At 45.0% G+C, this 72,089-nt stretch overlaps 3 protein-coding genes across 4 annotated transcripts; 1 reads left to right on the top strand and 2 right to left on the bottom strand.

Moving 5' to 3' along the window:
• Positions 1-7,949: 7,949 nt before the first annotated feature.
• On the bottom strand, positions 7,950-9,124 carry LOC109768375 (haloacid dehalogenase-like hydrolase domain-containing protein Sgpp). The gene is made up of 2 exons (XM_020327099.3): positions 8,939-9,124; positions 7,950-8,838 (listed from the first exon to the last, which is right to left on the bottom strand). The coding sequence occupies exons 1-2, from the start codon at positions 9,079-9,081 to the stop codon at positions 8,088-8,090; spliced, it is 894 nt and encodes a 297-aa protein (XP_020182688.1). The 5' UTR covers positions 9,082-9,124; the 3' UTR covers positions 7,950-8,087.
• A 13,716-nt stretch (positions 9,125-22,840) lies between these two features.
• Positions 22,841-30,359, top strand: LOC109768374 (uncharacterized). Of its 2 annotated transcripts, XM_020327098.4 has the most exons (4): positions 22,841-23,078; positions 23,226-23,342; positions 26,482-29,519; positions 29,682-30,359. In XM_020327098.4, exons 2-4 carry the CDS (start codon positions 23,334-23,336, stop codon positions 29,683-29,685), a joined length of 3,051 nt encoding a protein of 1,016 aa, XP_020182687.1. In that variant the 5' UTR covers positions 22,841-23,078; positions 23,226-23,333; the 3' UTR covers positions 29,686-30,359. The 2 variants fall into 2 exon arrangements, 1 of the variants encoding a protein (XP_020182687.1); XR_006665934.2 differs by lacking the exon at positions 26,482-29,519 and having other exon boundaries at positions 22,843-23,078; positions 29,682-30,342.
• Positions 30,360-33,122: 2,763 nt separating this feature from the next.
• Positions 33,123-36,198, bottom strand: LOC109768381 (disease resistance protein Pik-2-like). The gene is made up of 4 exons (XM_073505255.1): positions 35,953-36,198; positions 34,410-34,980; positions 33,660-34,097; positions 33,123-33,610 (listed from the first exon to the last, which is right to left on the bottom strand). The coding sequence occupies exons 1-4, from the start codon at positions 36,196-36,198 to the stop codon at positions 33,123-33,125; spliced, it is 1,743 nt and encodes a 580-aa protein (XP_073361356.1).
• Between the last annotated feature and the right edge of the window lie 35,891 nt (positions 36,199-72,089).

Here is a 72,089-nt window from a genome sequence, read left to right as displayed (position 1 = left end):
TTCGGCCGCAGGAGGTACTTTTATGGAAATCACCTTAGGAGAAGCTACTAAACTCCTAGATAATATTATGGCTAATTATTCTCAATGGCACACCGAAAGATCTACTAGTAAAAAAGTGCATGCGATAGAAGAAATTATTGTTTTGAGTGGAAAGATGGATGAACTTATGAAATTGTTTGCTAATAAAAGTGTTTCTTCTTATCCTAATGATATGCCTTTTCTACCTTGATTGAGAATAATAATGAATCTATGGATGTGAATTTTGTTGGTAGGAATAATTTTGGTAACAATGCTTATAGAGGAAACTTTAATCCTAGGCCGTATCCTAGTAATTCCTCTAATAATTATGGTAATTCCTACAACAATTCTTATGGAAATTTTAATAAGATGCCCTCTGATTTTGAGACTAGTGTTAAATAATTTATGATTGCGCAAAAGAATTTCAATGCTTTGCTTGAAGAAAAATTGCCTAAGATTGATGAATTGGCTAGGAACGTGGATATAATTTCTCTTGATGTTGATTCTTTGAAGCTTAGATCTATTCCACCTAAGCATGATATCAATGAGTCTCTCAAAGCCATGAGAATTTCCATTGATGAGTGCAAAGAAAGAACCGCTAGTATGCGTGCTAAGAAAGATTGCTTTGTAAAAGCGTGTTCTTCTAGTTTCTATGAGAATAAAGATGAAGATCTAAAAGTTATTGATGTGTCTCCTATTAAATCTTTGTTTTGCAATATGAATCTTGATAATGATGGGACTGGAGATGAGTCAACTTTAGTTAGAAGGCGTCCCAAAAATTCGGAGTTTTTAGATCTTGATGCAAAATTTGGTAAAAGTGGGATTGAAGAGGTCAAAACTTTAGATATCAATGAACCCACTATCTTGGATTTCGAGGAATTTAATTATGATAATTGCTCTTTGATAGATTGTATTTCCTTGTTGCAATCCGTGCTAAATTCTCCTCATGCTTATAGTCAAAATAAAGCTTTTACCAAACATATCGTTGATGCTTTAATACAATCTTATGAAGAAAAACTTGAGTTGGAAGTTTCTATCCCTAGAAAACTTTATGATGAGTGGGAACCTACAATTAAAATTAAAATTAAAGATCATGAATGCTATGCTTCGTGTGATTTGGGTGCTAGTGTTTCCACGATTCCAAAAACTTTATGTGATTTGTTAGGTTTCCATGAATTTGATGATTGTTCTTTAAACTTGCACATTGCGGATTCCACCATTAAGAAACCTATGGGGAAAATTAATGATGTTCTTATTGTTGCAAATAGGAACTATGTGCCCGTAGATTTCATTGTTCTTGATATAGATTGCAATCCTTCATGTCCTATTATTCTTGGTAGACCTTTCCTTAGAACGATTGGTGCAAATATTGATATGAAGGAAGGAAATATTAGATTCCAATTTCCGTTAAGGAAAGGTATGGAACACTTTCCTAGAAATAAAATAAAATTACCTTATGAATATATTATGAGAGCCACTTATGGATTGCCTACCAAAGATGGCAATACCTAGATCTATCCTTGCTTTTATGCCTAGCTAGGGGCGTTAAACGATAGCGCTTGTTGGGAGGCAACCCAATTTTATTTTAGTTTTTTGCTTTTTGCTTCTATTTAGTAATAAATCTTTGATCTAGCTTGTGGTTAGATTTGTTTTTATGTTTTAATTAGTGTTTGTGCCAAGTTAAACCTATAGGATCTTTTTGGAGGATAGTTATTTGATCTTGCTGAAAATTCCAGAAACTTTCTGTTCACGAAAACAATTGTTTAAAATCACCAGAACGTGATAAAATACTGATTCCAAGTAGATCAATAAACAAATTGTCTAGGTCGTCCTATTTTGGTAGATTTTTCTGAGTTCCAGAAGTTTGTGTTAGTTACAGATTACTACAGACTGTTCTGTTTTTGACAGATTCTTTTTTTCGTGTGTTGTTTGCTTATTTTGGTGAATCTATGGCTAGTAAAATAGTGTATAAACCATAGAGAAGTTGTAATACAGTAAGTTTAACACCAATACAAATAAAGAATGAGTTCATTACAGTACCTTGAAGTGGTGTTTTGTTTTCTTTCGCTAACGGAGATCAAGAGATTTTCTGTTAAGTTTTGTGTTGTGAAGTTTTCAAGTTTTGGTTAAGGATTTGATGGATTATGGAACAAGGAGTGGCAAGATCCTAAGATTGGGGATGCCCAAGGCACCCCAAGGTAAATCTAAGGACACCAAAAAGCCAAAGCTTGGGGATGCCCCGGAAGGCATCCCCTCTTTCGTCTTCGTCCATCGGTAACTTGGAGCTATATTTTTATTCACCACATGATAAGTGTTTTGCTTGGAGCGTCTTGTATGATTTGATTCTTTCCTTTTAGTTTACCACAATCATCCTTGCTGTACACACCTTTTGAGAGAGACACACATGATTCGGAATTTATTAGAATACTCTATGTGCTTCACTTATATCTTTTGAGCTATATAGTTTTTGCTCTAGTGCTTCACTTATATCTTTTAGAGCACGGTGGTGGTTTTGTTTTATAGAAACTATTGTTCTCTCATGCTTCACTTATATCATTTTGAGAGTCCTACAAAAAATCATGGTAATTTGCTTAAATTGTGAAATTAGTCCTAACATGATAGGCATCCAAGATTAGTAAAAACTTTCTTATAAGTGCGTTGAATACTAAGAGAAGTTTGATGCTTGATGATTGTTTTGAGATATCGAGGTAGTGATATTAAAGTTGTGCTAGTTGAGTAGTTGTGAATTTGAGAAATACTTGTGTTGAAGTTTGCAAGTCCCGTAGCATGCACGTATGGTAAACGTCGTGCAACAAATTTGAAACATGAGGTGTTCTTTGATTGTGCTCCTTATGAGTGGCGGTCGGGGACGAGCGATGGTCTTTTCCTACCAATCTATCCCCCTAGGAGCATGCGCGTAGTGCTTGGTTTTTGATGACTTGTAGATTTTTGCAATAAGTATGTGAATTCTTTATGACTAATGTTGAGTCCATGGATTATACGCACTCTCACCCTTCCATCATTGCTAGCCTCTTCGGTACCGTGCATTGCCCTTTCTCACCTTGAGAGTTGGTGCAAACTTCGCCGGAGCATCCAAACCCCGTGATACGATACGCTCTATCACACATAAACCTCCTTATATCTTCCTCAAAACAGCCACCATACCTACCTATTATGGCATTTCCATAGCCATTCCGAGATATATTGCCATGCAACTTTCCACCGTTCCGTTTATCATGACACGTTTCATCATTGTCATATTGCCTTGCATGATCATGTAGTTGAAATCGTATTTGTGGCAAAGCCACCATGCATATTATTTCATACATGTCACTCTTGATTCATTGCCCATCCCGGTACACCTCCGGAGGCATTCATATAGAGTCATACTTTGTTCTAGTATCGAGTTGTAATCATTGAGTTGTGAATAAATAGAAGTGTGATGATCATCATTCATAGAGCATTGTCCCAAAAAAAGAGAAAGGCCAAATAAAAAAAGGCCCAAAAAAAGAAGAAAATAAAGAAGGGGCAATGCTACTATCCTTTTTTCCACACTTGTGCTTCAAAGTAGCACCATGATCTTTATGATAGAGAGTCTCTTGTTCTGTCACTTTCATATACTAGTGGGAATTTTTCATTATAGAACTTGGCTTGTATATTCCAACAATGGGCTTCCTCAAATGCCCTAGGTCTTCATGAGCAAGCAAGTTGGATGCACACCCACTTACTTTCTTTTGTTGAGCTTTCATACATTTATAGCTCTAGTGCATCCGTTGCATGGCAATCCCTACTCCTTGCATTGACATCAATCGATGGGCATCTCCCTAGCTCATTGATTAGCCGCGTCGATGTGATACTTTCTCCTTTTTTGTCTTCTCCACATAACCCCCATCATCATATTCTATTCCACCCATAGTGCTATATCCATGGCTCACGCTCATATATTGCGTGAAAGTTGAAAAAAGTTTGAGATTACTAAAGTATGAAACAATCCTTGGCTTGTCATCGGGGTTGTGCATGATGAGAGCATTCTCGTGTGAAGAAAATGGAGCATGACCAAACTATATGATTTTGTAGGGATGAACTTTCTTTGGCCATGTTATTTTGAGAAGACATAATTGCTTAGTTAGTATGCTTGAACTATTATTACTTTTATGTCAATATTAAACTTTTATCTTGAATCTTTCGGATCTGAATATTCATACCACAAATAAGAGAATTACATTGAAAATTATGCCAAGTAGCATTCCACATCAAATATTCTGTTTTTATCATTTACCTACTCGAGGACGAGCAGGAATTAAGCTTGGGGATGCTTGATACGTCTCCAACGTATCTATAATTTTTTATTGCTACATGCTATATTATATTCTATTTTGGATGTTTAATGGGCTTTATTATACACTTTTATATTATTTTGGGACTAACCTATTAACCGGAGGCCTAGCCCAAATTGTTGTTTTTTGCCTATTTTAGTGTTTCGCAGAAAAAGAATATCAAACGGAGTCCAAACGGAATGAAACCTTCGGGAACGTGATTTTCGGAACAAACGTGATCCAGAGGACTTGGAGTGGACGTCAAGCAACCGACGAGGAGGCCATGAGCCAGGGGGCGCGCCTACTCCCCCTGGGCCCGCCCTCCACCCTCGTGGGCCCCTCGTAGCTCCACCAACCTACTTCTTCGTCCTATATATTCTTATGAACTTAATACTCTAGATGCATGCTGGATAGCGGTCGATGTGTGGAGTAATAGTAGTAGATGCAGAATCGTTTCGGTCTACTTGTCACGGATGTGATGCCTATATACATGATCGTACCTAGTAATTCGTTTACCCACCGTAATACTTATGCTATCTTGAGAGAAGCCACTAGTGAAACCTATGGCCCCCGGGTCTATTTTCCATCATATTAATCTCCCGATAACTAGCTATTTCTGGCGCCTCCACAGGCCCCGCCCGCGCCCGTCGCCGCGCGCCTCCGCGAGCTCGCACGCCTCCGTCAGCTCGCCGCGCCGTCCCCAACACCCCTGCAGACACGAGCGCCCCGCACCGTCCGAGCTGCACAAGAGGATGAAAACCGAGAGGCCTGCCGCCGCCGACGGGAGGTGGAGTTCGGGGGCGGCTAGGGTAAGCGCCCGAGTCGGCCGCGGGTGGGCGACGCGGGGCTCAAGCGACGTACAAATCCTAGTGCCCAATGTCATAGTCATACCTCCGCAGCGCAACGGCGGCCATGGCAACGAACCGACACCAAGTTGTCTTTGCTGGGTTCATGTGCAGGTATGTGAAGACGCACAACCCAGCGGCTTTGGTGGTGGCGGCGACATGGGCGAACGCCTGCTCGTTGTACCGTTCCTCCGCGTTCTTGCCGCTGACCTCCACCCACTCCGTCCGCGCCGCGGCCCTGACCTGCTGCATCTGGAGCTCCGGGGAGCACCCCGCGTGGCGTGACTACTGGTCGTCCTTCATCTTCATGCATGTCAAGTTGAGCACGACGTACGTTGTGCCAGGCCAGCATCCGAGAGATGAGCTCGTACCCATCTTGATGCCGCGTGGAGCAGAGTCTAGGCGGCAGACGTCAGATGCCGCGTGATTTGGATGGGAATGTCAGCTCGTGGAGGACGACCTAGAGTAGAGATGCCGTGCGCGGTGCGCGACAAGGAAGACGACCTCCATGGGTTGGGAGAGGCAGGAAATAAGCGATCCAACCGGGGAAGAAATAAAAAGCCAGTCGTGAAGGCTAGGGTGTAGAATCCGGATTGAAAATGAACACCTTAGTAAAATTAGATTGGACGCCTAGATAAAACCTCGGATCGGAAAAAGAAAAGTAGATTTCTCATCTTATGCGGAGAAACAGACACCTTAGGATTGACCACATTCAAACTTGTGATTGTGTGAGCACTAAAGCCACCGTTGGATGGAAGGAGGATAAGCAGCAACACAGATTGGATGCCGTGGTCAAATAAATAACATGGACCTATGGGGGTCTTGAGTCACGGTTATTTGTTAGGGTATCTGCTATTTATTTCTCAAGTTACAACGCAGAAGCTCTTTTGTCAGTAAAAATAAAAATCGGAGCCTGCGAACGGTTCAGCTGGCTAACTTTGGATTGGTCTCCCAGCCTTCGCAGACCTCCGATCCTGTCCGTGGAACAAACTGTCCTGTCCGGGTTGGACATAGAACAACCATTGAATAAGTTTAGATACTAGCGCTAAGTGCATTCTCTCTAGATATATGTACGTGTAGAACCAACTTATATATAGATCAAATCAAAGAACTAAAAGGACCAGGACCGACACGTCCCAGTTGTCGTCAACTATGAGTCTCGCGTGTGGGAAAAGATCGATCTAACACTACACAGTCGGTCGCCAAGGTCGGCCATTGCCCACACTTCTTTGATAAAGGGTGAGCTCACGGAGAATGGCCACGTGGAGCTTGCCGCTGTGGGGTTTATCACGTTTGAAGAATCTTGATCAAGTGAACACCACGGACAACATTCGCAAAGGAAAGAGGAAGGATTGATGGCCGCACGGGTTGTGTGCCATGTTGAAATAGAGGATGTTGCACCTCGGGAGTCTTTAGTATATGAGATTTGTGAAACCACCAAGAAATGATTTTGAGAGGTGAATATTGTAAGAAATGCTTGATTTGTTTGTACAGAAATCTCAATTCGAACCACGGTTTAATTTCATTTCATTCTCTGGTTCGGAACTGAATTTGGAATCTGGATTCTGCACTACGTACTATGACAAGGAAAAGGAAATGGAATTCCAGCTACTCAATTCTCCATGGGAACGAAAACAACAGGCTCGACCAAGCGGCAGTCTGTTTAAATGCAGGCGTCGGAGTTGATTTCTTAGCCGTCGCACCTGTTTAATGCTAACAGACGGACGGACGAGCAGTCGGGTTCAATGGGGTAGAAAGCCGTCTCGTCGCCCTGTCTGATCACGTTGCTCCAGCATTGAACAGGCGGTGTGGGCGGCCCTCTCGGCCGGCATGCCCCTTCAATGCCGGCTCTAGTGACCGATTGCGTCCGCTCTTGGCCGGCACGATTAGGGGTCCGCATTGAATGGCAAAATACATCCGAACACCTTGGTCCAGACGTTTGTGGGCGTATCATGGGTCCGCATTGGAAAGGCCATGAGAAAGTATTTACAAACAAAAATCACAAAGAGAAACAAAAGGAGAGCAAAACAGACTACAAATGAAGTTGTATCCTGTCCTTGCAATCTTGTGGGTGTTTATTTGTTGCCCTATGAATAGCCAGTTTACATTAGAGCGAGTACATCCATTCATTGCCCTTCGTTGCAATCTTGTAGGTGAGCGAAGCATTTACCCTTCATCATGAAAATATCGTCGGAAAAACAAAAACATCTTTATCAATCAATAAAGGATTACAGTCTGTTAGTAACACTAAACTTTAAACTCTTCGGGAGAAACAACTCCGGAGCAGAATGCAACCAACATGCAGTGCTCACCTCAAATCTCCCACGGTTACGATGGGAATATGCAACCGTATTCGGCTCTCCATTAATCTTAGCGAACAAAACATCCGTGTCTGAATTTGATTTAAAAGATGGCAATCCTCTATGTCATCCTTCGTGAACAACTTTGAAGGAAATATGTTTGTAGTCACATTGCATGATGATAGGTTTGCCTCACCTCTGCAAAGCGACCGCACTACTGATGACAAGCCGGGAAGATAGACGCTCTCTCTATAAACTGTCAAAACGTCTTACATTTATGGACAGAGGGAATAGATATTTCTCCTGCCAGGCCAAGAAGATAGATGCTCTCTCCAATCAAAGATGGACCTCCCTCCATCTGGCTTTATAAGGCCTAATACATACCATTAGTATATATGAGATGTATGAAACCACCAAAGATTGATTGAATGAAAATTGTAAGAAATGCTTGATTTGGTTGTACGAAAATCTCAATTTGAACCACGGTTTACTTTCATTTCTTTCTCTGGTTCTGAACTGAATTTGGAATCTGGATTCTGCACTAGTACAACGACAAGGAAAAGGAAACGGGATTCCAGCTACTCAATTCTCCAACGGAAACAAGAGGCTCAGAGCTTGGCGTCCACCGCGCTCGGCTCTGAATCAATCTTGGGAGCTCCGGCAGCAGCCTCCAACGCGGCCCAGAGCTCGGCGTCGCGGTAGTCCCTGACGACCATGGACGCGCCGGCGGCGACGACCTTGGCCTCCCGGCTCTCGCTCGCGACAGCCACGACGGGCATCCCCGCGGCCACGCCGGCCTGCACGCCGACGACGGAGTCCTCGAACACCAGAGACCGCTCCGCCGACGCGCCGAGCAGGTCAAGCGCGCGGAGGTAGGGGTCGGGGCAGGGCTTGGAACGGCCCTCGCCGCAGTCCTCGCCGGCGACGACGAGCTGGAAGAAGTCGGCCAGGCCGAGGATCCCGATCATGAGCTCGGCGTTGGCGCGGGGCGCGTTGGTGACGGCGGCCCGCTTCAGCCCGCGCTCCCGCGCCCACCGGCACAGCTCCGCCAGCCCGGGCACCTCCCGGAGCCCCTCCCCGGCGTACCGCGCGAAGAGCGCCTCCTTCTCGGCGAAGAAGGCGTCGAGCCGGGCCTGCGGCCAGTCCGGGAAGAGGAAGCGGCCGATCTGCTCGTTGCTGCGGCCGGCCATGTGCGCCATGCCGAACTCCGGCGTGATGGGCGCCCCGCCGTTGTAGCCCAGGTTCTGGAGGAGCTCCGAGAAGGCGCGGTGGTGGAACGGGTCGGAGACGCACATGGTGCCGTCGATGTCGAACAGCAGCGCCTCCAGCGGCGCCGCCCGGGAGATCCCATTCCCACCGCTGCAGATTGCAGAACGCACACATGATTCAGATTTCAGAGTGAGAAAAACAGACGAGGAACTCAGAGATTACTGAGAACCAGAAAGAAAAGAAAAATCACATCTTTGGATCCATGGGGCTGCTGTGTTCTTGAGGATGCTCTGCTGATCTGCAGATTGGATGGATACCTTTGATGGCTATGATTATATTGACAATGAGAGAAAGTTGGTTGGTGAGGGTCTGAGCTGACCGGTCTCTGCTCATGAGGTTTGTTTATCGGTGCGGTTGGTGGCAGTCCATCATCATCATCATCTCACCAGTCCCAGCTTTTGACCTTTCAGAAAAGGAGCAGTTCACATTGCAACAACCAACGTTATGCTTTTTTTTCAGATTAAGAAAGATGAGTCTCAAAGTTTGATACAACTTACAGACAGAGATATCTCAAGGTTAAGAGGGTCGTGGTCATCAATAAGCCCAACAATTTTGGGATTTCCATTGGTGCCATCAACAACGCAACAATCTCGGGTCACCGAGACGGAAATTACTTATTTGGTTCTCTAACAGCAATCTTCACTCGTACTAGAAATCAAGAAAGAAAGAAAACAAAAGTACTAGATATCGCCCACTCTCGTCTGTCGACCTTCCCCATGTGTGCACCGACGCAAGCTTCACGCCTATCAGCAGGAGAAGCCGCATCACTCCTAGTCGTCACCACCATGATCTGTTGCCGCCGCCAAACCACGCGCTTGGCTTGGCACTCCGCGAGCATCACGCACTATCACCATCGTGTCGCACGAGGCATGCCCGCTGGCCATCGCCGGGGTCGCAGACCTGCACCATCATGCCATCATGCCACCGTGCCGTAGTGTTGCAAACGTGCCTTGGCCGCCCACTATGTTGACGGGAGATGCCCGTCACCCACTCTCGTCCACTGGCCTTCATCCTGTGTGCACTGTCGCGAGCTTCACATCTACCACCAGGAGTCGCCACACCGCTCCTAGTCGTCGCTACCATGCCCTGCTAGCAACCGCACCTCGAGCGCTCACGCGCCTTGGCCCGGCTGGCTAAGAGCATCACGTGCTACCACCATGAGCCGTAGTGTTCCGGTACGATAATGTATTAACTAACTTCTCAAAACTTACCGATACCGATATTATACTTCTTTTGAATAAAAAATAGTATAAGGCATAAAAAAATAAATGCATAATTCGAAACAAAAAAGCGGTTTTTTCAAATGTGAGAATGAGCAAACACATAACACCGCACATTTATTTTAATGGTGCCTACAACAGTTGTTACAACGATTGTGTTGGAAAACTAATTTGTGAAAATTTATGCAATAACCTCTTTTAACAGCAAGTAACCGAGCAGTAGTTCTGCATATAGGAATATACCTCATTTATGATTAGCTATAGTGATATATTATAATTAATAATAACTACAACATCTCTAAGTTCATTTGTTATCCATTTATACCAAATATTTTTAATTTAATCACAAACATTGATAATGTTGATATCAAAGTTTGGTGTGTGCAACTCAAACATCTATTAATCACAAACATTAAAATATTATGGTGGAATTGCAGTTTAATCTGAAAATGCATTACTTGTATAATAATTTTTAGTTTGGACATTTGGTTAAACTAGATTTCGTCTAAATCAAAATAATGCATTTCCATCAACAGAATTTGTGCTACTTACTTATTTTGTACTGTCTTCATATGTTATAGCTCCTATTTTAATATATTTAAATATCTTGGTAGCAATAGAGGCTTCTATGTTGCACACGGCTAAAGATATTCTTTTTCCAGAATATGCATGAGACTTTGGTTTTAAGCACCCCCCCCCAAGACACACACACACGCACATTCGGGAAATCCTATTAACATACCCACTTCTACTCGCCAATTTCCACAGTGCAAATTCTTTCTTTTGATCCAGCCAATAGACACCCATGACATCGTAGCAAACTTGTAAAAGAAAAACCACTTATTACACTCCAACAAGATGTATGTAATAGTTATGCACATAGGCCAATCGCATGATTGGCCTGTGACCGCCAAACCAACAACGAAGACTGGCCATGTGGTGTAAAGCTACGCGACCTATAGGGGAGTAGGATGTGATCAAGACTTCACATGAGAATAAGCATTGGAGCAATGTGTTATCCATAGATGTTGAGCCGATGCCGCATTAGCCTATCTACAGTCCATAGACGGTTTCTGAGCGGCAATGGTACACAGTTTTTTTTATAATTTTCACCGGAGATGGGGGCAGAAGTTCCCCCACCTAAATATTTTTCATAAAAAATGTGGGCAAGCCCCCTGGCAGCAGGATGCTTACACCATATTGGACACGCCGACAGTTAGAGAGAAAAGGGGTAGGGGACATTTAGACACATTTAAAAACATCATAATGGGAGAGATCTAAATAATGCTACATTTACGGGCAGATACTTACGAGATTGATGTTACAGGCTGAGTTGCCAAATTATAGTTGGGATTATGGAGGAGGTGGGATCCACTAGTGAAACTTAGGGTGGATTGGTTGGAAACTTGTGCGTAAGAAGAAGTCCGTAGAGGATTCCATAAGTGTACCATTGCTCAGGCTAGGCTGTAAGGGCAGACATTCGGGAAATCCTATTAACATACCCACTTCTACTCACCATTTTCCACAATGCAAATTCTTCCTTTTGATCCAGCCAATAGACACCCATGACATCGTAGCAAACTTGTAAAAGAAAAACCACTTATTACACTCCAACCAGATGTATGTAAGAGTTATGCACATAGGCCAATCGCATGATTGGCCTGTGACCGCCAATCCAACAACGAAGACTGGCCATGTGGTGTAAAGCGATGCGACCTATAGGGGAGTAGGATGTGATTCAAGACTTCACATGAGAATAAGCATTGGAGCAATGTATTATCCACAGATGTTGCAAGCCGATGCCACATTAGCCTATCTACAGTCCATAGACGGTTTCTGAGCGGCAATGGTACACAGTTTTTTTTAGAATTTTCACCGGAGATGGGGGCAGAAGTTCCCCCACCTAAATATTTTCATAAATAATGTGGGCAAGCCCCCTGGCAGCAGGATGCTTACACCATATTGGACACGCCGACAGTTAGAGAGAAAAGGGGTAGGGGACATTCAGACACATTTAAAAACATCATAATGGGAGAGAGCTAAATAATGCTACATTTACGGGCAGATACTTACGAGATTGATGTTACAAGCTGAGTTGCCAAATTATAGTTGGGATTATGGAGGAGGTGGGATCCACTAGTGAAACTTAGGGTGGATTTGTTGGAAACTTGTGCGTAAGAAGAAGTCCGTAGAGGATTCTGTAAGTGTACCATTGCTCAGGCTAGGCTGTAAGGGAAGACAACCAAGATTTGGTATCAGCTTGCATGTCCCGCTTCAGTCAACCACACGGAAGTGCAACATCGTGGTGACAACACTTGGGCATGAGCTGGAGGGAAGGTTTAAGACCACGGAACACCATGTCGTTTTGATGCTTTCACAAGTGCCAGCAACACACCAATTCTATTAGACTAATTGGATTGGGATTAGAGCCTGTCTAATTAGGAGTCTAGACATTAGACCAATGAGACTGGGTTGAGCATGGAACTACATGGGGGAGATCCGCTTAGGATTGTTATTTACATTTCCTCATATCTAGTTGGGGTTTCCTTTCAATCTCATAGTCTAGAATCAATACAGTTATAGTATAAAAACATAAAAACTATTATGAATATGGAAATATAATAATATATTTATTATTGCCTCTAGGGCGTATTTGCAATAAACTCCCACCTGCACTAGACTCAATAATCTAGTTACATAAGTTCTCTAACACCAATGTCATTCCGGTGTTTTTCATGCTTTGCTTGTGGTATAGACTTCATCAATGAATCTGTCACTTTCAGATCTGTATGTATCTAGCATTTCTTTGTGTCTCCATGCTCCACAAAATTTAAAAAATTATGTGGAATCAGCTTTATATATATTTGAACTCTTTGGAGGACCTTGGCTCCTTGTCTTGGCTTATGGTGCCACAATTCTCAATAGTGCTTCATTAGCTCCAGTGTAGTTGAAACCATACCAAGATTGCCGACGAACTTCTTTAGTTTAAACACACTCCATTTCCGCTTCCAACTCTATTTCCGCTTCCAAAGCCGTGATATACTTTAGCCTTTGTTGTAAACTCCACCATAGTATCTTGCTTGGAACAATTCCAACTTACTAAGCCATCGATTTGTGTCTTCACAAAACCCTTATTGAAATAAAAAACTGTCCGGATCAACAATGAAGATTGCATAAGTGTAACTCCTTACACTTAGAACGCATCATTGTAATAGTTTACAATAGCTCCTCACCATGTACATTATGAGAAACATGTCCTTAGTCCCTCTCAGGTCCTTAAGGATATATTTTACCGTTGTCCTATGACCAACACCTTGATCGTTTTGGTATTTTACTCATAACGCTTAGAGAATATGACATATCTTGTTGTTTATGGTTAACAGGAAACATCCAAATGCAAATGCATATGGAACTCCGTTCATGCGTCTTGCTCATTAGTATCTGAGGACACCAAGTCTTTCTTAAACCTTTTCCATGTGACCTCGGCAAGAACCCTTCTTGGCGTTTTCATACTAAACCCCTTTAGTATTCTTGTCAATATGCATCTTTCCCTAGGCCTATTAGCCATTACAATCTATCTCCATAGATTTTTATGCCCAATATGTATGCTACCTAGCCCAAGTCTTTCATCGAAAACTATTTTGCAATGAAGTCTTAATTCATGTCAAGAAATTTACATCATTTCCAATCAATAATATGTCATCCACATAAAGAATTAGAAATGTTTATTTGAGCCCCCACTTACTTTCTTGTAAATACAAGCATCTTTACCCTTCTTAAAGAAATTAAACTATTTTGACCATTTCATCATTATGAAGATTCCAACTCATTTATACTTGCTTTAGACTCTGTGAAGTTTGCATACCTTTTAGCATCCTTATGATCATAAAAACCTTGTCTTGTATCATATACACTTCCTTGATTAAACTTCCATTCAGGAAATTTGTTTTGACATCCACATGCCACATCTCCTAATTGAATGAGCATCAATTACTAGATTAGCCTGAAATGACTTAAGCATCGCTGATACGTCTCCAACGTATCTACTTTTCCAAACACTTTTGCCCTTGTTTTGGACTCTCACTTGCATGATTTGAAAGGAACTAACCCGGACTGACGTTGTTTTCAGCAGAATTGCCATGGTGTTATTTTTGTGCAGAAACAAAAGTTCTCGGAATGACCTGAAACTTCACGGAGATTATTTTTGGAAATAATAAAAATACTGGCGAAAGAATCAAGGCCAGGAGCCCACACCCTGTCCACGAGGGTGGGGGGCGCGCCTGCCCCCTGCCTCGTGGGCCCCTGGAGCTCCACCGACCTCAACTCCAACTCTATATATTCACGTTCGGGGAGAAAAAAATCAGAGAGAAAGATTCATCGCGTTTTACGATATGGAGCCGCCGCCAAGCCCTAATCTCTCTCGGGAGGGCTGATCTGGAGTCTGTTCGGGGCTCCGGAGAGGGGAATCCGTCGCCGTCGTCATCATCAACCATTGATACGTCTCCAACGTATCTATAATTTTTGATTGTTCCATGCTATTATATTATCTGTTTTGGATGTTTAATGGGCTTTACTATGCACTTTTCTATTATTTTTGGGACTAAGCTATTGACCCAGAGCACAGTGCCAGTTTCTGTTTTTCCTTTGTTTCAGTGTTTCGCAGAAAAGGAATATCAAACGGAGTCCAAACGGAATGAAACCTTCGGGAGCGTGATTTTTGGAACGAACGTGATCCAGGAGACTTGGAGTTGAAGTCAAGGAAGCTTCGAGGTGGCCACGAGGCAGGGAGGCGCGCCTGCCTCCCTAGGCGCGCCCCCACCCTCGTGGGCCCCTCGTGGCTCTCCTGACCGACTTCTTTCGCCTATATATGTCCATATACCCTAAAAACATCGGGGAACAGAATAGATCGGCAGTTCCGCTGCCACAAGCCTCTGTAGCCACCAAAAACCAATCGGGGCCCTGTTCCGGCACCCTGCCGGAGGGGGGATCCCTCACCGGTGGCCATCTTCATCATCCCGGCGATCTCCATGACGAGGAGGTGGTAGTTCACCCTCGGGGCTGAGGCTATGTACCAGTAGCTATGTGTTTGATCTCTCTCTCTCTCTCTCTCTCTCTCTCGTGTTCTTGATTTGGCACGATCTTGATGTATCACGAGCTTTGCTATTATAGTTGGATCTTATGATGTTTCTCCCCCTCTACTCTCTTGTAATGGATTGAGTTTTCCCTTTGAAGTTATCTTATCGGATTGAGTCTTTAAGGATTTGAGAACACTTGATGTATGTCTTGCATGTGCTTATCTGTGGTGACAATGAGATATTCACGTGATCTACTTGATGTATGTTTTGGTGATCAACTTGCGGGTTCAGTGACCTTGTGAACTTATGCATAGAGGTTGGCACATGTTTTCGTCTTGACTCTCCGGTAGAAACTTTGGGGCACTCTTTGAAGTACTTTGTGTGGGTTGAATAGATGAATCTGAGATTGTGTGATGCATATCGTATAATCATACCCACGGATACTTGAGGTGACATTGGAGTATCTAGGTGACATTAGGGTTTTGGTTGATTTGTGTCTTAAGGTGTTATTCTAGTACGAACTCTATGATAGATTGAACGGAAAGAATAGCTACATGTTATTTTACTACGGACTCTTGAATATATCGATCAGAAAGAATAACTTTGAGGTGGTTTCGTACCCTACAATAATCTCTTCGTTTGTTCTCCGCTATTAGTGACTTTGGAGTGACTCTTTGTTGCATGTTGAGGGATATTTATATGATACAATTATGTTATTATTGTTAAGAGAACTTGCACTAGTGAAAGTATGAACCCTAGGCCTTGTTTCCTAGCATTGCAATACCGTTTACGCTCACTTTTACCACTTGTTACCTTGCTGTTTTTATATTTTCAGATTTCAAAAACCTATACCTATCATCCATATTGCAGTTGTATCACCATCTCTTCGCCGAACTAGTGCACCTATACAATTTACCATTGTATTAGGTGTGTTGGGGACACAAGAGACTCTTTGTTATTTGGTTGCAGGGTTGTTTGAGAGAGACCATCTTCATCCTACGCCTCCCACGGATTGATAAACCTTAGGTCATCCACTTGAGGGAAATTTGCTACTGTCCTACAAACCTCTGCACTTGGAGGCCCAACAACGTCTACAAGAAGAAGGTTGTGTAGTAGACATCAAGCTCTTTTCTGGCGCCGTTGCCAGGGAGGTGAGTGCTTGAAGGTATATCTTTAGATCTTTTAATCGGATCTTTTAGTTTCTTGTTTTATCACTAGTTTAGTCTATAAAAGAAAACTAAAAAAATGGAATTGAGTTTGTCTCATACGCTTCATCTTTTTAATATCTTTCGTGAGAACGATGGAAAGGAAAATTGTGCTCAAGTGCTAGGAGAAGAAATCTATAAAATGTTTGGCACTAGATCTTTGAATGATGAGCATGATTGCAATGTTGTTAGTATGAACTCTTTGAATATCCATAGTACTAATGATGATTGCACTAGTCATGATGAAAATGTCTCTTATAAGCATGTCGATTTTTGTGGAGTGCATAGAGTTTGCAAGTACACACCAATTAGGGAAAATAGATTTTGCAAGAGGCATAAGTATTTGGAAACTAAATGGTTGCAAGAAAGGCTAGATGTTTGTGCTGAAAATTTAAACTTTCTTAGCCATACTTGTGAACTTTGCAATGAACGTGATCATTTCAATAACCAATGCAAATTGTTTCATGATCGTATCGTGTCCAAAAATTGTGATGACTTGATTTCCCTCGCACATCATAATGAACTTAGTTTGCTCTTGGGTTATGAACAAATGAAACGTATAACTAAGGTTATTCCAGAATTTGCCCTTGATAGAGTTCTTGATTTTGATCTAGAGGAAATTTATATGTATTGTGCGGTGAATTGCATTGAAAATCCTTATATTTCCAATTACATAAAGAAAAGAAAATAAATATAGGATGAAGAGAATACTAGTGAAAGGGAAGAGGCTTCCCAATATCCTCCTATTATTTCTTATGATGAATCAGGTAACGAGGAGGAGCCTTCTATCCAACCAATCTCATCAATAAGGAGCTCAAAAAAGAGGGTTAAACCCAAACATGAGGTGAAAAAGAAAAAGAAAAGACGGAGGAGGAAAGGTAGAAAGGTATCCCTCCCAAATGATGTTGCTCCTATTACTCATTGTGATGATGATAATTGCTATACTATTGGTGCTATCCATACTATTAATGATGAGAGTGATTATGCTTATGATATGAAAATGCCCAAGCTTGGGGATGCTATGTTTGATGAGAATGACATGTTTGAGAATATATTTGCTGAAATTAATGTTTTTCCCAAGCTTGGGGATGCTATGTTTAATGAAGATGGTATTTTTAGCCTCCCAAGTTTTGATATGCAAATTTGTTATGATGATAGCATGCCTCCTACTTATGATGATTATATTGATGAAAGTGGGTTTGGAAGAGTGTCAACTTTAGGAAGTAGTAATCCCACTATTTTGGAGGGTGTTGAATCTTATTGTGATAATTATAAAAGTGTATTTGGAGAGGTCATGACTTTATTTAGTGATGAATCCACTATTTCGGAAGAGGTTTCAATTGATTATGATGAGAACAAAGTTGCTACTTATGATGATTATTGTGATGAAACTTATGCTATAAAAAGTAGTGATGATTATATTTATAAAACTTTTCAAGATTATGATTACCCTTTTTCTGAACATTACTCCTTTAATGTGGAAACAATTTATAGTATTCGATTTTCTTATGATACTCCCACTATTCCGAATGAGAACAAAATTGCTTATGTGGAGAGTAATAAAATTTCTATGCTTGTAGATCATGAAAAGAATGCTTTAGGTGCTGGTTATATTGTTGAATTCATTCATGATGCTACTGAAAATTATTATGAGGGAGGAATATATGCTTGTAGGAATTGCAATAATATCAAGTTTCCTCTCTACGTGTTAAAAGTTTTGAAGTTATGCTTGTTTTGCCTTCCTATGCTAGTTGATTATTGTTCCCATAAGTTGTTTGCTCACAAAATCCCTATGCATAGGAAGTGGGTTAGACTTAAATGTGCTTGCCATGTGTTTCATGATGCTCTCTTTATGTTTCAATTCTTATCTTTTATGTGAGCATCATTGAAATCATCATGCCTAGCTAGGGGCGTTAAACGTTAGCGCTTGATGGGAGGCAACCCAATTTTAATTTTGTTCTTTGCCTTTTGCTCCAGTTTAGTAATAAATAATCTATCTAGCCTCTGGTTAGATGTGGTTTTATGTTATAATTAGTGCTTGTGCCAAGTAAAACCTATAGGATCTTCTTGGATGATAATTATTTGATCTTGCTGAAAAAGACAGAAACTTTCGGCTCACGAAAACAATTGTTAAAATTCACCAGAAAGTGATAAAATACTGATTCCAATTGAAGTAGATCAATAATCAAATTTTTCTATGTCTTCCTATTTTGGCAGATTTTTTTGAGTTCGAGAAGTTTGCGTTAGTTACAGATTACTACAGACTGTTCTGTTTTTGACAGATTCTGTTTTCCGTGTGTTCTTTGCTTATTTTGATGAATCTATGGCTAGTAAAACAGTTTATAAACCATAGAGAAGTTGGAATACAGTAGATTTAACATCAATACAAATAAATAATGAGTTCATTACAGTACGTTGAAGTGGTGTTTTGTTTTCTTTCGCTAACGGAGCTCACGAGATTTTCTGTTAAGTTTTGTGTTGTGAAGTTTTCAAGTTTTGGGCTAAGATTCGATCGACTATGGAATAAGTAGTGGCAAGAGCCTAAGCTTGGGGATGCCCAAGGCACCCAAGGTAATATCCAAGGACAACCAAGAGACTAAGCTTGGGGATGCCCCGGATGGCATCCCCTCTTTCGTCTTCGTTCATCGGTAACTTTACTTGGAGCTATATTTTTATTCACCACATGATATGTGTTTTGCTTGGAGCATCATTTTATTTTATTTTGTTTTGCTTGCTGTTTGAATAAAATACCAAGATCTGAAATTCTTAAATGTTAGAGAGTCTTCACATAGTTGCATAATTATTACACTACTCATTGATCTTCACTTATATCTTTCGGAGTAGTTTGTCGTTTGCTCTAGTGCTTCACTTATATCCTTTTAGAGCACGGCAGTGGCTTTATTTTGAAGAAATATATGAACTCTCATGCTTCACTTATATTATTTTGTGAGTCTTTAGAACAGCATGGTAATTTGCTTTGGTTATGAATTTGGTCCTAATATGATGGGCATCCAAGATGGGTATAATAAAAACTTTCATATAAAGTGCATTGAATACTATGAGAAGTTTGATACTCGATGATTGTTTTGAGATATGAAGATGGTGATATTAGAGTCATGCTAGTGGAGTAGTTGTGAATTTGAGAAATACTTGTGTTATAGTTTGTGATTCCCGTAGCATGCACGTATGGTGAACCGTTATGTGATGAAGTCGGAGCATGATTTATTTATTGATTGTCTTCCTTATGAGTGGCGGTCGGGGACGAGCGATGGTCTTTTCCTACCAATCTATCCCCCTAGGAGCATGCGCGTAGTACTTCGTTTCGATAACTAATAGATTTTTGCAATAAGTATGTGAGTTCTTTATGACTAATGTTGAGTCCATGGATTATACATACTCTCATCCTTCCATCATTGCTAGCCTCTCTAATACCGTGCATCTTTCGCCGGTATCATACACCCACCATATACCTTCCTCAAAATAGCCACCATACCTACCTATCATGGCATTTTCATAGCCATTCCGAGATATATAGCCATGCAACTTACCACCGTTCCGTTTACTATGACACGCTCCATCATTGTCATATAGCTTTGCATGATCATGTAGTTGACATCGTATTTGTGGCAAAGCCACCGTTCATAATTCTTTCATACATGTCACTCATGAGTCATTGCACATCCCGGTACACCGCCGGAGGCATTCATATAGAGTCATATCTTGTTCCAAGTATTGAGTTGTAATTCTTGAGTTGTAAGTAAATAAAAGTGTGATGATCATCATTATTAGAGCATTGTCCCAGTGAGGAAAGGATGATGGAGACTATGATTCCCCCACAAGTCGGGATGAGACTCCGGACGAAAAATAAATAAAAAAGAGAAAAAAGAGGCCAAAAAAAGAGAAGGCCAAAAAATACAAAACAAAACAAAAAAAGAGAGAAAAAGAGAGAAGGGGCAATGCTACTATCCTTTTACCACACTTGTGCTTCAAAGTAGCACCATGATCTTCATGATAGAGAATCTCCTATGTTGTCACTTCCATATACTAGTGGGAATTTTTTATATAGAACTTGGCTTGTATATCCCAATGATGAGCTTCCTCAAAATGCCCTAGGTCTTCGTGAGCAAGCGAGTTGGATGCACACCCACTTAGTTTCTTTTGTTGAGCTTTCATACACTTATAGCTCTAGTGCATCCGTTGCATGGCAATCCCTACTCACTCACATTGATATCTATTGATGGGCATCTCCATAGCCCGTTGATACGCCTAGTTGATGTGAGACTATCTTCTCCTCTTTGTCTTCTCCACAACCACCATTCTATTCCACCTATAGTGCTATGTCCATGGCTCACGCTCATATATTGCGTGAAGATTGAAAAAGTTTGAGAACATCAAAAGTATGAAACAATTGCTTGGCTTGTCATCGGGGTTGTGCATGATTTAAATATTTTGTGTGATGAAGATAGAGCACAGCCAGACTATATGATTTTTCGTGAGCATGTAGCCGGCATGGGATTAGTGGAAGCCTCTTGATTCTGGAATTATGGGACCGGTAATATAAACCACTCCCCATAAAGTAATATGTATTCCACTTCGAAATAGGATGTGTGCTATGAGTATTGCGATTCAATGGCATTTCATTGGCTGTTGTAACACCTTACTCTAGTGTATCATTCCTATGGAGAATGGGCAAAAGTTATTGAGCCTAACGATCAAGGGGGAGAATGTTGGTATTGATCTAAAGGCCCAATGGGCCAAAAACGAAAATAAAAGGACCAGAAATAAGTTACGTTAAAGAGGGAAACAGGGAGGTCACGAACCAACGTTCGCACCCCTCGATCCCAACTTACGCGCCCTGATCGAGGGCACCCTAACCAACTATGGTTTTGGTCCCCTGTTGCCGGCACACATAAAAAAGGTGGGGGAGCAGCCGGCACCTACGTTAGACTAGTTCTCGTATGGTTTACTCCTGCTCCCCACATCGGAAAACCCTAACCGATCTGGGGGAGCGCTGCACGACGGGAAGATCATCTCCAAGCTCTGCCCCTGTTCCAGGGCAGTGCCGGTGGCGCCCGGAGGGACGCCGCTACCTGCAGCGAGCATCTACATCAAGCCTGCATCGAGCAGGCACGGGACTTCGCATCGTCGACACCAATGGCTGCTTCCATTGGTGGTAAGAACCTAATCTATCTCTCTGATTGATGCAATTAGGTGATCTAATGTCTGGCTTACGATCTGTTAAGTAGATCCTACGGGATTAAATTTCTAATAGTTCATGCTCGATTTCAGGCTCAATCAAATCGAACGTGCGATGCCATGCGGACGTTTTAGTTGCCTTCTGTGCAGCAATGCCGCACCGGGAGGGAGCGAAGCAGGCTGTCTTCGATGTCATCTCAATACAGGGTCGTGGGGAGGGGCCGTGCCAATTGGTTCACCATTTCAGTAGTGGCTCTCCCGCCGGCTGATCTTTGATTTTCATGTCTACGTGCCTGGACCTGTGCCTTCGCCTGATTCCTGCGGCTTTGCAAGCCAAAGGAAGGTCAAGCTCGAAGTCGCATTAAGAGATAGAGATCCAGTGCCTACTGCCCGACTACGCCTTCACATAGCTTCCTGGTGGTATGGCTCATGTGCGGAAGCTCTTGAAGGAACTTGCTGTTGATGCCAAGGTGAGTCTCTAAATGCATGCCTTCCCCTTAATTTCATTGCTGTCATCCCAGTATATTCTCATGCCATATTTTTGTATGTGTCAGGTGCATGGATTTGCGAGATGCTTCAGAGTTCAAATCATGCATGGGCCAAGGTCGATTTGAACTCTGAAGCATCTTACATTGGCCCATGCCTTGTAGTTACAACTCTACTAGAGGTGTCCTTTGTTTGGTTTCCCTTTGAGAGTTAGTTAGCCCCTGTTATGTACGTTCTCTTTGGCATTAGCTTATGTATCTAAGCAAAAACTATCACGCCTTATCCAAGTGTGAGCGCAGGATATAAGAAAGCTTATCTTGGATCTTTGAAATGTACATAACTCAGACGAAGATAAGAGGTGTTGTTTTACATGACGAGACGAGAGATGTTGACGGGCTGGATTTTCAGAGTGTTAAGCCAAATACCAATTGACCAGTTTAAACAGACATATTTTCTTTTTCAGAACTAAACGGGTAAACTTTAATCTCAACTACTGGTTTGCACCGAAATTTATAAATTTTTAGGGGGAGTGCACCCAAGAATACTTAAAAAATGGTAGCAAAATGCTGGATATTTGATCCATTCGCTTACGACAGTAACAAATCATCCTTACTTGTGATGATACAAGCCAGTATAGAAAATTGTGTTACCATCATAATTCTTTTTTCGTATTATTTTTGTATAGTTGGTTTTGACTTTTCTCGATCAGGTATAGGGCCTAATCTCAAATTTGACATAGAGCCAAGTATTCTGTAGGCACGTACAATCCTGATCCACTGCTAGACTAAAAAAAAAATGCTCGATCACATGTAGGGCCACCTGTAGCCTAACTTTATCTTTACCTTTACCTTTGGTCTTTAAACTTAGCAAGCCAAGAATCTGATGATGACAGATGGATAGAGCTAAAGACTAGAGTGTGCTGGGAGCAAAGGATTTTCACAGCTTTGTTGGCAGAAGAGCAAGTAAAGCAGCAAAGCAAACACAAGGAATACTACTATGTATATATGCATGCCCCAGGACAAGAGCTTGCTGTATCTATTCCATTGTGTGTCTGCAAGCAGCTTAGTTTTCTGGTCCACCTGATCGATCCATTTGGCTTCGTTTTTGCTGAACTTGTACTGGTTCAATCCAGCTACGCCACAATCAAGGTAATGTTACTGTGCCAGTCGTCTGTATATGTATATGATCTGCAGAGTGCTTCTGCAAATTTGTAAAGCTTTTGAAAAACTTTATAACGAGCCAGGGATCATCTTCTAACTTCTCCAAATGCTTGCATCGATCCGACACACATGCAGGAACGAATTAAGCCAGCTGGAGTCTTTCCCGCAGACCCATTAGATCATGGGTTAGATCGAACAAGCCAATTCAACTCCAAATGTACCTGACGATCAATTCGATACATCATGACCAGGGTACGTAATCCATTCATGCATCTCGATCTTCAGGAACCAATGTCGCGAGCTTAACTGAGATTTGCATTTGCTATCATATTTTGCTTGTTGCCTGACCACTTTGTGCGAAAACATGTTTTAGAGCACCTGCCCCCAGGCCCTTCTATCCTAGCCATCCATCCACGCATCACGATCCGTACAAATACATTTCTCTTTGGTTTCTCTCATATAGAACATGTCTTGAAGTTCAAACCTTTGCAGAACAACAAAGCTTTCTAACTAGAATCTAGGATAATTTTTTAATATTTTTTGGCCAGACTTAAATATACAAAATAAGTTTTGTTTGATTAAAAAATCATATTTTTAGTATTTATGTCAGACAAAAAATTCTGGAAGATTTATCCTAGATTCTAGTTAGAAAGCTTTGTCGCCCTACAAAGGCTTGAACTTCAAGACATGTTTTATATGAGAGAAACAAAAAAGAGAAAATTTCATGTAGAAAGTTAGTTATGTAGCACGGATCTTAAAGCGATATTGAAGAGCCAGGATAGAAAAGCCTGGGTGCAGGTGCTCTAAAAATCCGCGTGCCCACTTTGTGGGTTTGCCATCTATAAAATGTTTCACTTTTGTTTGAGAAGAAGAGGATTTAGTTCAGCCGTGCCATTTGGTGAGCTATTTGCAAGGATTGCTCATGTATCTAGATGTCGATCTCAGTTCGGTTAAGCTTTCCACGCGACAGACAGCAAACCCTAGCCGCCTCTCGGCTCGCTCTCGGGCGAGTCCGGAGGCACCCCCGCCGCACCTACCTCTCGACCCCCTCGTTCGTGAACCCTCCTCGCCGCCGCCGGCAGTGGCCTCCCCGGCCGGCTTGCCGGCGGCGGTGGGCCTCCCCATGACGCCTGCTTTCTCCTCTTATATCTTCCCCATCTAGTCTCCTCCATGGTCGGCGAGATCGGACGCGCCTCCGTGCGGGTGTGGCGGCTGCTCGCGATTTGCTGCAGGTGGGTGCGACCTCGCGGTAGATGAGGCGCGACCGGTGCTCCTGCTTCATCCCGTACGTCACGCTGGGAGTGGCTCCCACGGCTGGACGGAGTCGCTAGCTGCTCTGCCTAGAGCAGAACCAGTTGGGAATCGTCCCTAGTCACTCCCACGGCCCGCCTGTTGTGCGTGCTCAGGCACCTCCCACTGGCATTGTCCATGACTGTGTGTGGTGAGCGTCGGCGACTCCGGCATGGTTTTCCTTCTTTTTTTTCTTTCTCGTTTCTTTATTTTACTTTCAACTTTTTTTTCCTTTTTCAAGTCGATATTTCCTTCTTTTTCAAAAATTTAAAATTTTTCTCAGATTTTATAAAAAAATTCCATTGTTTAAAATATGTTCACAAATTCAAAAAATGTTTTGAATTCCATAAAATTTATAGGAATTTGAAATAATGTTCATGTATTTCAAAATTTATTCACAAATTTAGAAAATGTTCATATTTTCAAAAAAAAAAACTTCCATAATTGCAAAAAAAGTTCGTTGTTGGAAATTTTGGTCTGAAATTAAGAAATGTTCGAGTTTGCAAAAGTGTTCAGAAATTTCAAAAAATGTTCGTGGTTTTAAATTTTTGTTAGATATTTCATGAAGTTCGATTTTAAAATATTTGTTCAAAAATTTGAAAAATGTTCGCTGTTTCAATTTGTGTTCATAATTTCATGAAATGTTCCATTTTCAAATATTTGTTCAAAAATTCAAAAAATGTTCATGGTTTAAAATTTTGTTCAGAATTTCATAATTTTTTCGCAACTTCAAAAAATGTTTCACGTTTTGCAAAAACATTTTCTGCAGTTTCAATTTTTTTGTTCGCATATGAAAAAAAAAATTCTTGTCTATGAAAATGTTCAGGAATTCAAAAACTGGACGCACTTTTTCAAAATATAGACCATTTTCCTGAATTTTATAACAAATTTCAGGTTCGAGAACATTTTTTTGGAATTTTGAACAAAAAAATTAAAAACACAAAAAGAAAAAAAGGATCTATTTTTGTATTGTTCTTAGAGGCTTGCGGGCAAGTAATCACTAGTTCTCATTATGTTTGGTGGCTAGCCCGAAAATCTTGTTTGATGGAGGTCTCATGTTCTATCCTCGGTAATGCTCCTTTTTTCGAGAACATTTATATAGTTGCTACAGTAGTCGATCGCTAGCACATCCGCTCGCTTCGCTCATTTGCTAGTGGGCCGGCCCAGTTGGGGCCGCCTTGCGTTTGCTCGACTGTCTACCGCAATAAGCGGCAGATAGGAGCTCCCGTCAGGAGGTGCTATCGCAGGATCAAATAATCGACAACTTTGTCTCGAAAAAAATCGACAATTTTATTCCTCTCCTGCACACGCACGACACCAAGTACCCCTAAAATAAAAAAAAGGCGCACGACACCAAGTCATTAGGGCAGTCCGCCTGCGTTGTTTCCGTCCGCGCGGGCGAAATCCACTTTCCAACGCGGTGATGCAAACAAACGGATGTGTATGACAATTTTGATTTTACAATGAATTCTTTTATGTTTTAGAGTCCGTCCCACCTTAATTTTTTTCCGTCCTCCGTCACTGTTTTGGCATGTGTGTGAGTTGGTGTTGGTTGTGTGCATCCTAACTATACAGAGGTCGGGTGTGTGCTCATTGTATTTTATACCTTCTTGATGCTCCATTTTAAGCAAATAAAATCCACTCCGAAAAAAAATCTTGATAGAACTAATGTGTAGTAGTACATGACCCGTGTGTTGGGAGATACTATCATTCCCTTCGCTGACATGATTTTTTATCCATACATACATTAGCCATTGTTTTTTTTACGAATTTAGATGATAGTAAATTATACACAATCCAATTTAAGTGTTCGACTGCAGGCATTATAAAACACCTATATAGTCATAACAAAATTTGTACTAAAAGAAAACACAAAGAGTATAATTAACTACTTCCTCTGTCCCAAATTATAAGACATTTTTGGTAGGCAAAATAGCCTACCAAAAACGTCTTATAATGTGGGACTGAGGTAGTATTATCTTTGTTATTCCTATGTCCTGTCCCTATAGTTAAAATGTGCCTTACAACTTGAAACAAAGTAGTGAAAAAGAAACAAAGGTAAAAGTGATGAACCTCATTCAGTTATCATTATACACTATAGGGCATCGAGCTCAAGGTAAATACCATCGATGCTGCAGCAGGAGAAATACTCGGTATTCTGGATGGCATCAGCAAACACGAAAGAAATATCTACTTTTATGGCTGGTGTTGTCTCGGGGCATCTGCTGCTCTCAGAGTGGCAGCCCAACGCCTGAAATCACAAGCTGCTAAAGGAAGGAAGTTTGACAAGGTTGTCCACGTGGATTGCACATTGTGGCAAAGCATGAGAGCCCTGCAAAAGGCAGTTGCTGAGGAGCTAGAGCTTCCCCAGTCGGTGATGGCCATCTTTGATCAGCATGATGAGGAGGATGATTTCAATGGGATAGACCAAGGCTCCAGAGGGGTTATATTGGATGTCAGAGAGGAGATCTTCAGAAAGCTTGCTGGCAGTACATTTGTGGTGTTTTTCCACAACGGGAGCAACCACTACATTGATCTGTACGCGTGTGGTGTCCCTGTAACAACATTTTTGAGTAACAAGGTCGTGTGGACCTGGGGTGGGGGTTTTCATTTGCCCAATGAAAGTCTGGAACGTCAGCTTAGAAACAATGTGGTTGATGTTTTCGTGGGAAGTGAAGAATGGCACGATCATGTATTGCATGAAGAGGCCGCGGAGGTTGCCAAGCGCGTGGGTATTCTTGATCCTGATAAGATAGTTGAGTGCTTCCAGTATGCTTGGGCAAGAAGACTTGTGAGTGATATTGACTGGGAGATGCATGCTTCAAACTATTGGGTAAGCGACGGGATTATACAAGGTCAAGGCGATACATCGGCATGGGAGGTTGGCAATGCTTTGAAGAGAAACGTACACTTGGATCGGATTGTGGAGAATATTTACTATGAGAAAGAGATTGGTGGTCGCATTTCCAGTCCTAATGGCTGTTGGGTTTCAGCCACACACCAAACCCTGCTACATGATGATAATCGTGTGTTGCCTCCTCGGGCGACATCCTTCTTCCTTCTAACAGAAGAATCAGAGGGTAGGAGGGTGGTATTACCAGCTGCCATGTTCCCACACAACAATAGGCTACGGGTGTTACATCTATCTTGGTGCACCTTCAGTTTTACATCTCCTCCCTTCTTCTGTTGCAGCCACCTAAGATTCCTCCTGCTGGACCATTGCACAGATGTCAGAGAGGAGAAGCATCAAAGCAACAACCAAAGCGGATCATGTTTCCAGAAGTTGTGGGTGTTGGACCTGAGGTACACAGATTGGTACTCAAAAACTATGATGTGTTTAATGGATGAACTCAGGGAGCTGAATGTGGAGACAGACAAGGATTGGATGAGCATAGTTGATCGCTGTGGCAATAGAACAAGCCTTGTCAAGCTCCGAGTAGCTACCGACACAGACTCTGCAACAGAAATAGTCATTCACTGTCAAGTCCCTAACCTGTCTAGCGCCAGCCTCCTTAAGGAAATCATCCTTGAGGACTGTGTTGGATTGGAACAAGTTGTCCCTGATGTTCTGCCACCATTGCTTGAGTCATTTAGTTTCTTCATCACTGATGATGCTATCCCTAAGATATCAAGCATTTCCTTAGAGGGCCTTGCCAAATTGAAGAGTGCGCTGCTAAGAGGGGTGATGGAGAACCTCCAGGAGCTAGATCTCTCGGGTACAGCAGTGAAGACCCTCGACCTCAGAAAAGTGGTAGCCCTGAACCTCAAGAAGCTCATCCTACTGGGTTGTGAGAAGCTGCAAACAATACAACATCCATCAAGTAACAAATGGCCAAGGAGGTTCGAGGTGTTGCGTATTGACACCATCCGATCAGCATCATCTGCCCAAGCTAATTGGGAAGAGAAGACCAAGGAGACTATTGCTGCTATAGGATCATCTTGTATTGCTGCAGTTCCTTCTGAAAAACCAGCTACATCCTTTGATTGGTACATCTCTGTAAGGGATGCAAGGCTCTTTAGGTCGCTAGAGCCCTTTGAAAAATATTTCACGAAGAAGTGTGGATGTATAGAGATGGCGTCATCACCTACAGGTAGTGTTGCTATTGATGATAGTGGACGTGCTCAAGGAATTAGAAAGCCTGGTCATTATTTATATGCAAGAGATATAATCTTCCGAGACCACCTGCTGGCTGCTACTGCTAATGAAGGTGCAATCGGATGGATGTGGGCTTGCTCGTCTGTTCCTGCCGTTGATGAATTCGTGAGCTGGTACGTCCACATACAAGATGAAGAGGAGATAAAGAGTGGATTACTGCAGCAACAAGGCAACATCCAAGGAACTAGTACTGGTGTTGCTTTAATCCCTGATTTTATATGTTACAGTGCTATAACACTGCGTGTGCATGATAGCTTGTCCATCACTAGCATCCCAAGCCCACAAGTGCTATGGTCGAGCAGGTTTACAAAATCATGGAGCTACCTTCGATGGTGTCGAGTTGAGAGATGCCCCAAGCTAAGCTCTGTATTTCCTATCCCCACACGAAGTGATGATGGGAATGATTATGAGATAGTTGAATGCTTTTCTTGGTTGACCACGTTCCGGGCATCCCAGCTCCTGAAGGCACGCTACATCTGGAACTGGAGTACAACATGCATACCCAGTAAAGATTCCTTTCAACGCCTAAAATTCTTGCACCTAGACTATTGCCCCGGGCTCATACATGTGCTCCCCTTATCCGTAAATATGACTACCTTGGGGAAACTAGAGACCCTTGAGATCGTGTGTTGTGGCGATCTCATGGAGATCTTCCCTTTGGACCCTGAGCGCCAAGAGAAGCAAACAATTATAAATTTCCCCGAGCTTAAGCACATCCACCTGCACGACCTCCCCAAGCTGCAGCGCATCTGTGGAAGTACGATGTTAGCCCAGAAGCTCGAGACTATCAAGACAAGGGGCTGCTGGAGCCTGAGGCGCCTGCCCGCTGTTGCCAAGCAATGCCCCGAGGTGGACTGCGAGAAGGAATGGTGGGACAGCTTGGAGTGGGACGAGGGTGATGCGAACCACCGCCCTTCGCTCTACAAGCTGAGCCACTCGAGGTACTACAAGAAGGCCCAGCTGCCGAGAGGCACCGTACTCAGGTATATATGGTATATTTGGCTCCATCTCTACATTCATTAATAATTTAATTTAGTGTGCTAGTCAGCTTAGTTTCTTCATCATCGTCCCAGTACTACTCTACTCCCAGTAATTTATATAGTTGATCAATCATCTTATTGGCAATGTATTATGCTGCTTTGTAGGTAATCCACCCCTTCCATGAGTTCATCTTCAGTTTTCTTCAACATAATGTGCATGTTGATCTACCAAGTTGAAGATTTCTCTGCGATATATGGTTGTGTATGTTGCCTATACCCAAAGTCATGTTGCTTGATTGGTTTGTGTGTGCTCTGCATCCGCATTGCCATGGTGTGGCTCTGCATCGGTCTACATTGTTGACGTGCTGTTGCGTCTTCCAGTTTGGTTTTGATTGGCCCGGTCAGCTTTGCTGGATCGATCCATACCAGCATGCATCAAAGCAAGTACTTATCATCTGGTTGGAGAGATGATGGTACATGCTCTGAGCAGAGAGAAATAAATAGGAGTGGCATCCAGCTTATGCGGCATGAGCCCCTGACCCCGCTCATGCTGCTGTTATGCTCTCGCTGTGTGGTGTGGTGTGATGTGTCATTTGTCAGCTATGGACTGATTGTTGTAATAATTTGATTGTGCGTGTGATTTTTGCAAGAGCTGTGGATTGTTATTAACTTGGTATTTGAGATTTTTCATCTAGCAAGCTTCAAGCTTCTATGATTTGCTCTGTTGCGCGTTGGTTCGATGGGCATATACGTTTCTTACTGGCTAGCCGAGCCAAGAGCCGAAGGACTTCCTTTCTTACTGGCTAGCCGAGCTGCCTGCAAGCAGTTAATGCCGATGGAGCTTGTAATAATCATGTAGTACGTTTGTATATCTGGATCGTACAGAGGATGATGATAAATCTATTAGCCTTTATTTATTTGTACCAAGTTGTCCAAACAAGATTAGAGTCTAGCATGCATATAAATATGATCATTATCATCGAGGCATCTCTATATGTCTAGTTATTTGCAGAGGATCGTCACGAGATTAAGCTAGCAAGGGAAACATAGTTGCAGAATATATACCCAGAGTTTTTTTTTTGGAAAAGGAGGATGAGCCCCGGCCTCTGCATGCATGCGGCCATTTTATTAATTATTCTCGAGGACCTTATAAAGTAGAACAACAATATGGCTGAATCCGCCATCTTGGCAACATCTGCTGCTACTCATATTCAAATAATGAAGGGGTGCAAGCTGGGCCACATACCCAGACCTCTCACCTAAGCCTAACATCTAAAGCCGGAGGCCCCGACCGAGCCATCTGCCAGGTCCAGGGCTCAAACCGGTCTGACACACTCACATGTGTCATCGCCGCCGTCTTCCACTGGTCCATCTTCAGAGCAGATTAAGGTGACAACCTTGGCAGGTCCTCCGCCATCGACGCCACCACGACGCCAAACGACGACCTCCACCTACGCGAGCCTTGGTAGGTCCTCCATCATTGACGCCACCACGACGCCAGCCGATGGCCTCCAGCTACGCGAGTCCATCTTCAAGCAATGGACGTAAATCCATGCTAGGATAGGGCTGCACCACCGCCGTCGCCCACCACCCACAAGCGCCACCCAACCCCAAGGTTTTCAGAGCGGCGCCTTCAAGAAGGGAACGGCGCCATAAGCACCGCCGCCGCCCAACAAAGTTAGGCTTTACCCCGGGAGACCTAGGGGAAGGTGAAGTCTCGAAGCAGGGGAACGGCGCCCTCAGGCGTCGTTGTCGGCGCGGCCGGTCAAGGCCGGACAGGGATTTCGCCCGAACTAAATCCCCGCCACCAGCAGCGCCTCCTGTACAGAACCGGCGACCAAGAGGAAGAGCGGCCCGACCAGGCTGGCCCGCACGCCGAACAGGGGAGGAGGGGAGGCACCAGATCGCGCGCATCGGCCGCCTCAGAAGCCACCGCCGGCCGCCAGCGACCACCGGATCCCGCCGCCTGCGCAGCCGGGACACTAGATCCACCGCCCACACGGCTGCTAGCCGGTCGTGCCTTGCCAATGGAGCCGCCGCTCCAGATCCAGGGTTGCCCACGCAGAAGCAGGGCAACCGAGGCCCCGCCGCTCCAGATCCAGGGTTCCCCACGCAGAAGCAGGGCAACCGAGGCCCCGCCGCCACCATCCTTGGCGCCGCAGGCTTGCCCGGCGGCTTCCTCAGGCGACGGCGAGGAGGTGGGGAGGGGGCCGAGGCGGCGCGGCTAGGGTTCCCGCGCCGCCGCCGGGGGTCGCGAGAGGAGGGGTCCCCTTCCTTCAGATTTCAGTTACCCAGAGTTGAGGTAGTAGTATATGATAATGTGTGTCTGGCACTTAATCAGGAGCATGGCGGAGCCGTGCTGTGCAGAGCCATCTTGATGCACCTTCTTGCGTTCAAAGAAGAAAATAAAAAGTGGTACTGTACTACTCAGAATGGTGAAGCAGAGTGAAGTATACTACGTACGTATGATAAGCTCATTCCTCTTTTTGCGTTTGAACTGTAGTACTGTATCTGTTCTGATATCGATGGCTTTCCTGTGGATGGAGCACGTTCAGACTTGATAGTGTGATTGCTGAGCGGACGAATTCGACCTTACAGATCAAATCCTTGGTGCACGGCTGCTGGTTCTGGTTGTGTGTCCTGGCCCGTGAGACACTTCCGTCTCTGCTTTGTACGTCCACGAAAGAGGAAAGAAAAGAAAACAGTAAAAAAGAGCAGTTGCACCGATCGACGGCTCCAGCAGCGTCTCGAAGAGATTCTCACACTGTCTACCTGTGGGCTTACTAGCTTCTACCTCTCCATACTCCACCGCGTCATCAAGCCAAGCCCGTTGCTCTTTCATGTTTATCATATTCTCACGAGCCCACCAAATCTATATCATCATCACGCTACACAATTGCGTAGCCCATTACACGACACATTCTCGGAGCCACTTTATCAATTTCTCGTAATATGTCCAGATGAAAGATGATGATGCGGTACAAAAAGTAAAGCAGCCAAATTAAGATACAAATTGAAGTAACATAACCCAGCCAGAGATGCAGACATGTACGGCAACATATTACAAGGAGAAGAAAGGTAATAATTCAAGCAAATATGGCTGCAAGGAGATGCCTTACTGATGCTCCGCATACTACTCTTGATGCCTTATTCATTACATAGGAGAAGTAGGTACTTAATCAGCTATTCAGCTTCAAACTGACGTTCTTGAGATCTGGATGCTCTTGGAACTCTCCCATAGGATCGATCACATCACAGTATGACCAACACGCGCACAAAAAACTGATAGCCAAAGGCCCTTGTCGTGCCCTTTGTTTCTCTTTTTATTTTCTGTTTTCTCGCCACGATACAATAGCCAAGGCCTGCCCGTGTATATATGGGAGCTATCCGCTCCCAGCCAGCAAGTAGCAAACCGACCCAAACTTAAACTCCTAAGTCTACTTTGACTAGGACACGCACAAGTCCTAACACAACTCCTACTCTGGCTTGTACTCTTAGCAGTACACGTATTTAAACATTCGGACTCTTAACTAGTACACCAACCACTACCAGCTAGTGCTAACTAGAGATACTAATAATCTAATCTATAATTGACTGCTAATTAGACTAGGACAAGATTATTGCTAACAGATGATCCAGATACTGCTTCTGCAACTCTGTCTTCATATCATCGATGTATTCACCATCCATCCGAATTTCCTTGAGGTTCCTGAGAAACTGTAGCCCCTTCATCTCCAGGTATTTATCAGTTCGTAGCAGCTCGAGCTTAGGCATTGCGTCCTTTTCAAACTTCAAAAGATTGAGCATGAACACGAAGTAAAGCTCGAGCAAAGATGAACCTAGGAAATTCAGATCATCTATGTCAATTGCGAAGAACCTCAGTCGTAAAACTGCGAGGTTTGGTAGACCCCCAAGGGTTTCTATGTCAACAGCTTTATCCAATTTGCTGTCCTGTAAGTTCAACTTTGATAGACTCTGTAGGTGGTGCATCCAATCTGGCACTTTGCCTAGGGGCCCGACCAACTTGAGGCTCTCGAGCTGTTTTGGTGGCAACAAATCCCCACCCAAACAACCATCTATATCATCGCCATGCACTGTCAAAGAACAAAGTTGGTTGAGAGTTCTGGTTTCCCTTGTTGATACCAGTCACACCAAGCTTACGCAGCTGGGTAAGTGCAGTGAGCTCCTTTAGGATCTTTTCCTTTCCGCTTGAAACATTGACAACACCCAGTGTTTGCAGGGACGTCAATTTTCCAGACCCTTTTGGAGCTTTAACATCACTCCCAGCCCCATGTTTAAAGATGGACAGGTTGAATAAGTCGTGCATGTTCAAACCAAGTTCTGAACGTCTCCTATATAATTTGACAGCCACACCTCCCTTGTATTGCAAATATCTACAGCTTCTCTTAAACAGACCTGCTTCAGCTTGGAACCCGGACGAGATGTCATACATACTCCACCAATTGCAAACGAGCTCAATAATAGCATCCTCCTTCCCTAATCTACTATTAAAACCAGTTATGAGGTGTTGTAGCTTGCGAAGCTTGATGATAGTTGTTGGCAGTTCAACTATACACGTGCCTTTGATATCCAATGTTTGGAGGTGGCTCAAATTCCCAATAGAATTGGGAAGGTGCCAATAATAACGACAATTTCTTATAGAGAGGTATCGGAGGTGATGGAGCTGCCCAACTTTATCAAGATGGCGCTCTCTAAACCGTAATGTGTCCTCCAAATCGAGCACTCGGATAAACCTCATCTTCTCAGAGATGAAATATGGTCTCCACTCTCCGTACACGGTCAGCGATCACACTTGCGACAAGTCTAGCATACTACCAAACACAACTTCATCTCTTTTCCAATTGCTGCTAATGACAAGATGACGTATTGGACCTTGTGTACTGCTCAAACAACATCCATCCTCAAGTGTGAAAACAAGGTTCTCCTCCCTAGCCTTCGAGATGCATATTTCACGAATGATATCATGAAGCTGACAAGAATCACCTTTTCCACTATGATGGTTTACACCTTCTCCCGGCAGAATCATACTCCTCTCTAAAAGCTCATCAAAGTAGGTGTCACCAACTTCTTCAGCTGTCATGCCCTGCATCTCCTTGCAATAACCCTCTGCAATCCATCGCCTCACCAAACACTTGCGCTTAATTACGTAGTCTTCCGGGAATATGGCCATGTATAAGAAACATGACTTGAGGTGGTAGGGTAAGCCATCATAGCTCCTCATAAGGACTTTCTTTATAGTCCTAAGCTCTGGGTTGATCTCCAACTCAGCACTAATACGGCCATGCATCTTCCTCCATTCAACAGCAGTTTTAGGTTTAGTGGCCAGGAATCCACCTACTGTTGATATTGCAAGGGGAAGTCCATCGCACTTCTTTAAGATAAGTTTTGCTTGTTCCTCCATACCAAGGGCCAAATTAACCTTTCCTGCCTTGTCCTTAAACACCTACATAGAAATAATTTAATATTGTTAAATATTTGGATTAAAGAATAACTGTTTGAGGAAAAATAATATGCCTTTTTCAATCTCGCTTCAATTTGTGGCTTCTGAAAGAAGTCATATGCCTAATAAGGTCAGTTTATGTTTGTTGAACGTGCTATTACAGATTCAGAAAGGAAAATGTGCTATTATGTGCTTTTCTTTCAGCGCTAGCTGTTGTACACAGCCTATGTTGGCTTTTGATCGTTGCTAGATCAAATCACCCAGAGACGCTCACGCCTACATGCAAAGCTAGCTTCGAAGCTAACAAGCTAACAGCTTGATTGATCTTCCTGGAGCAGTGCACGTACACACGTCTAGCCGGAACCGTACGTAGAAGCTGGCTCGTAACTAGCCTGATGGACTGGGTCGATCTGCTTCGGCTCTCACGACGACGGAACTTTACACGAACGAGAAAAACTAATCGATGGATTTATTCGATTGCCACAGGGGCGTGTCGCTCCTGAGCTTTTTATTGCTTTTCGTTTTCTGGTTGTGCTACAAGGCTGGGGTATATGCATATGATAGACTGCTAGCTATCCGACTTGGTGTAGCACTGCTAATCCTACTCGGTTTACAATACTAACAAAACTCGGTTTGCAAATTAATTGGATCGTGCTTAACTCTAACAGCCTATTGCCTGCTCTTCTTTATCAATACATTTAAATGCAGATAAAAGCATGTGTGTATTTTCTTATTGATTGAGATATAAGCAGGTAGCCAAGCACTCTTAATAAGAGTCCACCATGATGCAAAGTTATATATGGAGCGTAAGTCTACCAATCTCAACCTTATGTACCAATGCAAAAGACAAAAGAATGATCAGACACCTTAAAAAAAACTCCTAATAATATTGGCTGACGGCAATCTCATGCAAAAGAATACCGTAAAAAGGCTCATGCAAACGGAAATAAAAGACATCAGACTTAGTAAAAGTACCTTCTTTTTGAAGAGATCAAGTGCAGCAGCATCTTTCAGACCTTCAAGATGATACATGTTGGTGTCTTTTCCTGAACAATGCTCAGCAATATTCTTTTCCCTTGTGGTGACTATGACCCTTCCAGCATTTTTCAAGCAACTTTTGACCAAATCCCATTCTTTGTTGGTTGATAGGTCATCAAGAACAATGAGGCACTTCTCATTTAGAAGGCGATTTAATTCTTCGACGAGCTCTTGAACTCCCATTAATTATATGTCCTTCTTTTCTTTTCCGGTTGCTGTTGCTCCAGCAGGATCCCGTAGTTGCAAAGCTAAATTTCTGATGAGCATTGTAGGGTTGAACGGGCGCAATGCAGTGACCCAAGCCCGCTTCCAGCCACCAAGCTGTTGGTTTCGGTAGGCGCTTCGGACGAGAGTGGTCTTCCCAAGACCCCCCATTCCCCACACGGAGATCACCTTAGTTTCTTGATTGTTTTCTGATTTACCAACTAAATTGATAATATGATCCTGCTCTGTTTCCCGCCCAGTGAACAACTCCTCAACCAGTGTCCTTGTGATACTGCGATCAAATTTCTCTAAAGGATTAGAATAATTAACTGTATCTCCACCGGCACTCACTGCCGCTGATTTTCCTCCTCTATTTCACTTGTGGACTTCGCTGAGTTGTTTTCAGTACTGATAACTTTTTTCTGTGTTCGAACCAGTCCTTGCAACACCTGATGCAGACATGACCTACAGATAAAGCAGATCTATGAGAACATTTATGTATGAGTGCACCACACAAACACAATTAGCACGAAGTGCGATATATTAGATACATGCTTTGAGAAAATTTATGTATGAGTGCTCCACACAATTAGCACGAAGTGCGATATATTAGATACATGCTCTAATCTCTGCGTCACATTTACTTACCCTGCACTGGGAGGTGGTGGTAGTAGTTGGGGCGCAGAGGAGGGGCCACCAGCTTGCTTGCTTCATCACGTTTCACTGTCAGGGATACGTGTCCGTGATTGACCGGTAGTGCGTGCCCCAGAAATTGCATTAAGTAAACCACGTCGGTACAGTGCAGATTACAACAGAACCGAGGGAAACTGACGGCAACTCCAATGCAGTGTGTCCGTTTGGATAGATGTGGATCCAAACCAAACCGCGTTCGCTCGATATCCGTCGGGACGCATCTTAGACCCAAATTTACGACTGGTTTGTGTCTACGCGGACACGAAATCGACACGACGTGCGTCCTCTCGATGTCCGCCACAGCCCCATCTATCGGCCGCCCAACTACCCCATGCGGTCATATTAAACGTGGCCACCTACCTCGAGCCCGCCCTCGCAGTGGGTGGAAGAACCGCGTGGCCGACCTTTTTAATGCAAGCACGCGGGGAGGGGAGGGGGGGGGGGGGGGGGGCTCATCTACTTCCATCCCACGTCCACATCTGGCCACGCTTGCTCCCTCGCCGGCAACCAGAAACCCTAGCGTTTCTTCAGCGGGAAGGGCAAGGAAAAGTTCAGCGCCGGTGCCGCAAGCTTCTTACGCCGGAGCAGCGCGCGGTGCGTGCCTAGGCGCCAGACTCCCCCGGCTGGGAGCACTAGTTTGCGTTAGAGCACGAGGAGAAGCGCTGCCACGGCATTCGCATCGACCATGCCGCCCTAGAGGTCATGCCGGAGGAGAAGGAGGCGGAGGCCGCGTACCAAGCTGCGTTCGAGGCGGCCCTGCAGCGCGCGCTCGAGGAGAGTCTGCTGATGGAGGACGCATAGTGCGACGGCCTAGAGCAGGCCGTCGCCTTGCCGGGGGGGGGGGGGGGGGGGGGGGCTCCGTCCACGCTCCTCTCTACGTGCAGCCGCCGCCGCCTGTCATCGAGCCCAAGGCCGAGCCCACGCCCACGCGTAATCGGTAGCCACCACCACCCGCTTGGCCCGAGCTGTCCTACTCGTGGACCAGCGAGCTCTGCGAGTGGGTGACTGCACCTTCCATTCACTATGTCACGATGCCGGAGGAGGCGGCCCACCTGGAGCGCTGGAAGGCGCACTGGGTAGCGGAAGAGCAGGCTGACGGCGAGCGGCAGATGCTCTGGGCGCACCGTGAAGAGGAAGAGGAGTGCTCACGCCGCGCCGCAATGCCGCCGCCACAGTAGATGCCAGAGGAGGCTGCCTTGGCGGCGTGGCAGAGCGCGGAGTGCTTTTTTAATTTTGTAGGTATATGACTTGTACTGGCCGGGTCAATCCAGCACCGCAATCACGGTAGTAAAACTGTGCCAATCCAAATGTGCATGTATATGACTGCACGCAGACTGCTTTTTTAATTTTGTCAAAGCTTTTGAAAGATTGTTTTATAATAGGCTAGAGATTATGTTGTAAATTCTCTAGATGCTTGCATTGACCCTATTCCTTGCAGATCGTAAGGGTAAACTAACGAGAGAAGATGAGGATGCCCACTCACCTTTGTCTGAACTGTGTGAGGACTGTATTTGTTGGGTCAGGCCCTGAGGCTCACGCAGGGAGTGATAACAACTTGTATCACTGGCGACATAGTACGTCCTTCAACTGCAGATCTGAATCGATTTGCCGGTGAACAACACATCCGATCCGTAGGTGAAATCCCAGGCAATGTAAGAGGAAAAAAAAGTATTAGCTGGGGGGGGGGGGGGGGGGGGGGGGGGGTGAGGGGAGATTACGCACGAGCATGTCTGTCTGAGTGTGAGGATGGACGGAGCACATAATGTCTTGAATGCAACCAGCGACGGACATGAACACCCGAGCTGTAAAAAAGAATAGTTTTTTTTCTTGTTTTACAGTTCAACTGGGACCATGTGGCCCCAAGGGCAAAACTCTGCCCACGTCACCCTTCCTTCAGACTAGTGGTTGAGGCGTCATCCAGTGACGCCGCTTAAGAGAAAGTTGTGCGCATGTTTTCATTTAAAAAAAAGATGGAGTCCTCGCCTTCATTTAGAAAAATATTAAAAAAATACTCACCTCCATCTAGAAAAAGAAGTAAAAAAAAAAAATCAAAGCAGCCTACTAGTGAGCGCCACTTTGCGTAGCCCTCCATTAAAAAAATGTGTCAGGTCATCACCTCCATCTAAAAAGGAAAAAAAACATTAAAAAATCCTCACCTCTATCTAAAAGTAATATCCAAAAGCTTTTTCACCGCGGCCAACCAGATTGCGCCAAGTGGCATAGCTGGTTGGCCGCCCTTCACGCAACCCTTAATTCCTTCAGATTGGCCTTTTCCCTAGCGGTTTTTTCTGCGAAAATCCAATTTGGCTGTGCTCCTGTAGGTGAAAAATGCTTTTTTTCAAATGTCATAAAATAAAAATAAAAGTGTTTATTTTCACATCCAAATGCTACCTACAAATTTTTAGGTGAAAAGGTTAAGCATTTTGGCATATGTAAAAAAAGAGTTAAAGGCCAAATGTTACACCCAACTTTGTTTTTTCGCCGACGAAACACTGCTACTCGGTTTTGCATGAAATTTGTCAAACATGCTTGTGACACTAACATGAACAACATCTACACATACAAAAATAAATGATAAATTAAATTTATTTACTATTTGTTTTTAATTTACTGTTCACTCAGGAGAAATGCACCTGGGAGCCAAAACTGCCCTCCTGCTTTTCTAGCCCGTCTCGGTAGCGTTGTATGATAAAGCCCTCAATGTTCTAGTGTAATATGAGAAACATTGAAAATATGTAACTGTGTTGGTAATGTTAAATCTTAAAGTGTACTGTTTTTACAACTCAAACATCTATCATGAAACAATGCACAAATGTTAGCGGAACTATAGTTTTTTGTGGAAAACATGTTATGTTTCAATTTTTTGTTTGGTGATTTTGGTGATCTTAATATTTTCTAAATATAAACAAAGCAAAGAATAAAAGATGACAAAATCACTTCCGTCCATAGCACAATATTTGTTACTTCAATAGCTTTTTAATGTTTTATATGTTTGATCATTCTATCTGTACTGTACACTACACAAAGTTATCAATTCCCACCTCTTCAGAAAGGTGCTACAAATAAAATTAAGGTTGGAGTAGAGAGGGGTTGGCTTCAAGGTCTGCGTGCATCCCTACAACTTTTTTTTTCTGTTGGCACTTGGCAATGTTGGCCAGTCTACTAGTGATTCTGAGCAATGCAGTTCTTTCTTTCAACCTGTGTAATATTTACTTGAAGCTTGCAAGCAGCCATTTTGGAGCTTCACAAGATGGTGAGGATGTCGTCAAACCCCTTTCCCCTAAGGTGCTCCCTGGCCATTCGCCGGCCCTCCTTCAGCGAGCCACGAGTCATCACGTAGTTCTTCTTCACCATCGGGCCGATCACCATGAGCTCCAGCACAATGGCGCATCGAGCAAAGTGCAGGGCCAGATTGAGTAGGTCGATGTTGCCGTAGACTCCGCTCATGTGGACCGTCTTCAGATGATCGTGTGGCTGAATGGGCAGGGGCCACTCCTTCAGCCACATGTTCTCCACCCCCTCACTGTACTGACATTCCATCTGCATTGTAAAATATACCAACTCATTCATTTCTATTTCTTCACCAAGGCAACTAACTTGAACTAGGGTAACTAAAATAGAAGTAAATTTGTCATCTTTATCTTTACTACAAAAAGCAGCAGACCAACTTGTAAATACAATAAAGACTAAAACAAACATAACCACCATGCCAAAAAATGTCAAACAATAAACTCCACTCGATGTGGCTATGTAGTCATAGACACGGTGCACCTGTGCAAGACAAATGCACAGTGTCGGCTTGGAAGGAGCTTGGCCCATTGCCATGTTCTCAAGGGTGTATTTATGGTTTTCAGTCCGTAACCAAGAAGCATGGTTAGATAGCCAGGTTAGTACAGACAAACACTAATTCATTGTTGTTGAGATAATTGCCATATTATAATTCAAATAATTATGTCCAGGTAAAGAGTCTTCCATTAAGAGTAGATGGCACTATTTTAGACTTTCTTAACTGTTTGAGAATACAAGGCATTTACAAATTCAAGAAAAAATTCATGACTTTTCCTGTCATGCCCTTAACTAATTGAATGGGTTACCTTACTCTAACTCACCAGTTAAAGGAATCATTATGAGGGAAGCAGCTTTCCTAATTCTAGTGTATATGGCTAAAACTCCATGTAACTGAACACAGGGATTGAATTAAATTAAAATGAATTCTAATATGATCTCTATTTCTAACTTGTTGGAGAAATGCATATGACAGTAGAAAAGGCCAAGTAAATGCGAAAGAGAGAAATGAGAGAAACCTACATGCAGTTCCAGTTGTTCCAAAACAGGGGCCAACTCCAAAAGGGAAGCCAAACGAAGGATGCCACTTGTAGAGTCATAACGTACACGGACATGCATGGTCAATATAAGATGGTTCAGATTGATGAAGCTGCTGGGGCATCCTGCAAATTGAAGCACCTGATACAACAATGGGAATAAAGGTGGAATGAAACGCACTGGTTGGCTGTGGGCTATTTCTTCTCGGTGCTCCCCTTCAGCATCGAGGGCCTCTTCGGGGAGCTCAAGAGCAAGTGGGGGCTTCGTGGTCGCCTCGACTACACCCCCCTGCGCAACAACCGCTTCATGCTCGAATTCGAGCGAGAGGGTGACCGTCGTTTCGTCCTCGAGAATGGCCCGTGGACACATCGCAAGGACGCCTTCCTCATCGTCCCCTATGATGGTGAGGGCAAGCCGACTGATGTACCTGTGAATGTCATGCCCATCTGGGCTCGCATATATGATGTCCCACCACTTATGCTCTCAGAGGAGGTAGGATGGAAGCTAGGTCGTATGTTAGGAAAAGTGCTCAGAGTAGATGCTGATAAGAATGGGAGAATTTTTTCAGAATTTGTAAGAGTTCGAGTAGAACATAATGTACACAATCATCTCCTGCGTGAGATTGAGACTATAGAACTAGGGGAGGATGATCTGATGGAGCTCGAAGTCAAGTACGAGAGGGCTCCACGTTTCTGCATGTACTGTGGCCACATTGGTCATGGTGAGCGGGACTGCCGACTGCCCGTGGATGACCAGAAGCTCAGGTACACCGGTGCCATGAGGGCATCGCCTTACAAGAGGAGCAAGAACAAGGGCGGATACATCGCGCCAGATGCCGGAAGTGCACGGCGTTTTCTACACTTTGGGTCAGAACTGTATGCGGAGGCATGGACGGCACCGGCGAAACTGGCGTGGGAGAAGATCAAGGCCCAGGATGATCGGGTTTCGCGGCTGGAGGGAAACAAGGTAAAGATGTGCAGGATCCCAGAGGAGGTACTTGCTGATCCGTATGTGCAAGCTGCCATTGCGGCAGTGAGCGCGTTGCGAGTGGATGATGGCTGCCTAGAGGAGAAGCTGCAGGTGGCCGCTGCATCTCCCTCATCTACTGCAATACTGTCCACGGCTAGGGCGGGGGTCGACACCAACACCACCCCTCTCGAGCTGGTGGCCACTGGTGGCGCACCAAGGCATGCTCAGGAAGAAGGCGAGGGTGGCTCCCATGCCCCAGTCGGGAACCAGGGGGGTGCTCACCCAGAGGCCTCTTTCCCTCCTGGTTTTGGCCCGGCTCCCCAATACATCCAGTTGCAAGAAACTGCTGTCCTCCCCACCCAGGTTGAGGTGGGAGATGCCAAAGTTCAGACAGAGGCAAACTCGGTGCTAGGGAAACGCTCAGCTGCAGAAACTGCTCGGGCTGTAGAGGAAAATGATGTAAACAGTAAGATAGAGAAAGAGAAAAACAAGAAACTGAGGGGAGAGGAGAATGTAACAGAAAATGAGAAAGGAGGCAAGAAGGAGGAATCGGAAGCAACCGGCCCCGGGGCTGCCGGTGAACTGACGGGTGCCAAGGCGTGCGCCCGTCAGGAGGGATGAGCATCCTCAGCTGGAAATGCCGGGGACTAGGGCAGCCCCGGACAGTTCAGGAGTTAGTGTGCCTGGTGCACACGTACAAGCCCAAGGTAGTGTTCATCTCAGAGACACGGCAGCGAAATGAAGTAGTGAATAAATTGAGGTGGAGGCTTGGCCTCAAGCACTGTATCACGCAGGCCGGCAAAGGAAAAGGAGCCGGCATTGCGTTGTTCTATGATGAAAATGTTGAAATAAAGAAGTTGGCCGTTGGACCGAGGTATATCGATGTTCTGATCCGCTTAAACCCACATGGCCTTTTATGGCGTGGCACTTTTGTTTATGGAGAGCCTAAAACCCATGAGAGACACCACATGTGGAACCTGCTTAGAAGGTTAAAGGATAACTCAAACCTACCGTGGATGATGGTAGGTGATTTTAATGAGGTAATGTGGCAGTCGGAACATTTCTCTGTGTCGAGGCGCTCTGAAAAACAGATGGAGAACTTCAGAAATGTTTTGTCGGAGTGCAAGCTGTATGATCTGGGTTTTAGAGGCCCCAAGTGGACCTATGACAACAAACAAGAAGGACATAAAAACGTTAGGGCGCGTTTGGACAGGGCTGTGGCCTCGTCGTGCTGGAGCAATGAATTCAAGGAAGCTACGATCGAACATATCTGCACAACTAGATCCGATCACCTACCGGTGCTGCTATGTGTCGGCCCAAGAAAAGAATGGAGACCGATCGGAAGTGTGAATCAGAACTCATTTAAGTACGAGTACATGTGGGAGAGAGTTAACACACTTTCAGATTCAGTGAATGAGTCCTGGAAGCAAAACGGAGCAGCAAACAGTTTGGCCGATATAAACAGGAAGTTGCAGACTATGCAGAATGATCTTGGGAACTGGGCAAGGAAGGATTTCGGGTCTGTACTTCAAAAAACGGGAGTGATCAGGAAAAAACTCGGTCAGCTATGGCGTTCACCGTCTTCAGCTGTTCAGCAGGCAAAAATAGCAGAACTTTCAAAGGATTTGGACGAGCTACTCTTGAGAGAAGAAATGATGTGGCGTCAACGCTCGCGCGCCACATGGCTTAAAGAAGGGGACAAAAATACACGGTTCTTTCACTGGAGAGCAACTTGGAGAAGGAAAAAGAATACCATTGACCGGCTACGGGATGAGCAAGGAGAATGGGTGGAGGACCAGGAGGGGATCAACCAGCTAGCCACAGACTTCTTTAGGAAACTTTACACAAAGGAGGAAGAGGTTCTGCCAGGAGAGATCATTGATCTAATTGATACTAAGATAAATGATGAGATGAACCAAGCTCTAACCAGAGACTTCGCTGTACAGGAGGTTAGCGATGCCCTTTTTCAGATTGGGCCTCTTAAGGCCCCGGGCCCGGATGGCTTTCCGGCGCGCTTCTTCCAACGGAATTGGGCGGTAATGAAAGAGGATGTGGTGAAGGGAGTGCTGCATTTTTTTGCAACCGGTGAGCTACCTGAGGGTATCAACGACACAATCATAGTGCTCATTCCTAAGGGGAAAGACCCCCAATCCCTGAGAGATTATCGCCCTATCAGCCTCTGCAACGTAATATATAAGGTGATTTCAAAGTGCTTGGTGAATCGTATGAGACCTTTGTTGGATGACATCATATCCGAGACCCAAAGCGCATTTGTCCCAGGAAGGCTGATCACTGACAATGCCATTATCGCCTTCGAGTGTTTTCATAAGATTCAACACTGCAAAAATGGGCGGGACAACCACTGCGCATACAAACTAGACCTCGCAAAGGCCTATGATCGAGTCGACTGGCGATTCCTCGAGGAGGTTCTTCTTAAGGTGGGTTTTAACAGAAGATGGACGAATTGGGTGATGAAGTGTGTCACTTCTGTAAGATTCTCTGTGAGATGCAATGGGAAGAATATGGAATATTTTAGCCCGTCACGTGGGCTGCGTCAAGGTGACCCTTTAAGCCCGTATCTTTTCCTTTTTGTGGCGGACGGATTGGTTGCCCTTCTGAACAAGGAGACAATGGGAGGGAGGATCACTCCAATAAAGGTAGCCAGGAATAGCCCAGGCATCTCAAATCTTCTTTTCGGAGATGATAGTATGCTCTTTTTCAAAGCAACGGTGGAACAGGCCAAAGTAGTACGAAATGTCCTGGAAACCTTCCAAAGATGTACAGGGCAACTATTGAGTGCTAGCAAGTGTTCTCTTATGTTCAGCGAAATTTGCCCACAACAAGTCAGGGAGGAAATTAAGGAAATTCTTGGGGTGGAATCGGTATCGTTTGAGAACAAATATCTTGGATTGCCTACCCCTGAAGGTAGAATGAAGGATGGTGATTTCCAGCCAATCATGGTCAGACTAGGGAAGAAATGCAATGACTGGTCTGAACGCTACATGTCCTTTGCCGCTAAAGAAGTACATGTTAAATCTGTAGTCCAAGCCCTCGCGACTTACACTATGGGCGTCTTCTTGTTATCTAAAGGTTTTTGTGAGAAATATGAGCGCATGATCCGTGACTTTTGGTGGGGAGACGAGGAAGGACATCGGAAGGTTCATTGGATGTCGTGGGAAAAAATGACAAAACCAAAGCGAGCGGGTGGTATTGGATTTCGGGATATGCATCTTTTTAATCTAGCTTTGCTGGCTAGACAAGCATGGAGGCTACTGCAGATGCCAGACAGCCTGTGTGCTAGAGTTTTGAAATCAAAATACTATCCAAGAGGAGACATCCTTGACACGGTTTTCGCCTCGGATGCGTCCCCGGTGTGGAGAGGCATTGAGAGTGGCCTCGAGCTGCTTAAGAAGGGTATAATCTGGCGTGTGGGGAATGGAAGGAGAATTCAAATTCAGCGTGATCAATGGATACCCAGGAATGAAGGGCTCCGAACGGCAAGCTTTATTAGGAGGTCACGTTTGAGATGGGTAAATCAACTTATTTTACCAGAGACGAATGAATGGAATGTAGACCTCATTGACCAAATCTTCTATCCATTTGATGCTGCGGAAATCAAAAGGATCAGACTCCCGGTCGGCGAGGTGGAAGACCTTGCAGCCTGGCATTTCGAGAAGACCGGTATCTTTACGGTTAAAAGTGCATATAAGCTAGCTGCAAAGCTCAAAGAGACGAGCGAGGCGCAAGTGTCTAGTTCCACCAGCGAGGCTGGGGACCGAAGCATATGGGACCTGATTTGAAAATCGGAGGTGCCAAATAAGGTCAGAGTATTTGCATGGAGGGTAGCGACCAGTACGCTGGCTACAAAAGCTAACAAGCATAAGAGAACTATAACACATGATGGGATCTGCACCATCTGTGGTTGTGAGGAGGAAGATGAGTTCCATGCCGTCGTCAGGTGCACTAAAAGTACTGCCCTTCGTCATGCCATGAGGAAATGGTGGAATTTGCCTGCTGAAAAAAGCTTCCAGTTCAATGGAGAGGACTGGCTCCAATGCCTGTTATATAAATGCACAGCTGAAGAGCGAACAAAAGTGCTACTGTTGCTTTGGAGAGCTTGGTTTTTGAGAGAGAACTGTATCCACGGGAATGGCAAAGAAACAATAACTGGATCGGTGAATTTCCTATGTAGATACATGGAAGAGATCAAACATATGCATGATTCAAATCACATGGAAAACGGGAAGGAAAAGCTGTCGTTGTTCGCTGAACAGCCGTTGCTTGCTGCACCAGGCCCGGCTAATCGGTGGACTGCTCCTCCCAGGGGTGTGATTAAGTTGAACACAGACGCCTCTTTCTAGAAGGATTCGGGGAGAAGCACGGTGGGCGCAGTGGCTAGAGACTGGAAGGGCAGGGTTCTGGTCTCGGTCAGCCGTCAAATTGACACCTGCAAGTCTGTCGAGGAAGCTGAAGCCATGGCAGTGTCTATCGGGATGTCGGCCCTGTCAAAACTGTACCGTGGAGAGATCGTAGTGGAACTGGACTGCGCTGTTGTCGTCGGGGACCTGACCTCCAGTAAGACGGTGGCCTCGGAGTGGTACCCGCTGATTCATGATATTAAACTATTTGTTGCTGTTAGACGTGGAGGCAACGGTCTGGCCCATGGTCTTGCGGCGCTGGCAAAGACCAAAGGCAATCAAGACAAGATCGATGATATTCCTGATGAGGTGCGAGAGCTGTGGCTCTCTGAATGTAATTATAACTCTGAGTGATTTCTACTCAGGTTATCCTCAAAAAAAAGAAAAAAAGAAAAAAAAGAAAACGTTTAGAAGCCAAACAACAGTGAAGTAGAACACAACAACAGTGAAGTAGAACACAACAACAAGGGTATCAACTTCAATCAGCACTGAACAAACACACCTGGGTATCAAGAGCAATTTGCATCGAGAGCTTCCGTGCATACGACATACTGCCAGCAGGAAGCTTTGCAAAGACGTAGTCGAAAACATCCTCCTCTGTTAGCACCGTGACAGTCACCTCTTGTATGTCTACGCACTCATCAACACAAATACCGGATGGACCTCAAAGCTGGCAAACTCGAACTTGGCAAGTTTCGGAGCTTGCACCTCAAGCTCGTGCATGTGACAGTACTGGACACACATGTAACGCAGCCGACCCAGCGGCTGGGATGTACTGAAGCTGTGGAGGGTGCAGCGTGTGACGCTTAGCCACTCGAGGACAGAGAAGGCCGGCAGCAGCAGGCAATGGATATCTCCTAGCACGGAGTCGAGCTTGAGCTCCCTTAGGTTTGTGAAGCCGCAGAAATCAGGCGGCACCGCCGGCGGGTACAGGTCGACAGACATGAGGTGTAGAGACCTGATGGCAGGAGAGCCATTTCTGAAATGCTTCAGTGGGAAGCTGAGCCAGTAGGTGCCCCATGACCCCGGATTAAAATCGAACACAATGTCCTTCGCCGTGGACGCCGCGCAGAAGGCGACCCATTGGTCGACATAGCACTCCACGTTGGATTGAATGAACCTGAACTCGAGCACGAACTTGTCCCTGGGGTCGGTGGGACTGAGCTGGCGTAGGCGCGTAGCACACTGTCGACGTTTCTGACGAAGTCTTCTTCGCCTTGCGCCGGGCTTCTGGGCCGGAACATTGTCTCCCTGGTGAAGACCAGGTTCCTTCTGTTGCACAGTCGCCAGAGCCGCCTCCACCTGCTCGACAGTACGCTCGTGCGTGCGGCGTCCGCGAACCCCAAATGCGACAGCACGTCGACAAGAATATCCTGCGTGCAGACGAGTAATAAGTACTAATGAGTAAGTACGATTCAGTTTGCGGAACCAATTTACTTATGCTGAATGAGTGGGCTGCTAAAAGTAAAATCTGAAACCAGGAATGAACAGTGAAAGTGTGCACTGCTGCCTGCGCCCACTCACATCTGGCAGATCGTGAAGCTGCGCAGCCTTCCTCTTCTTCATCCTCTTCCCCACCCTCCTCCCGGAGGAAGCACCGCCGCTGCAGATCTTCGCCATCGGGGCACCAATCGAACCAGTCCGCTCCCTCAATTTCTTTTGATTTTGGGAAGTTCAGCTGCCAATCTGTTGAGAAACCAGAAATCAAAACCAAATCCGGTCTCAGAACTGTGTGGATTGGATCATATTATCTCGGAAAGAAATGAACATTCGATTGCTCGAAGCAAATAGTTAGAGAAGAATCTGCTAGTGCTCTGGCCGCGCCGGACTACGGCGCTGGAGTCGGAGCGGAGGATAGAAGAGAGGGGAGGGGCTCGGCCTACCTCCGATTCGGGTGTCCCGAGACCCAAATCGCCCTGCCGCGTGTTCTCCTGGTCGGCGGCGACGACGATCCGCAAGCCCTAGCACCGGCCGCCACGGCGAGGAGTAGGAGGACAAAGGAAACAACTGAAACTCACGAGTGATCGTCACTTAGGCAAAACAACGCACGGTGTGAGTGTCACTTAGACAAAGCAGTTATTTTTTTCTGTTTTTTTCTTTGCCTTCGTTGGGCCTCTTTGGATTCATTTGAAGGATTTGAAACTTTTCCTGGGAACCCTTTGGTCATAGGATTCATTCTTATGTTATCCATTCAATAGGATCGTCACTTAGACAAAAAATAATTTGTTGATAGCTTACCAAGCTAGCCGTTCAATAGTAATCTCAGCATAATCTCAAACCTCATTTTTATTTTTCCGTTGCGAAGTTCTAATGCATTTTTTTCGCTTTATCTCTCTTTCTACCCTATCTCATCAATGCTCGACAATCATGTGTTTGTTTCCTCCTATTAGAAACAAATCTTAGATCAGTGGTGACATATAGTATGCTAATTATGCACGAAGAAGGAACAATACATTTACATACATCATGGTCCCAAGAGGGAGATCCTTTGATTTCCCACCAATTATGCAGCTGCACCTTGCAGCTCCTTAATCTTCCATAATTTAGAAAAATAATCAGCAGCAACAAGTAGAGACCAAGGCATGCGTAACCTGTGCGCGGGATATGATATTAACAGAGCGCCATTCTTGCTCAAACATTCCTCAAATCGGCAAAGTCCATCATACCTCACACCATAAACCAAGTGACATAAGGACCATTGCCTCCGTTTCTCTATATGTATGCACCTCCTTTCCGTTTTCATCTGCGAACTTGTGTAGCGGCTTTCCCACCCACTATAGTTCTTGATACAAACAATCAATTATTTATACAACTCATAGTAGCAAATAAAGCTGGACACGATCCTGTCAATGTTGGTGTTCAACGTTGAAAGAATTCATGTGGCTGGTGTTTTACAACGCCTTTACTACATGAAGTGGCCGCTCATTTTCCATTTGCAGAATATCAGGAGCAGGAAAAGGCTGAGAAAAACTTAGTTTTCTTAGAGAGAGAAAAGGCTGAGAAAAAACTTAGCGAATCATATTAGTTTGAAGTCTCGTGTTACATGTTGATTAGCCAGGGGGTTTATTTGACCTGGTTGAGGAAGGCTTGTTTTAGGTTTGTTTGAGTGGGGCGTATGTATAATAAAGTTTTGTGCGCTTTGATAGAGAGGGGTATATGTTGAGAAACCCAAAGTGGTGGAACGTGGTCACAGATTCAAACAAAACGAAAACCAAAAGATGGGGTATACAATTTTGATAAGTACTAGAATCGCTGCATCCTGCATGCATGTACTAGAATCGCTGCATCCTACATTTCTATCAGTTGCCGCCACACATTCATATCAAGAGTAGTAAAGATTACATTTCTATCAGTTGCATATAAACTGGATTTGTGCAATTACCATCTACCGTTTGCGGTGGATTTGCATTTTTACTAATATTTAACCTAGAAGTAATGGGTTTGAGAAACGATTTTTTGTTGTTGTATTTTCTTCTTCATACTGCAGTCACTGAAACATTAAACGAGTAAAACATAATCTTAAATCACACTAACCGCGGAAGCACCAAGAGCCGAGAGGCGACGGCGAGGGTACGGAGCAACCAAGCCTAGAAGGCCACGATAGCCACGAACGAAATTACTGGAAGAATAGGGAAACTGACTGCCAGATCTCACGGCTGCACGCAATCCCTTTTTCTGATGTTACATCTAGCGATCAAAGGCAATAAGCAATTTTCTCACGTCGGGCAGTTGGGCTGGAAAGTTGTCGTGTTAGGCCATTGAAATTGAACAGACATGTAAGTACAAAAGGTCTGCACTATATGCATGTATACGTACAAGCTAATGGTACTAGTACCTGGTAACCAAAACTCATAGGGGGGTACACTATACGTCTACGTACATACTCGTGCCTCCCCCTGTCATCCGGTTCAATCCACTTCAGTCTCCAGTCCCTCCTCATGCTAATATATATTTCCTCTTCCATTACCAGGAAGTTCACCTAGGGATCAGATGTGTTGTTTACATGCAAATCAGTTCAGCACTCTCTTGGAAGTTGTTAAAATGAGAGTAGAGATTATATAGAGAACCAAGTTTATAATCAAGACAGGAGCAGATTGCCCTTTCCAGCTACTCAAGCTTTTTTTTTTATCTTCAACATATTTCTGTTCCGCGTTAGTGAGGTGTTAATCAAGTTGAGGTGTTAATAATGAATCGGAATTCTTAAGTATCTAATCAAAATGGCGAGTGATAGGCGCCGGTGCACCAGCAGAAATTTCAGCCGGTCGCACTGCATACGTACGATTCGCTCGCTAATAGCTAAACGATGCCTTCTTCCCCCAACTGCTTTCGCTAGTTAAAAAGAAAACATGGCGCATGTTCATCCCGAGCAGTCCCCGGCCGTGATCCCCAGATGTCAGCCAGCTTGCCGGCCATCCATGTCGCCGCCGGCTGCCGCCCTCGACCGCCCCCATCTCCTGGACGTCCTCCCGGCCGCCTGTTAGAAATATGCCCTAGAGGCAATAATAAAATGGTTATTATTATATTTCCCTGTTCATGATAATTGTCTATTGTTCATGCTATAATTGTGTTATCCGGAAATCGTAATACATGTGTGAATACATAGACCAGAACATGTCCCTAGTGAGCCTCTAATTGACTAGCTCGTTGATCAATAGATGGTTACGGTTTCCTAACCATGGACATAGGATGTCATTGATAACGGGATCACATCATTAGGATAATGATATGATGGACAAGACCCAATCCTAAGCATAGCACAAGATCGTGTAGTTCGTCTGCTAAAGCTTTTCTAATGTCAAGTATCCTTTCCTTAGACCATGAGATTGTTCAACTCCCGGATACCGTAAGGGTACTTTGGGTGTACCAAACGTCACAACGTAACTGGGTGGCTATAAAAGTACACTACGGGTATCCCCGAAAGTATCTGTTGGGTTGGCACGAATCGAGACTGGGATTTGTCACTCCGTATGAGGGAGAGGTATCTCTGGGCCCACTCGGTAGGACATCATCATAATGAGCTCAATGTGATCAAGGAGTTGTTCACGGGATGATGTGTTACGGGAACGAGTAAAGAGACTTGCCGTAACGAGATTGAACAAGGTATCGGTATACCGACGATCGAATCTCGGGCAAGTATCGTACCGATAGACAAAGGGAATTGTATACGGGATTGATTGAATCCTCGACATCGTGGTTCACCCGATGAGATTATCGTGGAGCATGTGGGAGCCAACATGGGTATCCAGATCCCGCTATTGGTTATTGACAGGAGAGTTGTCTCGGTCATGTCTACGTGTCTCCCGAACCCGTAGGGTCTACACACTTAAGGTTCGGTGACGCTAGAGTTGTAGAGATATTAGTATGCGGTTAACCAAAAGTTGTTCGGAGTCCCGGATGAGATCCCGGACGTCACGAGGAGTTCTGGAATGGTCCGGAGGTAAAGATTTATATATAGAAAGTCCAGTTTCGGCCACCGGGAGAGTTTCGGGGGTCACCGGTATTGTACCGGGACCACCGGAAGGGTCCCGGGGATCCACCGGGTGGGGCCACCTATCCCGGAGGGCCCCATGGGCTGAAGTGGCATGGGAACCAGCCCCTGGTGGGCTGGTGCGCCCCACCCAAGGGCCCAAGGCGCCTAGGGTTGGAAACCCTAGGGTGCCGTTGCCCCCCGGGGGGCATGCGCCCCCTGGTTGGAAATCCTAAGGGGGCCGTTGCCCCCGGGGGCCGCCCCCCCAGATGGGATCTCAAAGGGGGGCATGCGCCCCCCTAGCCCCTATATATAGTGGAGGGAAGGGAGGGCAGCCACACCCTAAGCCCTGGCGCCTCCCTCTCCCTCCCGTGACACCTCTTCCTCATCCAGTAGCGCTTGGCGAAGCCCTGCTGGAATCCCGCTACTTCCACCACCACGCCGTCGTGCTGCTGGGTCTCCATCAACTTCTCCTTCCCCCTTGCTGGATCAAGAAGGAGGAGACGTCTCCGCTCCGTACGTGTGTTGAACGCAGAGGTGCCGTCCGTTCGGCGCTAGGATCATTGGTGATTTGGATCACGACGAGTACGACTCCATCAACCCCGTTCTCTTGAACGCTTCCGCTCGCGATCTACAAGGGTATGTGGATGCACTCCCCTCTCTCTCGTTGCTAGATGACTCCGTAGATTGATCTTGGTGATGCGTAGAAAATTTTAATTTCTGCAACGATCCCAACAGTGGTATCAGAGCTAGGTCTATGCATAGTTACTATGCACGAGTAGAACACAAGTCGTTGTGGGCGTCGATTTTGTCAATTTACTTGCCGTTACTAGTCTTATCTTGATTCAGCGGCATCGTGGGATGAAGCGGCCCGGACCGACCTTACACGTACGCTTACGTGAGACAGGTTCCACCGACTGACATGCACTAGTTGCATAAGGTGGCTAGCGGGTGTCTGTCTCTCCCACTTTAGTTGGATCGGATTCGATGAAAAGGGTCCTTATGAAGGGTAAATAGAAATTGGCATATCACGTTGTGGTTTTGGCGTAGGTAAGAAACGTTCTTGCTAGAAACCTATAGCAGCCACGTAAAAATTTGCAACAACAATTAGAGGGCGTCTAACTTGTTCTTGCAGCATATGCCGTGTGATGTGATATGGCCAAAAGGATGTGATGAATGATATATGTGATGTATGAGATTGATCATGTTCTTGTAATAGGAATCACGACTTGCATGTCGATGAGTATGACAACCGGTAGGAGCCATAGGAGTTGTCTTAATTTATTGTATGACCTGCGTGTCAAATGAAAACGCCATGTAATTACTTTACTTTATTGCTAACCGTTAGCCATAGTAGTAGAAGTAATAGTTGGCGAGACAACTTCATGAAGACACGATGATGGAGATCATGGTGTCATGCCGGTGACGATGATGATCATGGCGCCCCGAAGATGGAGATCAAAAGGAGCAAAATGATATTGGCCATATCATGTCACTATTTGTTTGCATGTGATATTTATCATGTTTTTATATCTTATTTGCTTAGAACAACGGTAGCATAAATAAGATGATCCCTCACTAAAATTTCAAGAAAAGTGTTCCCCCTAACTGTGCACCGTTGCGAAGGTTCGTTGTTTCGAAGCACCACGTGATGATCGGGTGTGATAGATTCTAACGTTCGCATACAACAGATGTTAACGAGCCTAGCATGTACAAACATGGCCTCAGAACACATGCGAAACACTTAGGTTGACTTGACGAGCCTAGCATGTACAGACATGGCCTCGGAACACGGAAGACCGAAAGGTCGAACATGAGTCGTATAGAAGATACGATCAACATGGAGATGTTCACCGTTGATGACTAGTCCGTCTCACGTGATGATCGGACACGGCCTAGTCCATTCGGATCATGTATCACTTAGATGACTAGAGGGATGTTTATCTGAGTGGGAGTTCATTAAATAATTTGATTAGATGAACTTAATTGTCATGAACTTAGTCTAAAATCTTTACAATATGTCTTGTAGATCAAATGGCCCACGCTAATATTGCCCTCAACTTCAACGTGTTCCTAGAGAAAACCAAGCTGAAAGACGATGGTAGCAACTACACGGACTGGGTCCGTAACCTGAGGTTTATCCTCATAGCTGCCAAGAAAGCATATGTCCTTGAAGCACCGCTAGGTGACACACCTATTTTCCCAGAAACTCAAGACGTTATGAACGCCTGGCAGTCGCGTAGTGATGATTACTCCCTGGTTTAGTGCGGCATGCTTTACAGCTTAGAACCGGGGCTCCAAAAGCGTTTTGAGCAACACAGAGCATATGAGATATTCCAAGAGCTGAAAATGGTTTTCCAAGCTCATGCCTAGGTCGAGAGATATGAAGTCTCTGACAAGTTCTACAGTTGTAAGATGGAGGAGAATAGTTCTGTCAGCGAGCACATACTCAAAATGTCTGGGTTGCACAACCGCTTATCTCAGCTGGGAGTTAATCTCCCGGATGATGCGGTCGTTGACAGAATCCTTCAGTCGCTCCCACCTAGCTACAAGAGATTTGTGATGAACTTCAATATGCAGGGGATGGAAAAGACCATTCCTGAGGTATATTCAATGCTGAAATCAGCGGAGGTGGAGATCAAAAAGGAACATCAAGTGTTGATGGTGAATAAAACCACTAAGTTCAAGAAAGGCAAGGGTAATAAGAACTTCAAGAAGGACGGCAAGGGAGTTGCCGCGCCCGGTAAGCCAGTTGCCGGGAAGAAGCCAAAGCATGGACCCAAGCCTGAGACTGAGTGCTTTTATTGCAAGGGAAACGGTCACTTGAAGCGGAACTGCCCCAAGTACTTAGCGGATAAGAAGGCCAGCAATACCAAAGGTATATGTGATATACATGTTATTGATGTGTACCTAACCAGCGCTCGTAGTAGCTCCTGGGTATTTGATACCGGTGCGGTTGCTCATATTTGTAACTCAAAACAGGAGCTGCGGAATAAGCGGAGACTGGCGAAGGACGAAGTGATGATGCACGTCGGGAATGGTTCCAAGGTCGATGTGATCGCCGTCGGCACGCTACCTCTACATTTACCTACGGGGTTAGTTTTAAACCTCAATAATTGTTATTTAGTACCAGCTTTGAGCATGAACATTGTATCTGGACCTCGTTTAATGCGAGATGGCTACTCATTTAAATCCGAGAATAATGGTTATTCTATTTATATGAGAGGCATGTTTTATGGTTATGCCCCGCTGGTCAATGGTTTATTCTTATTGAATCTCGAATGTGATGTTACACATATTCATAGTGTGAATGCCAAGAAATGTAAGGTTGATAATGATAGTCCCACATACTTGTGGCACTGCCGCCTTGGTCACATTGGTGTCAAACGCATGAAGAAACTCCATGCAGATGGACTTTCGGAGTCTCTTGATTATGAATCATTTGACACGTGCGAACCATGCCTCATGGGAAAAATGACCAAGACTCCGTTCTCCGGAACAATGGAGCGAGCAACCAACTTATTGGAAATCATACATACTGATGTGTGCGGTCCAATGAGCGTTGAGGCTCGCGGTGGTTATCGTTATGTTCTCACCCTCACTGATGACTTAAGTAGATATGGGTATGTCTACTTAATGAAACACAAGTCTGAGACCTTTGAAAAGTTCAAGGAATTTCAGAGTGAGGTTGAGAATCAACGTGACAGGAAAATCAAGTTCTTACGATCAGATCGTGGGGGAGAATATTTGAGTCACGAATTTGGCACGCACTTAAGGAAATGTGGAATTGTTTCACAACTCACGCTGCCTGGAACACCTTAGCGTAATGGTGTGTCCGAACGTCGTAATCGCACTCTATTGGATATGGTGCGATCTATGATGTCTCTTACCGATCTACCGCCATCATTTTGGGGTTATGCTATAGAGACTGCCGCATTCACTTTAAATAGGGCTCCGTCGAAATCCGTTGAGACGACACCGTATGAATTGTGGTTTGGGAAGAAACCTAAGTTGTCGTTTCTGAAAGTTTGGGGATGCGATGCTTATGTCAAGAAACTTCAACCTGAAAAGCTCGAACCCAAATCGGAAAAATGCGTCTTCATAGGATACCCTAAGGAAACTATTGGGTATACCTTTTACCTCAGATCCGAAGGCAAGATCTTTGTTGCCAAGAATGGATCCTTTCTAGAGAAAGAGTTTCTCTTGAAAGAAGTAAGTGGGAGGAAAGTAGAACTTGATGAAGTATTGCCTCTTGAACCGGAGAGTAGCGCAGTTCAAGAAAATGTTCCTGTGGTGCCTGCACCGACTAGAGAGGAAGTTAATGATGATGATCATGAAACTTCAGATCAAGTTTCTACTGAACTTCGTAGGTCCACAAGGATACATTCCGCACCAGAGTGGTACGGCAACCCTGTCCTGGAAATCATGTTGTTAGACAATGGTGAACCTTCGAACTATGAAGAAGTGATGGCGGGCCCGGATTCCGACAAATGGCTTGAAGCCATGAAATCCCAGATAGGATCCATGTATGAAAACGAAGTATGGACTTTGACTGAATTGCCCGATGATCGGCGAGCCATAGAAAATATGGATCTTTAAGAAGAAGACAGACGCGGATGGTAATGTAACCATCTATAAGGCTCGGCTTGTCGCTAAGGGTTATCGTCAAGTTCAAGGGGTTGACTACGATGAGACCTTCTCACCCGTAGCGAAGCTGAAGTCTGTCCGAATCATGTTAGCAATTGCCGCATTCTATGATTATGAGATATGGCAAATGGACGTCAAAACGTCATTCCTTAATGGTTTCCTTAAGGAAGAATTGTATATGATGCAGCCGGAAGGTTTTGTCGATCCTAAGAATGCTGACAAGGTATGAAAGCTCCAACGCTCGATCTATGGGCTGGTGCAAGCATCTCGGAGTTGGAACATTCGTTTTGATGAGATGATCAAAGCGTTTGGGTTTACGCAGATTTATGGAGAAGCCTGTGTTTACAAGAAAGTGAGTGGGAGCTCTGTAGCATTTCTCATATTATATGTGGATGACATACTATTGATGGGAAATGATATAGAATTCTTGGAAAGTATAAAGGCCTACTTGAATAAGTGTTTTTCAATGAAGGACCTTGGAGAAGCTGCTTACATATTAGGCATCAAGATCTATAGAGATAGATCGAGATGCCTCATTGGTCTTTCACAAAGCACATACCTTGACAAGATATTGAAGAAGTTCAATATGGATCAGTCCAAGAAGGGGTTCTTGCCTGTATTTCAAGGTGTGAGATTGAGCACAGCTCAATGCCCGACCACGACAGAAGATAGAGAAAAGATGAGTGTCATCCCCTATGCCTCGGCCATAGGGTCTATTATGTATGCCATGCTGTGTACCAGACCTGATGTGAACCTCGCCGTAAGTTTGGTAGGAAGGTACCAAAGTAATCCCGGCATGGAACACTGGACAGCGGTCAAGAACATCCTGAAGTACCTGAAAAGGACTAAGGATATGTTTCTCGTTTATGGAGGTGACGAAGAGCTCGTCGTAAAGGGTTACGTCGATGCTAGCTTCGACACAGATCTGGATGACTCCAAGTCACAAACCGGATACGTGTATATTTTGAATGGCGGGGCAGTCAGCTGGTGCATTTGCAAGCAAAGCGTCGTGGCGGGATCTACATGTGAAGCGGAGTACATAGCAGCCTCGGAGGCAGCACAAGAAGCAGTCTGGATGAAGGAGTTCATCACCGACCTAGGAGTTATTCCCAATGAGTCGGGCCCAATGACTCTCTTCTGTGACAATACTGGAGCTATTGCCCTTGCGAAGGAGACCAGGTTTCACAAGAAGACCAGGCATATCAAGCGTCGCTTCAACTCCATTCGTGAACATGTTCAAGATGGAGACATAGATATTTGTAAAGTGCATACGGATCTGAATGTCGCAGATCCGTTGACTAAACCTCTTCCACGAGCAACACATGATCAACACCAGAACTCTATGGGTGTTCGATTCATCACAATGTAACTAGATTATTGACTCTAGTGCAAGTGGGAGACTGTTGGAAATATGCCCTAGAGGCAATAATAAAATGGTTATTATTATATTTCCCTGTTCATGATAATTGTCTATTGTTCATGCTATAATTGTGTTATCCGGAAATCGTAATACATGTGTGAATACATAGACCACAACATGTCCCTAGTGAGCCTCTAGTTGACTAGCTCGTTGATTAATAGATGGTTACGGTTTCCTAACCATGGACATAGGATGTCATTGATAACGGGATCACATCATTAGGATAATGATGTGATGGACAAGACCCAATCCTAAGCATAGCACAAGATTGTGTAGTTCGTCTGCTAAAGCTTTTCTAATGTCAAGTATCCTTTCCTTAGACCATGAGATTGAGCAACTCCCGGATACCATAAGGGTACTTTGTGTTGGGGAACATAGTAATTTCAAAAAAATTCCTACGCACACGCAAGATCATGGTGATGCATAGCAACGAGAGGGAGAGTGTGTCCACGTACCCTCGTAGACCGTAAGCGGAAGCGTTAGCACAACGCGGTTGATGTAGTCGTACGTCTTCACGATCCGACCGATCAAGTACCGAACGTACGGCACCTCCGAGTTCTGCACACGTTCAACTCGATGACGTCCCTCGAACTCCGATTCAGCCGAGTGTTGAGGGAGAGTTTCGTCAGCACAATGGCGTGGTGACGATGTTGACGTTCTACCGACGCAGGGCTTCGCCTAAGCACCGCTACAGTATTATCGAGGTGGAATATGGTGGAGGGGGGCACCGCACACGGCTAAGAGATCAAATCAATTGTGTGTCCAACGGTGCCCCCTTGCCCCCGTATATAAAGGAGCCAAGGGGAGGGGGCGGCGGCCAGGAAGAGGAAGCGCTAGGAGGAGTCCTACTCCCACTAGGAGTAGGACTCCCCCCTTTCCTAGTTGGAATAGGATTGGGGAGGGGGGAAAGAGAGAAGGAAGGGGGGCCGGCCCCCTTGCGCCCACCAATTTGGTTTGGGCCAGGGGGGGCGCCCCTTGCTGCCCTCTCTTTCCCACTAAGGCCCACTATGGCCCAATAGCCTCCTGGGGGGTTCCGGTAACCTCCCAGTACTCCGGTAAAATCCCAATTTCACCCGGAACACTTCCGATATCCAAACATAGGCTTCCAATATATCATTCTTCATGTCTCGACCATTTCGAGACTCCTCGTCATGTCCGTGATCGCATCCGGGACTCCGAACAACCTTTGGTACATCAAACTCATAAACTCATAATATAATCGTCATCGAAACCTTAAGCGTGCGGACCCTACGGGTTCGAGAACTATGTAGACATGACCGAGACACTTCTCCCGTCAATAACCAATAGCGGAACCTGGATGCTCATATTGGCTCCCACATATTCTACGAAGATTTTATCGGTCAAACCGCATAACAACATGCGTTGTTCCCTTTGTCATCGGTATGTTACTTGCCCGAGATTCGGTCGTCGGTATCCCAATACCTAGTTCAATCTCGTTACCGGCAAGTCTCTTTACTCGTTCTGTAATACATCATCCCGCAACTAACTCATTAGTTGCAATGCTTGCAAGGCTTATAGTGATGTGCATTACCGAGTGGGCCCAGAGATACCTCTCCGATAATCGGAGTGACAAATCCTAATCTCGAAATACGCCAACACAACAAGTACCTTTGGAGACACCTGTAGAGCACCTTTATAATCACCCATTTACGTTGTGACGTTTGGTAGCACACAAAGTGTTCCTCCGGTAAACGGGAGTTGCATAATCTCATAGTCATAGGAACATGTATAAGTCATGAAGAAAGCAATAGCAGAATACTAAACGATCGTGTGCTAAGCTAACGGAATGGGTCAAGTCAATCACATCATTCTCCTAATGATATGATCCCGTTAATCAAATGACAACTCATGTCTATGGCTAGGAAACATAACCATCTTTGATCAACGAGCTAGTCAAGTAGAGGCATACTAGTGACACTCTTGTTTGTCTATGTATTCACACAAGTATTGTGTTTCCGGTTAATACAATTCTAGCATGAATAATAAACATTTATCATGATATAAGGAAATAAATAATAACTTTATTATTGCCTCTAGGGCATATTTCCTTCAGTCTCCCACTTGCACTAGAGTCAATAATCTAGATCACATCGCCATGTGATTTAACATCAATAGTTCACATCATCATGTGATTAACACCCATAGTTCACATCGTCATGTGACCAACACCCAAAGGGTTTACTAGAGTCAATAATCTAGTTCACATCGCTATGAGATTAACACCCAACGAGTACTAAGGTGTGATCATGTTTTGCTTGTGAGAGAAGTTTAGTCAACGGGTCTGCTACATTCAGATCCGTTAGTATTTTGCAAATTTCTATGTCTACAATGCTCTGCACTGAGCTACTCTAGCAAATAGCTCCCACTTTCAATATGTATCTAGATCGAGATTTAGAGTCATCCAGATCAGTGTCAAAATTTGCATCGACGTAACCCTTTACGACGAACCTTTTTGTCACCTCCATACTCGAGAAACATATCCTTATTCCACTAAGGATAATTTTTGACCAATGTCCAGTGATCTACTCCTAGATCACTATTGTACTCCCTTGCCAAACTCAGGGCAGGGTATACAATAGATCTGGTACACATCATGGCATACTTTATAGAACCTATGGCTGAGGCATAGGGAATGACTTTCATTCTCTTTCTATCTTCTGCCGTGGTCGGGCTTTGAGTCTTACTCAATTTCACACCTTGTAACACAGGCAAGAACTCTTTCTATGACTGTTCCATTTTGAACTACTTCAAAATCTTGTCAAGGTATGTACTCATTGAAAAAATTTATCAAGCGTCTTGATCTATCTCTATAGATCTTGATGCTCAATATGTAAGCAGCTTTACCGATGTATTTCTTTGAAAAACTCCTTTCAAACACTCCTTTATGCTTTGCAGAATAATTCTACATTATTTCCGATCAACAATATGTCATTCACATATACTTATCAGAAATGTTGTAGTGCTCCCACTCACTTTCTTGTAAATACAGGCTTCACCGCAAGTCTGTATAAAACTATATGCTTTGATCAACTTATCAAAGCGTATATTCCAACTCCGAGATGCTTGCACCAGTCCATAGATGGGTCGCTGGAGCTTTGCACACTTCATTAGCACCTTTAGGATCGACAAAACCTTCTGGTTGCATCATATACAACTCTTCTTTAATAAATCCATTTAGGAATGTAGTTTTGTTTATCCATTTGCCAGATTTCATAAAATGCGGCAATTGCTAACATGATTCAGACAGACTTAAGCATAGATACGAGTGAGAAACTCTCATCGTAATCAACATCTTGAACTTGTCGAAAACCCTTTTTGCGACAATTCTAGCTTTGTAGATAGTGACACTACTATCAGCGTCCGTCTTCCTCTTGAAGATCCATTTAATTTTAATGGCTCACCAATCATCGGGCAAGTCAATCAAAGTCCATACTTTGTTCTCATACATGGATCCCATCTCAGATTTCATGGCCTCAAGCCATTTTGCGGAATCTGGGCTCATCATCGCTTCCTCATAGTTCGTAGGTTCGTCATGGTCTAGTAACATGACCTCCAGAACAGGATTACCGTACCACTCTGGTGCGGATCTTACTCTGGTTGACCTACGAGGTTCAATATCAACTTGATCTGAAATTTCATGATCATCATCATTAACTTCCTCACTAATTGGTGTAGGAGTCACAGGAACAGATTTCTGTGATGGACTACTTTCCAATAAGGGAGTAGATACAGTTATCTCATCAAGTTCTACTTTCCTCCCACTCACTTCTTTCGAGAGAAACTCCTTCTCTAGAAAGGATCCAAACTTAGCAACAAAAGTCTTGCCTTCGGATCTGTGATAGAAGGTGTACCCAACATTCTCTTTTGGGTATCCTATGAAGACACATTTCTCCGATTTGGGTTCGAGCTTATCAGGATGAAGCTTTTTCACATAAGCATCGCAGCCCCAAACTTTAAGAAACGACAACTTTGGTTTCTTGCCAAACCACAGTTCATAAGGCGTCGTCTCAACGGATTTTAGATGGTGCCCTATTTAACGTGAATGCAGCTGTCTCTAATGTATAACCCAAAAACGATAGTGGTAAATCGGTAAGAGACATCATAGATTGTACTATATCCAATAAAGTAGGGTTATGATGTTCGGACACACCATAATGCTGTGGTGTTCCAGGTGGCATGAGTTTGTGAAACTATTCCACATTGTTTTAATTGAAGGCCAAACTCGTAACTCAAATATTCTTCTCCACGATCAGATCATAGAAACTTTATTTTCTTGTTATGATGATTTTCCACTTCACTCTGAAATTATATGAACTTTTCAAATGTTTCAGACTTGTGTTTCATTAAGTAGATATACCCATATCTGCTCAAATCATCTGTGAAGGTCAGAAAATAACGATACCTGCCGCGAGCCTCCACACTCATTGGATTGCATACATCAGTATGTATTATTTCCAACAAATTAGTTGCTCGCTCCATAGTTCCGAAGAACGGCGTTTTAGTCATCTTTCCCATGAGGCATGGTTCGCAAGCATCAAGTGATTCATAATCAAGTGATTCCAAAAGCCCATCAGCATGGAGTTTCTTCATGCGCTTTACACCAATATGACCTAAACGGCAGTGCCACAAATAAGTTGCACTATCATTATTAACTTTGCATCTTTTGGCTTTCATATTATGAATATGTGTATCACCACGATCGAGATCCAATGAACCATTTTCATTGGGTGTGTAACCATATAAGGTTTTATTCATGTAAACAGAACAACAATTATTCTCTAACTTAAATGAATAACCGTATTGCAATAAACATGATCAAATCATATTCATGCTCAACGCAAACACCAAATAACACTTATTTAGTTTCAACACTAATCCCGAAAGTATAGGGAGTGTGTGATGATGATCATATCAATCTTGGAACCACTTCCAATACACATCGTCACTTCACCCTTAACTAGTCTCTGTTTATTCCGCAACTCCCGTTTCGAGTTACTACTCTTAGCAACTGAACCAGTATCAAATACCAAGGGGTTGCTATAAACACTAGTAAAGTACACATCAATAACATGTATATCAAATATACCTTTGTTCACTTTGCCATCCTTCTTATCCGCTAATTTTTAGGGTAGTTCCGCTTCCAGTAACCAGTCCCTTTGTAGTAGAAACACTCAGTCTCAGGCTTAGGTCCAGACTTGGGCTTCTTCACTTGAGCAGCAACTTGCTTGCCGTTTCTTCTTGAAGTTCCCCTTTCTTCCTTTTGCCCTTTTCTTGAAACTAGTGGTCTTTGTCAACCATCAACACTTGATGTTTTTCTTGATTTCTACCTTCGCCGATTTTAGCATCGCGAAGAGCTCGGGAATTACTTTTGTCATCCCTTGCATATTATAGTTCATCACAAAGTTCTACTAACTTGGTCATGGTGTCTAGAGAATTCTGTTAATCACTATTTTATCTGGAAGATTAACTCCCACTTGATTCAAGCGATTGTAGTACCCAGACAATCTGAGCACATGCTCACTGCTTGAGCTATTCTCCTCCATCTTTTAGCTATAGAACTTGTTGGAGATTTCATATCTCTCAACTCGGGTGTTTGCTAGAAATATTAACTTCAACTCCTGGAACATCTCACATGGTCCTTGACGTTCAAAACGTCTTTGAAGTCCCGATTCTAAGCCGTTAAGCATGGTGCACTAAACTATCAAGTAGTCATCATAACGAGCTTTTGTCAAAACGTTCATAACGTCTGCATCTGCTCCTGCAATAGGTCTGTCACCTAGCGGTGCATCAAGGACATAATTCTTCTGCGCAGCAATGAGGATAAACCTCAGATCACGGATCCAATCCGCATCATTGCTACTAACATCTTTCAACTTAGTTTTCTCTAGGAACATATCAAAACATAAACGGGGAGCAACATCACGAGCTATTGATCTACAACATAGATATGCTTATACTACCAGGACTAAGTTCATGATAAATTTAAGTTCAATTTAATCATATTACTTAAGAACTCCCACTTAGATAGACATCTCTCTAATCCTCTAAGTGATCACGTGATCCAAATCAACTAAACCGCGTCCGATCATCACGTGAGACGGAGTAGTTTCAATGGTGAACATCACTATGTTGATCATATCTACTATATGATTCACGCTCGACCTTTCGGTCTCCGTGTTCCGAGGCCATATCTGTTATATGCTAGGCTCGTCAAGTTTAACCTGAGTATTCCGCGTGCGCAACTGTTTTGCACCCGTTGTATTTGAACGTAGAGCCTATCACACCCGATCATCACGTGGTGTCTCAGCACGAAGAACTTTTGCAACGGTGCATACTCAGGGAGAACACCTTTTACTTGATAATTTCAGTGAGAGATCATCTTATAATGCTACCGTCGTTCTAAGCAAAATAAGATGCATAAAAGATAAACATCACATGCAATCAATATAAGTGATATGATATGGCCATCATCATCTTGTGCTTGTGATCTCCATCTCCGAAGCACCTTCATGATCACCATCGTCACCGACGCGAAACCTTGATCTCCATCGTAGCATCGTTGCACCGTCATGATCACCATCGTCATCGGCACGACACCTTGATCTCCATCATAGCATCGTTGTCGTCTCGCCAAACTCATGCTTTCACGACTATCGCTACCGCTTAGTGATAAAGTAAAGCATTACATCGCGATTTCATTGCATACAATAAAGCGACAACCATATGGCTCCTGCCAGTTGCCGATAACTCGGTTACAAAACATGATCATCTCATACAATAAAACATAGCATCATGCCTTGACCATATCACATCACAACATGCCCTGCAAAAACAAGTTAGACGTCCTCTACTTTGTTGTTGCAAGTTTTACGTGGCTGCTACGGGCTTCGCAAGAACCGTTCTTACCTACGCATCAAAACCACAACGATAGTTTGTCAAGTTGATGCTGTTTTAACCTTCGCAAGGACCGGGCGTAGCCACACTCGATTCAACTAAAGTGAGAGAGACAGACACCCGCCAGTCACCTTTAAGCAACGAGTGCTCGTAGCGGTGAAACCGGTCTCGCGTAAGCGTACGCGTAATGTTGGTCCGGGCCGCTTCATCTCACAATACCGCTGAACCAAAGTATGACATGCTGGTAAGCAGTATGACTTATATCGCCCACAACTCACTTGTGTTCGACTCGTGCATAACATCAACGCATAAAACCAGGCTCGGATGCCACTGTTGGGGAACGTAGTAATTTCAAAAAAATTCCTACGCACACGCAAGATCATGGTGATGCATAGCAACGAGAGGGAGAGTGTGTGCACGTACCCTCGTAGACCGTAAGCGGAAGCGTTAGCACAACGCGGTTGATGTAGTCGTACGTCTTCACGATCCGACCGATCAAGTACCGAACGTACGGCACCTCCGAGTTCTGCACACGTTCAGCTCGATGACGTCCCTCGAACTCCGATCCAGCCGAGTGTTGAGGGAGAGTTTCGTCAGCACAACGGCGTGGTGACGATGTTGACGCTCTACCGACGCAGGGCTTCGCCTAAGCACCGCTACAGTATTATCGAGGTGGAATATGGTGGAGGGGGGCACCGCACACGGCTAAGAGATCAAATCAATTGTGTGTCCAACGGTGCCCCCCTGCCCCCGTATATAAAGGAGCCAAGGGGAGGGGGCGGCGGCCAGGAAGAGGAGGCGCCAGGAGGAGTCCTACTCCCACTCGGAGTAGGACTCCCCCCTTTCCTAGTAGGAATAGGATTGGGGAGGGGGGAAGAGAGAAGGAAGGGGGGCCGGCCCCCTTGCCCCCACCAATTCGGTTTGGGCCAGGGGGGCGCCCCTTGCTGCCCTCTCTTTCCCACTAAGGCCCACTATGGCCCAATAACCTCCCGGGGGGTTCCGGTAACCTCCCGGTACTCCGGTAAAATCCCGATTTCACCCGGAACACTTCCGATATCCAAACATAGGCTTCCAATATATCAATCTTCATGTCTCAACCATTTCAAGACTCCTCGTCATGTCCGTGATCGCATCCGGGACTCTGAACAACCTTCGGTACATCAAACTCATAAACTCATAATATAACCGTCATCGAAACCTTAAGCGTGCGGACCCTACGGGTTCGAGAACTATGTAGACATGACCGAGACACTTCTCCAGTCAATAACCAATAGCGGAACCTGGATGCTCATATTGGCTCCCACATATTCTACGAAGATCTTTATCGGTCAAACCGCATAACAACATACGTTGTTCCCTTTGTCATCGGTATGTTACTTGCCCGAGATTCGGTCGTCGGTATCCCAATACCTAGTTCAATCTCGTTACCGGCAAGTCTCTTTACTCGTTCTGTAATACATCATCCCGCAACTAACTCATTAGTTGCAATGCTTGCAAGGCTTATAGTGATGTGCATTACCGAGTGGGCCCAGAGATACCTCTCCGACAATCGGAGTGACAAATCCTAATCTCGAAATACGCCAACACAACAAGTACCTTTGGAGACACCTGTAGAGCACCTTTATAATCACCCATTTACGTTGTGACGTTTGGTAGCACACAAAGTGTTCCTCCGGTAAACAGGAGTTGCATAATCTCATAGTCATAGGAACATGTATGAGTCATGAAGAAAGCAATAGCAGAATACTAAACGATCGTGTGCTAAGCTAACGGAATGGGTCAAGTCAATCACATCATTCTCCTAATGATATGATCCCGTTAATCAAATGACAACTCATGTCTATGGCTAGGAAACATAACCATCTTTGATCAACGAGCTAGTCAAGTAGAGGCATACTAGTGACACTCTTGTTTGTCTATGTATTCACACAAGTATTATGTTTCCGGTTAATACAATTCTAGCATGAATAATAAACATTTATCATGATATAAGGAAATAAATAATAACTTTATTATTGCCTCTAGGGCATATTTCCTTCACTTTTTGTGTGCCAAACGTCACAACATAACTGGGTGGCTATAAAGGTACACTACGGGTATCCCCGAAAGTATGTGTTGGGTTGGCACGAATCGAGACTGGGATTTGTCACTCCGTATGACGGAGAGGTATCTCTGGGCCCACTCGGTAGGACATCATCATAATGAGCTAAATGTGATCAAGGAGTTGTTCACGGGATGATGTGTTACGGGAACGAGTAAAGAGACTTGCCGTAACGAGATTGAACAAGGTATCGGTATACCGACGATCGAATCTCGGGCAAGTATCGTACCGATAGACAAAGGGAATTGTATACGGGATTGATTGAATCCTCGACATCGTGGTTCATCCGATGAGATTATCGTGGAGCATGTGGGAGCCAACATGGGTATCCAGATCCCGCTATTGGTTATTGATCGGAGAGTTGTCTCGGTCATGTCTACGTGTCTCTCGAACCCGTAGGGTCTACACACTTAAGGTTCGGTGACGCTAGAGTTGTAGAGATATTAGTATGCGGTTAACCGAAAGTTGTTCGGAGTCCCGGATGAGATCCCGGACATCACGAGGAGTTCCGGAATGGTCCGGAGGTAAAGATTTATATATATGAAGTTCAGTTTCGGCCACCGGGAGTGTTTCCGGGGTCACCGGTATTGTACCGGGACCACCGGAAGGGTCCCGAGGGTCCACCGGGTGGGGCCACCTATCCCGGAGGGCCATATGGGCTGAAGTGGCGTGGGAAACAGCCCCTGGTGGGCTGGTGCGCCCCACCCAAGGGCCCAAGGCGCCTAGGGTTGGAAACCCTAGGGGGCTGTTGCCCCCCAAGGGGCATGCGCCCCCTGGTTGGAAACCCTAAGGGGGTCGTTGCCCCCCGGGGGCCGCCCCCCCCTAGATGGGATCTCAAAGGGGGGCATGCGCCCCCCCTAGCCCCTATATATAGTGGAGGGAAGGGAGGGCAGCCACACCCTAAGCCCTGGCGCCTCCCTCTCCCTCCCGTGACACCTCTTCCTCATCCAGTAGCGCTTGGCGAAGCCCTGCTGGAATCCCGCTACTTCCACCACCACGCCGTCGTGCTGCTGGATCTCCATCAACTTCTCCTTCCCCCTTGCTGGATCAAGACGGAGGAGATGTCTCCGCTCCGTACGTGTGTTGAACACGGAGGTGCCGTCCGGTTGGCGTTAGGATCATCGGTGATTTGGATCACGACGAGTACGACTCCATCAACCCCGTTCTCTTGAACGCTTCCGCTCGCGATCTACAAGGGTATGTGGATGCATTCCCCTCTCTCTTGCTGCTAGATGACTCCATAGATTGATCTTGGTGATGCGTAGAAAATTTTAATTTCTGCAACGATCCCCAACACCGCCGGCTTCTCTCAAACATCAATGGTGAGGGGCTACTTCCAGCTTTTTGTCGCCAGGTTGAAGCTTTTCAAAAATAAGGTTAAACCTTTTCATGTCAATGATTGCAACTTTTCAAAAAATTGACCTTGCCAGTAGTACCAAAAGTAGGCTTCGGTAGACGGCAGTTGCAGCAAAACTCCGTCCTCGCTGGTAGTAGCAAATTGTCTTGCCGGTAGTAGCAAAAGTAGACAACAGTTGCAACAAAAAGTTGGTCGTCGCCCCGTCACGGTGCGTAGTGTCGTGGTACTAAGACTGACAGTATGAAGGGGGGTAGGTAATGGAGAGGCAGGTTCTAGCTACGGTTATGTTGTTGACAGGTGTTTTACGAGTTCAGGCCCTTCTCTGAGGAAGTAACAGCCCTACGTCTCGGAGCCCGGAGGCGGTCGACTGGAATATGAATATGTATGTTACAGGGGGTGCGAACCCTTGTGCCAGAGGAGGGGGGTGGCTTATATAGAGTGCGCCAGGACCCCGGTCATCCCCCGACGCCAAGGGTTCAATGTGCGTTAAAACATGGCGTTACTGGTAACGCCAGCTATAAAGGACTATAAATGATCTTTAAAGCTTACAGTGTAAATACTCGACCGTTGCTGCAGTGTGGCCTTTAATCTTCTTCACGTCGAGTGTCGTCTGGCGCAGTCGAGTGCTTTGATTCTTCCGAGTGGAATGTCCCTCGTCGAGTGGATGAATACATTCCCCTTGAGCTGATGGCTTTAGGGTAATGTCCTTAGGGCGGGTATCTAGGTTAGGCTTATGACCCTACCCCAGGGATACAACCTCATCATTAGCCCCCGAATGGTTCAGGGTTCGAGTGGAGAAGGAATTGAAAGTGCTTCCGACTGGGCTTTGATGCCTCGTGGAAGTCTCGTCAAGATGGACCGATTCAGAGTGAAGCTGTCAACTACTTTTTCAGTCGCCTTGATCCATTCTTAACTTGCGTCGAGTGAACTTTTGCTGTTGAGTCCCGAGTGTAGATACGGGAGAAAATCTTTCGTCTGATAAGTTGCTCTGTCGTCTGCGGATTTAGCGGGATTCAAAAATTGGGAAGTGCACGGAGCGGAGGTGTGCGTAACGACTGGACTGGACTAGGCAAGGGCGCCTCGATCACTGTGCCATCTTTTTCGCCACGTACCGAGCGTGCACCAGTTGCGGGATCCGGGGAGATCGCCTGGGGCCACCGGCCAGTCACTCGGCACCAGCTCCATATAAGATTTTGGACTGGGGTTTTCGCTACAACGCCTTGTCAGTTCTCTTCTTCTTCCTCTGCTTCCTCCGCCGCACGCCTTGTCGCCCTAGGCCCGCTGCGCCGCTCAAGCTTCAACCACAGCAATGGGAAAGGACAAAACGGTGGCTCTAGAGCACGCGAAGAAGTCGTCGGTGAAGGCGAAGGGAAGGACGCCAAGCCGGGGCGGATCCTCATCGAGGGTCGGTCTGCCGCGCGGCTGGATCCAAGGAGATTGGATTCGGTCGACCATCCGGGAGGAAGATCTCTTGGATATGGCGCGAGAGGGCTTATTCCCTACCGGAGATGCACGGATTCCAGGGGGTGAATCCGAGCCACAGCCGCAGCCCGGTGAGTGTGTCCTCCTCGCTACCCATCTGGATCGAGGGTTTTCTCTGCCGCCGCACCCTTTCTTTCGGGCGTTTTTGAACTTTTTCGGAGCGCAACTCCACCACTTCACTCCCAACTCCATAGTCTACCTTGCGGCCTTCGTTTCCTTGTGCGAGTTCTTTCTGGGTTGCCGACCGCATTGGGGCCTTTTCAAGCACATCTTCACATGTCGATCTCAGTCGGTCAAGAAAGTCACGTCGAGTGACGAGAAGACCAAGGTCGTCCAGATGTGCGGGGGCCTGACGATTCAAATGAGGGGGAAGAGCTGTTTCCTGGCCATGACCCTTCCTGAGTCGGTTCGGGGATGGCAGTCGACCTGGTTTTATTGCAAAGACAAACAGACCCCACGGCACTCGACCGGTCTTCCCCCCTTTTCCTTGGCCCGAGTAGAAAAGCCCGCTGCTTTGAAGGTGACCCCGGAGGAGAAGGCACAGGTGAAGGTGCTGGTTGACATGGTAGTAGAGCTTGTTCGAGAGGGAGTAACTGGCATGGATCTGCTGGAGACTTTCCTTAGGCGGCGCATCCAGCCACTTCAGTATCGCGACCACCCTATGTGGATGTATTCAGACCCCGATGACTCCACTCGGATCCACCCAGAGGAGATCTCGGGGGAGATGCTGGAGCTGCAGCTGAGGTGTATTACTGGCAGTAGGACAACCCCAGAGGATCCCGGAGGATCCCTCCACTCAGCGACAAGTACGAGGTCGACCAGGTGTGATCCAAAGCCGTCGAGTATTTTGTTCAATCATCATGTAACTGCTGATTATCAGTCGACTGACGATTATCTTGCTTGTTGTCTTTCAGGATATAGTCGAGTGGTATTCGATGCCGAATGGTGAACAGAAGCCGAGTGGAGAGGAGGAAGGAGGAAGCATGGAAGAAAGTGGCGAGAGCGGCGGCGAAGAGGAGGGGAACAGCGACGACCAGAGCGACGAGGATGATGTTGACTCCCTGCCTCGTAAGGCAAGTCGATCCAAGTTCGCCCATGACCCGCAGAATGATCGTGGTAAAGCTGTCGCGCCGACCAATCAACCGCCCAAACGTCCTCGGGCGACCTCTCCAACGCCGACTGAAAGGGCGCCCAAGCAACTGAAGGCTGCGTCGTCCAAGCCACCCGAAGCTTTGCCTAGGATCAAAGTGATCATCCCCACCGTCTCTGCGTAAGATATTGAACTTGAACTCTTTATCTATTGTGAACTGAGTCTTGGTCGATTCGCCGATACGGTCGACTGAAATTTTGACAACTGCAGTGCTGCAACCTCCGAGATCTCTGGCCAGAAGAATAAGGGCGAGGAAATGGAAGACGCTGCCACCTCCAATCTAGGTACGGTTCTTCACAGCCTTGTCTGGGTTGGTCAGACTTGCTATCAGTCGATTGCCTTTCTCATGTTTGATTTTTCCTTCTGCAGCTCCGCGTCAAGTTATCAACCTCCCTGACGATGATGATGAAACGCCTCTGATTACTCAGAGGAATAGGAAGGCGCCAGCGGGGAAGGTGCTTCAGTCGACGCCTGCGGCGGAGTTGGCGGCCCAGAAGGGAGGCGACATCACTCGACCTGCGGTTTGCTGATCCTCTGGCGGGTGTCCAGCCTCCGTCGTCGACTGCGCCGCCTCCGACTGAAATTCCATCACTCTTCGCCGCGCACCACGTCCCGGAGGATCAAGTGGAGGCTGCCAAACAGGCTATTCGTCAGGCAGGTCTGATGATGCCGCTGATGAAGGTGGTTCGGGAGGCTAGCCAGGTTGCCTATGACGCCAGTTCAGCTCTTCAAAGTAACGTCCAGGTAAGTTGATGTTTTACCGACTCCTCAGCTTGTTCTGTTAGGATATGGTATCTGAAAACTCTTTTCCAAAACACTTTTCATCTGTCTGTGTTTCGGGTATGTACACCCACTGGGTGTTTCCGATTTGTCTTGGAGCAATCCTTTGTCTTCAGTCGACCTAATTGAATCGACTGAATTTCCAGTG

Source organism: Aegilops tauschii, chromosome 7 (assembly GCF_002575655.3).
Source record: "Aegilops tauschii subsp. strangulata cultivar AL8/78 chromosome 7, Aet v6.0, whole genome shotgun sequence".
NCBI classification, from domain to species: Eukaryota; Viridiplantae; Streptophyta; class Magnoliopsida; order Poales; family Poaceae; genus Aegilops; species Aegilops tauschii.
The sequence above is the reverse complement of the archived record's forward strand: the minus strand, read 5'-3'. Positions and strand labels throughout refer to the sequence as shown.

What these genes read in the sequence shown, in the direction of transcription:
- LOC109768375 (XM_020327099.3), bottom strand. Translation starts at nt 9,081, where the DNA reads ATGAGCAGAGACCGGTCAGCTCAGACCCTCACCAACCAACTTTCTCTC. An exon ending in AGCCCCATGGATCCAAAGAT is followed by an intron (nt 8,839 to 8,938) that starts GTGATTTTTCTT and finishes TGCAATCTGCAG; the next exon opens with CGGTGGGAATGGGATCTCCC.
- LOC109768381 (XM_073505255.1), bottom strand. Translation starts at nt 36,198, where the DNA reads ATGGGAGTTCAAGAGCTCGTCGAAGAATTAAATCGCCTTCTAAATGAG. An exon ending in TTGATCTCTTCAAAAAGAAG is followed by an intron (nt 34,981 to 35,952) that starts GTACTTTTACTA and finishes ATTTCTATGTAG; the next exon opens with GTGTTTAAGGACAAGGCAGG. An exon ending in GCGTAAGCTTGGTGTGACTG is followed by an intron (nt 33,611 to 33,659) that starts GTATCAACAAGG and finishes GTTCTTTGACAG; the next exon opens with TGCATGGCGATGATATAGAT.